We start from the raw sequence: 69075 nt of genomic DNA, 5'->3' as shown, positions 1-69075 counted from the left end.
CGGGGTAACATTTTTTAAAATTATTGAAATACTACCTTCGTTTTTTTTAGTTGAAACGTTTTGACTTTATCACTTTTTATATATTTTTTTTTACCGTATTTTGTGTTTTACACGTAATGAAAAATATAGTCATTTGAGATTTTGTTTGATTCGGTGCGATATATATATTCAAAATGTCAACTTTTCATAAATTTGCTTATAATAGTTGAAGTTATGCATTGACAAGCGTGACTAAAGAAACGTGTTGATTAAAAAGAAACGGAGAAAGTAACTATTAAGAGATTAAGACACATGAATTGATTTAATATAAAATTAAAAAATTCCCCTCAAAACTAAACTATAAATAATTCAGAACTGACTAATTAGAGTGAGTATAAGTAGTAAAACTGTTGTTAAATCTAACCCGACTTGAGTTATTACAAGCATAACCATTCCTAAAACAAAATTAACCCCTTATTGATGTGACCTCAATGCAAAATTATCTTTAATTGATTTTGATTTGACCCAAATTGACTTGATTAACCCCTTATTGACTTTTGAGAGTATATCAACTTCTAATACTAGTAATTTGATTAATCTTGGTTGAATGATAATTTAAAATTTCAAACTCAATAAAATTGAACTCAAATAGGAACGGTAGCAGAATTACCTCAAGTTTGAGATTAGTTAGACAATCAAATTATTGTATGTTTACTTCATTTGACTTGTTAGATTTTGACGTCACTTGACTTGTTAGATGTTTCACTTTGATAAGTATGTTTGTCAATACATAACATTAACCATTAATGATAATCTAGGTTAAAATCCCGTGCAATGCACGGTTGTTAAATATTTTTGACAATAATATTACAAAATATAAAGTATATAAAAGATATATTGAAATATTTCATTTGGGTATATATGAAATATGATTGTCAAACTGGAAAGAAAATATCATACGGTATAATTAGTTTATGTAAAGAATTTGCAAAAAAAAAAAAGGGGAAAAAAAGGCGGGAAAATTTTTCACAAGGTAATGACAAGTGTCATTGGTTATTCGATTTTAGTATAAGTTAATAGATTCGGTGAATAATTTTGGCAAAATATTGAAGATATTAGATCCTGTTATGTTCACGTCATTTTCATTTTACTTTGGAAAAACTACTCCAAGAATTAATGAAACAAGTAAGCTTAATTTATTATTTCGGATAAGAGTTAAAAGACTACCCTATAATTTATTAAATTCAAATTATTAAATATCATGCGAATAAAATACACCCTTAATTATCCAAAGAGTTAAATGCAAAGGGAAGAATATTATGAGCATAAAATATTTGCAAAAATCAAATAAAAAAGACTGAAAAAGGCAGAATATGTAATAAAAAAAACTTGGTATAGTTTAAAAATATTCCTTTCCATTTACTAAGGTTTTAGACAATAGAATAAGCATATTCTGAGCTAAAACAAGCACACCCTTTCCCTCCTCTCACTTTCTCTCTCTATATCTTCTTCTTTCTCTCTCCTCTTCAACTGATCAATCTCACCTCAGATTTAACACCATTAATTTCATCAAATTTAGATCACAAGAACCCTAATTTCTATTTTTATTGGTGGGTTTTTTATTTTTTAATTTTTTCAGATAAGTTTTATCTAGTTAATTAGCTCGTTTATGAAGCCTCCTTGGCCGCGTCCGCTTTTTTTGGGTAATTAATCTTCATAACCCTAATTTTTCGGTTGTTTGAGATAAGAATTTGCCCAAATTTCTGATTTTTGATTTGGGTATTTACGGAAACTTTGCAATCCCGCGATTTTGCATTGCCACTTTCGTTGGCTATTTTTAATTTATGGGTTATTTAACAACCGGAAGAAATTCAAATTTATATCACTTTTTGGGAATTATTTTTTTGTATGATTTTTTTTCCAGAAATTGTAAGCTTCCTCTGTTCATTTCTAAGATCTTGGCGGTTATAGGGCTGATTATTTCGCCTTTTAATGATATGAAACCAGATGTTTGATGGAATACCTGAAAGAAATTCTTTTTTAAATTTTAATTTTTTTCTTTCTGAAAATGATTTCAGTTTGATCTTATTGGTTTATAACATATTACAAATCTTCATTTATTTCAATCATTGAAAATTTCCCATTTTACAGAATAACCATCAAATTTTTTATCTTTCAAATGTTAAAAGTTAGATTAAGATTAATGGGTTCTGTTTTTTAATCATTCTGAGCCTGTTAGAGCTTCTTATGTAAAAAAAAAAAAAAAATGGGTGCTTTTTAAATTTTGTATATTTATTTTGGACTATGAAGGTTTGTTAATTTCTCTTATACCCATCTGCATCAATTTGTTTACTTATTGGTTAATTGATTTTTTTTCCAGACTGCAGATATAGAGTTAGGCAATAGAGAACAGTTGGAAAGTATGGAAATTGCAGAGTTAGAAGAAAACCTGTTTGCAATTAGTGATGCCAAGGTTTGTTCTTTTCTTTGTATGAAACCTCTAACATTGAGCTTTCATTATCGTATTATTGAATTCCTGCTGTAATAGAGTCCTGTTCCACATTTCTAAATTAATTGTGGTAGAACCTTGGATAGGTGTGGAGGTATTTTTTTTGGCTGCAGTGTTTTTTCTTTTCTTTTCTTTTTGGTTAAATTGGCAGCAGTTATTGTTGTGGTGTGGAGGTATTTGAGATTATTGTTGTGGTGAATAGTTAGAGTTACTGTCTTGCCGGATTTACATCAAATGGTTGCGCTTTGCTGCATCATATGTTAGTAGTGGTGCCTCAAATGGTTGGGTGATGGTTGTGGCGGTTGAAAAGTGTAAAGATTGGTACCTCTGCGGACTCCCGCAGAAAAACCAATTAGTTTTTGGACCTGTTCTTAATATACTGATTAGTTTATTTTGTGCTGCTTAATAATTGTGTCTGAAGATGCTGATTATATATAGTATGATGTTTTTTTTTTTTTTTTTTTTTTTTTTTTTTTTTTTTTTTTTCTCGTGTTAGATGGGATTGGTGAACGGACCAGTTGGCTGTATGAATTACTCCCATCTCTTTTGGAGTTTGAAAAAAGTTGATGAAAATGGAGATTATATCATGTTATCATGTAGTTTGACATTTATTTTGCTTACCTTTTACCCTGTCCATGTTTATTGTACGTGAGTAGTATCGTTTCTTTTTTTTTTTAGTTCAAATAGAATTATGATCAATAAAGCTAGAAACAGTGTCTTATTTTTGAAAAATTACTCTGTATATGTTGAAGTTGGGGTGCTGTGATAGTGTGATGTTACGTTACTTTTTGCACTTGATTTACTTGATACATGCATCCAGCGAATTGAGGGTCTCTGCCGGATTTATTTTGTATGAAACTTCTGGTGGCTTTCATTAATAAATTTTATTTCTTTTGCAGTTACATGGAGGAATGTGCAAGCTTTTTTCCAATATATACTGTAAAGTGTTGAATATCTTTCCTGCTCTAGAAGCAGCACGCCCACGAAGTAGGCCAGGAATCCAGGCATTATGTTCTCTGCACGTAGCACTTGAGAAGGCCAGAAATCTATTACAACATTGCTCAGAGTGTAGCAAACTTTACCTGGTATTTTTACAAATTTCAGAAATTCAGAAATAATAATTGCATCATGAACCTTTATATTTACTGCCTCGGGTTTACATAATACCTTTAATACCTACCTGTTACATTCCTACTCTGTATTTTTGTCCTCTTGTCCTTTACGGCTTGAGTGTATCGCGTAGTGATGTCGTAAGGCACAAGGGCCCGAGGAAATCATCATTTTTCATGATGGCATCCAACATTACTCCATAAATTATAATTCTAATGATGAATATTCTGTTTGTGTGTTCCAGGCTATTACTGGAGATTCTATTGTTTTGAAGTTTGAAAAGATGAAATCTGCGCTTGTAGACAGTCTTAAACGGGTTGAAGATATTGTTCCACAATCAATTGGTTGTCAGGTTGGTCCTTTGTTTTAAATTGTATTGTCTAGTTTTCTCATGCTGTTTTGCATTGTAATTTACATTGGGTGTATATTTCTGCATCACCTAGTGAAACAACTTTCTTATCCTTCTTGCTTTGGGATATTCTTACCGTGGAGAGTTTTTGTCGATATTTAGTCAGTGATTGTGATAAAACTCCTTGCAAAAACCTTTTATTTGAGTGATCTTCATCAAGTGTTTTTAGGCACTACTGTCATTCCTTTATACGAAGTATTTAGCATTTAATGTCAACACCTACTTGTGGATTTATTGTTTATCATATTGGTATTCTAAATGTGGGTGTGTAATGTTCTATACTTGTTAGGTATTCTGAAGCATCAAGTGTAGTCCAATTAGAAGAGCAACATTCATAGCAACTATGCTCTTGCTAATCTCTGGTCCTTTGTTTACCCAAATGCCAGGCCTATAGTTTTGTACAGGCTTTTGAAAAAGTTGCTCTAGTTAAAGTTATTGATTTCACTACTCAATAACCTTTCAGCATTAATTGTTTCTTCTGTACAGCTTGATCCCTCTGATGTCCTGTACTTCTGGGGCCTAACTGATCCTCTTTGTTGTGAAAAGTGTTCTAAGTGATGTTTATGTTTATTTCGAGAATATTTGTTTTGTAATATTTAAATATTGTTTTATCTTTTGCTCTTGCCTGCTGCAGGTTCAAGAGATTGTTAGTGAACTGGAGGAGACTGCTTTTACCCTTGATCCGTCAGAGAAACAAATTGGTGACGACATAATTGTGTTGCTTCAGCAGGGTAGAAAATTTGATGACAGTTTTAGTGACAATAGTGAGCTTGAGTGTTTCCACCAAGCTGCATCTAAACTTGGCATAACTTCTTCAAGGGCTGCTCTTGCTGAAAGAAGGTCTCTCAAGAAACTCATAGAGAAAGCTCGAATGGAGGAAGATAAACGAAAAGAATCAATTGTAGCTTACCTTTTATTTCTGATGCGGAAGTATTCTAAGTTGTTCAGAAGTGACCTAGGTGATGATCAAGATTCCCAAGGTTCTGGACCCTGTTCACCCACTGTTCAAGGATCTTCTGAGGATGGTCTTGGTGCTTGTAATGGGAGGGCATTTGACCGTCAACTATCAAAAATTGTTTCGTTTAACTTTAGGCCCTCGTTTTCGTTTAGGACAAATAGGAGAACTGAGCACATACCCATTCCACCAGAAGAACTCAGATGTCCAATCTCATTGCAACTCATGTATGACCCAGTTATCATTGCTTCTGGACAGACATATGAAAGAATTTGCATTGAAAAATGGTTCAGTGATGGGCATAACACATGCCCAAAGTCCCAGCAACAGCTTGCTCATCGTTGTGTAACTCCTAATTATTGTGTGAAGGGTCTTATTGCTAGCTGGTGTGAGCAGAATGGGATTCCTATTCCTGGTGGGCCACCCGACACTCTTGATCTCAACTATTGGAGGCTTGCATTGTCGGATTGTGAGTCAGCACGGTGTAGGTCTGAGGATAGCAGCAACTCAGGCAACCTGAAAGGGGTTAAGGTTGTTCCCTTGGAAAGTGGCATTATTGAAGAGATCGAAGGGAATGAAGGTGAAAGTTGTTCTTGCGAGCAGGAAGAGAGTAATGAAAATGTTATTGGTATATGTGAGAACTTTTTGACTGTTCTACAAGGGGAAGATGACTTGAGAACCAAGCTAAAAGTAGTTGAGCATATAAGACGGTTGTTAAAAGATGATGATGAAGCAAGGATGTTCATGGGTGCTCATGGGTTTGTTGAAGTGCTTGTAGGATTTCTAAAGTCTGCACTTGGTGAACGGAACGATTTGGCGTTGGAAGATGGGGCAATGGCACTCTTCAACCTTGCTGTTAATAACAACAGGTGTGTCTGCTTTGCTAATTTCTACATGAACTTGGAACAGTTAGATATTTAAATACTGAGTTGGGTTATCTTGAATGTTTTCCGTTGGATGGCCTTTTGAACTTCTTTTCAGGATTAGTGAAATATTGATAGTTGCGGTACATAAAATAATTTCTTATACTTCCGGTATCTTAGAGATTCTATAGATTGTGCTTTGCAATTAAGTTGAATTTAATGATTGCCATAATAATATTCACATGAGTCGTCATTTAACGATGTCCTATCCAGTCAAGAATTTGGAATTTTACTAGGCTGTTACTGCAGTATTGAGATGGGCTGATCTTGGGTGCTTTGGAAATCCCATTTTATGGACTTTTTGAATATCAATCCATCTCTAGCTTTAGTAGACCTCAGAGGATGTATAAACTATGAAGTACGTTATTTGATTTATCTTGGATTCCTACATAACAAATCATGCATGCTATACCTGTTGAGCTTCTGTAAGCTTGCATACTTGAAATTCATCGTTATTGAAAGCTTAAATCCCTCTCATTTTTTCCCTCTTGAAAAGTTGGTGTTGGCTTTGAAAAGAAAACAAGAAAAAGCCACTGGACATTCTTAGATTTGTATCTTTAGGATAAATGCTTTAGGCTTGTTAGCCATGAAGTTTCAGTTTGAAAGGTTAAGATGATGGGGGAGGATTGCACCATACACCAAAGCACCTGATAGATATTCTAATTTTATGTCAGAATTTTTTGAAACATGCTCTTATAAGAGTGTTATTCCATTGTTGAATCTTGCTCATGAATTTGTTTCTCTTTTGTTACAGAAACAAGGAATTAATGTTAGCCGCAGGGGTTGTCCCTCTGCTAGAGGAGATGATTTCTGATCCTGGTTCTTATGGATTAGCAGCTGCCCTCTTTCTAAATCTTTCATGCCTTGATGAAGCAAAACCAGTGATAGGCTCGAGCAAGGGAGTCTCCTTTCTAATCAGGCTTCTTGTTGGCAAATGCGAACCACAGTGGAAGCTCGATGCCCTTCATGCTCTTTTTAATATTTCTGCTTGCCCATCCAATATTCCTAACCTCCTTCAATCTGGTATTATCAATGGTCTACTACTTCTTTTGGTTGAGCCCAGAGATCAGACATGGACCGAAAAGTCCATTGCGGTTCTCATAAACTTGGCATCAAATAATACAGCTAAAGAAGCCGTTACATCAGCCCCTGGTCTTGTTGGTGCACTCGCATCAATTATGGACATGGGTGAGCCTATTGAGCAGGAACAAGCTGTGTCATGTCTGTTGCTTCTTTGCAATGGGAATGATAAATGCTGTCAAATGGTGCTACAAGAAGGGGTAATTCCGACCTTGGTGTCTATCCAAGTCAACGGGACAGTTCGAGGCAGAGAGAAAGCTCAAAAACTTCTGATGCTATTTCGAGAGCAGAGACAGCGGGATTCTTCTCCTCAAAGAGTACATAGGTCTCCTTCTGTGAGGGAATTCACAGCTCAAGTCCAGCCCCCAGAGCCGAAGCCCCTAAGCAAATCAAATAGTGAAAAGGTACTGCCAGTTCTTGAAACAAAGCCCCTTGGTAAAGCAGTTTCGCGAAAGAAACTGGGCAAGACATTTAGTTTCTTTGGGAAAAGAAAGAATTTCTCTGGACCTCAGTGTTAGCAAAAGCCAGGAATCTCACACTTTCGCCACTCTTCATCCTCGAATGATGTAAATTCATCTTGTATCTTCTTATACTCTTCCCTTGCCCAATTCTTATGGGCAGCTCCCATTTTTGAGTCTTCTAAACAGAAGAAGAGATGTACAGCTCCCCGCCAATGTAATTTACACATGGATGATCTTTTTCCTTTTGCCTTTCGTTGGTCGCAAGGGCAGAGTTTCATACAGTATTATGGTAGTTTTGCATTAGAAGAGCCCTAGGTCCTTGGATGAAGCAATTGAGTGTTTGAGTCACTCTATTTAAGTAAATATCATGCAGTTTCAAATGGTTTTTGGCGTTAAAACTCAATTTTACTCTAGATAATTAGACATGAATCAGTAATCACCTCCTCTGCTCGCGGTAATGGTTCCTTCCTTTCGCCATTATGCAAGAACTACAGCAATACTGTCCATGGTTCAGATTGTATGTATGATTCTTTCCTTTTGCAGTCATGCGAGTTCTACAGAAATACTGTCCATGGTTCAGATTGTATGTATGTTGATCGATTTTGTTTGATTGGTTTATAGATTCAGAATAGATAATGAACTTGCGTGACATGCATCAATAACTCAAATTTCGATTCAAACACGAGTACTATTAGGTGCAGTTCTTTGTAATAAACACTTTCGTTCAGTGCAAACATGGTTATTATTTATACTCCATGGTACGGAGTATATATGAACATTAAGTTTATAAATTACTCCGTAACAAATTAACATGAACTTTATATTTGTGGATAATAATGGAATAAGAAAGTGAAAAAAAATAGACATTGCAGCCAAAGAAGCAATATATTACGCGGTAGACCAATGACTTCATCTTTGAAATAGCTTGAAAAATTGTCATCACCTTGTTAAATATAGTACTGATTATTTTGGTTGATAATTTCAGGGTACAACTATATAAATCTAATTAATTAAGCATGGGATGACCCAACTACTCATGATAAAGGATCATTTTGTCAAATCATGTCTAATCATTGACGTTAAGGAACTAGAGGACTAGAACAATATTATGATTGATTTATCATTGTTTAACATAAATATATGCGAAGAAATGCTAAGTTGTTAACAATTAAAGCTGTCATCAAAACCTATTGGTATCCTGCTAAATCTTTGTATGACAATGTGTAACATATCCAATCCATTGTTCATCATAGTAAGCAACCTATTTAACACAATTAAATCACTTTTGTAGATGTCGTATGATTTTTATGTTATACGTGTCAAATCGTGACTCCTATATTACGGATATATTTATCTTTCTTTGTGATCAGTAATTTTTATTTCACCCTAAATACAATTTTTATGTTCGATCGACTAGCTCCTCCCATACATGGTGTATCTTTCTAACTTCACCATTATATTTTAGGGGGTGAAGCTCGTAGCTACTATACGTACAATCTATCACAAATCTATCATCATCTCTATTATGTGTATGAAGCTCTACGCCGCGACATGGTTGATTTCGGAGTTTCCCAACCAAAGTCAAAGATTTCCAACAAAGGATGATCATCTGTCTTATTCCCCGTCTTAATATCATGTCTTGTTTTCTGAGTTTCTTGATGATTATCGAGTTTCGCCTTATCTTTGTTCTTGTGATCTTTAGTAGCTTTATAATTCTTGATACCTTTTTCATCAACTCCTTGTGACTTCTCTTCAATTCTTATGTTTTCCTTCTTCCCTTTCTTCGACGCTTCCTTGTTACCAACTTGTTGGGACGAGTCTAGAATTTAAATTATAAAAAGAACAATTAAATAAATGAAATATCAATATAGTACGCCTTTGTTTCATATTAATTGTAACAAAGGATTTTTAATGAAATGGATGTAGTAATTATTATTTCGTATTTTTTCCAATAAATTCTTTACTACAAAAATTGTAAATTATAAAGGGGGAACGAGTGTATTAATGATGTTGATGTACCTTTATTATTTTCGCTAGTGGCACCAACTGTATGAACATTATCTCCCGTGTTCACAACATCTTGCGTAGATGATGGTAACACTTTGTTTTGGTTACTTTGATTGCTATCGCTGTTTGTATCAACCTCGATTTCCTTCTCCTTTGCGCCCTCCCAAATTACACATACAATTGTAAGAAACATTAACCATGTTATAGCATATACGACGACTTAGTATAGGAAGGTAAATTTGTACAATACCTCGGGCAAATCTCTCATGGCATACGACTCAAACTCCTTAGGAAGATTCTCTACCTTACCAACCAAGTAATCAATCTTGTCAAAAGCATGTTGCAATCGAGTCTCTAACATTTTCTCTATCGATAGGATAAGGTCATCAACAATGAAAAGGATCGCGAGCCATGGATATAGAACCATATAGACCAAGGGCCGACTAACCATCTTCGAACCTACCTTGGTTAGTCGCCTTGTAACCGAACCTACAGGTCCATCGAGCTCAGTTGCTTTCTTATAGAGGCTTAAGGCTTTGGCTAGCATAGACGCTCCACATGCTTGTAAAGGGCCACGTCTAGAGGCCATCGAGGCATATGGCATATCGATCCTAAAATTATTATTTGCATCATTATATTTTTACATTCATTTGCAAAACAATAATGACTTAATGAGAAACCTAATATTACTGGAATCTAAAATTACATGTTTCTTTTGTCAAGCTTCTTAACACAAACTTAACATTGGAAACTAGTACAAATGTAAGTTCTTTAAAAGAAAAAAATTAATCTAACCTTACTTTAAGACCGTCTCATGCATACAAGAATCGAGACTTTTCCATTTTTGCTATTTGAAATATTGCTAATTGAATGTTAATTAACAGCAAAATTATTACACATACAATAAGTTAAAACAACCAACTAATTTTGTAACGAGTTCGATTACATATTACACACCCAAAGCAAATTCTTTGTTGTTAAAATGAATACTGAATTACACGATGATTAACCACAGTTTGGCATAATTCTAATTAGTATTCATATTCAAAATGACAATAATATTTCGTCTATTCAATATTAAATCCTATAGGAAGTATCATGTATGGGATTTAAAATTTGCAAGAATAGTAGGGGTTCTTAAGAATATATTATAGACTTCGTACTTGTATTAGTTGTATATGAGATTACCATGAAAATGATTTAAAAAACAGTAATCTCACTTACGTACCTTAATAATTGTGTTTGACAAATCCCAACAAAGAGGATGAGAAAATGCAAGATAATCTTGCAAAATAATTGAATTAGTTTGAGCCTCATTTTTTCTCTCTAAATTTTGGGATGCAACACGCATGCAATTTTTGAGGATAAATGAACGTTGTTATTATTTGGACGCTTAACTCGGAAACGAATGGTTTCTCATCATCTAAAAACAATGGTAATATAGAACATATGCAACTTTTGAGCCTTCTTATGAAAAAATGTTGTGCAAGTTATAATCCATTAATTGTCAAGTAATCATGAATTAAAGGACCATATACTACTTTAAGTGCAACAATTTTTGTTTTGTTTAGCACAATTTATCAAAATCGATAAACTATTTTAAACTCTAAATAACTAAAAATCCCAACAAATTCACGTGTGAATCTAATTTTCTATTAAAATTTGGGTCACATTAACCAATTATATGTCAACACCCTCCCACATTTTACTCTAAGAGAACATTACAATGATAGCATCATAGCATAAACATGTTTTGAGGAGGCACATCTTATACTTGATTAACATACTTTATAAGATATTGCCATGTTTTGGTCTTTTGAACATTGATAAACACTTTCAGACTTGTGTAAGTTAGTGACATTGCACTAAGAAACTCATTGACCCATTTCTTATGCTTCTAATAGTATATAAATATATCATCCCTAAACTTGTTGAGTAATAGTTAATACAATTTCTCATTATATTTGATCAAAAACTAATTGACAAAACCAAGCATCATTACACAAATACTCATAATTTGGTTCAAGCTTAAATTATACCGACTTCACTTTTGGTCAAACTGTTTGACACAAGACCTACTTCTCAAAATACTCCCTCCGTGTTTACATAAATGAAAAGTTTTGACTTTTACGGAGTTTTTAAATGGTTGGTTTAATTTATTAAAATAATAAGTAGTGGGTATAAATTTAAAGAAAAAAAAGAAAGTAAGGGGTTTTATGGAGACCATTAATCATTAGAATATTATTAAAAAATAAAGAGAATATTATTAAAAAATATAAAGAAATTACTAAAAAAAATTAAACGTAAAACAATGCTCCAAATATTTTAAACACGAAAGGAGTATAAAGCTTTAGCAATTATAAAATCTAAATGTTTGAATGTTTCTCAGCCAATCATTATAAACATTAGCCCAATTGGTTAACCATCCTCTCTTTTGGGTTTTCAATTGATATAATCCAACAACAAACAAACAAACAAAAAAAAAAAAAAAAAAAAAAAAAAAAATAAAAAAACCGAGGTTTGTCCGAGTGACAAGAACTCAACGGGTCAATTTCAATCTCCATCTCTTCTTTTTCGCTCTAAATATTCCCAAAACTTTCCAGTTCTCAACCAGCAAACGATGCTCCAAAGTCCAAACCAGCAGTTGAAAATGGCTAAACAAAGGACAATGGAATTTGATTCTTTCTCCTTTTCATGGGTAATTTCTCTTAAAGTTTCTCTTTTTTAATCAATTCCGAATTCCCCAAAAAATTTAAATTGTTCTGTAAAATTTAGAATTTGTTCATTTTCCCACACCCCAATTGATGATTTGTGAAGAATTAAATGCCCAATATCGACACTAATCAACTGCAAATTATTCGTATGTTTTTTTTTTTCCTCATCTGGGTTTTCTGGGGTTTAATTCTTTCTTAATATAGTAATATATAAATTCTATTTTTGTTTGAATTGGATGTGTTTTTTTTTTTGGTACGTATATTTAAGATTATAGCAGTATAGTGTATTTGTTTGCTTAAATTATTTGTTGTGTGTTGTGTTAATTTTTAGCATTTAGATTGTACATTTGTTATGAATATCATATTTGTCAAGTTTCACATATATTGTAGAATGTAGGGAGAAAAGTTCAGTACCGTCATGGATTATGGTCCTTATGGAGATGGATAAGCTCATTTAACTACCTTTTCTTGTGCCGGAGGGCAGGCGGTGGTTGATTGTGGTAGCATTTGAATTTTGGAATGATGTTCAGTGAGTTTATAATCAAGGTGAACAAAATTTGGATGTTTATCTTAAATATCTGACTAATTTTGGAATAAGTATTTTGATTAGTTGGTCATAATTTTATGAAATGTATGAATTGAGTTGCATGTAAGCTTGTTGTAAGATATGCTGACAATAAAATCTATGTAGCTAGGAGATTGTGAAATTAGCAAGACATCTGGTCATCTGTTGGTTGGTTGAGGTTGAGGGAAAATCTAAGAAGTTGATTTGGGCATTGATTTTGCTGTATTAGTGATAATACGAGTATTATGCAAGAATACTTTTGAACTTCATCGCAAAGCATTATCTATTTATCTCCGAAGTTTATGAAGGCAGGCATCATGCTAGTAGAATCCAATTTGTTGATGCCTGGGGATTAGAGCCATAACATATTCCCATTGCATTTTTGTTTAGCTCTTGGATGAACACTACTTTGTTAGATTACAATGTGTTTAATCAAAATCTCTCTAGTATCATGTTAGGCTCGTTCAATTTGTCAAATACAACAAGCTCCTTAGTTTGTGAAGGGGAAGTTCTGAGATTGTAGGGCTATCTGATCTACCATCGTGTTGATGTATCTTCATGTTCTGTTAATCTACTCTGAGTCAAAACTGAAATTTTTATTCATTCATCTCTTGCACTACCAACAACCTAACAAGTCACACAAGGAAAAAAAAAACTTTATTTACATGGGATGTTGTATTACTTTGAGTTAGCAGTTGTATATATTGGCTATTGACATGATAATTCCATGCATTTCCTCCAGGTATACCTGGAGATGGCAGTTGTTTGTTTCGAGCTGTGGTTCAGGGTTCCTGTCTTCTAAAAGGGATGCTGACTCCAAGTGAGAGCCTTCAAAAGAAACTCGCAGATGAACTTAGAGACAAGGTAAGTGAGAATTTATTAATTACAAGGTCTCGTGGACTGATTAATGATTATCAACATTTGTTTTGGCTTATTGAATTTAGTATTTTTTTTTTGTATGTTGATACTTGATAGGGCAGTATCTTGTTCGTGTAGCTTTTTTTGACCTTCTCTTAGCTAAATATTCTGTTTGCCTCTTACAGGTTGTGGATGAATTGATCAAGAGACGCAAAGATACTGAATGGTAATTGCCATTGAAGACCATGCTCTAAGTTATATAAATCATTCAGTCTCTATTATAGTAATTGTATTATGTACCATGAAATCATAGGAAATTATTCTGCTTCTTTCCATCACCATTTTTTCTGTAAATTATTGTTCAGGTATCTGAAGGATAAATTTGACAGATATATCTGTCAGATGAGAAAATCCTATGTTTGGGGAGGAGAACCTGAGCTTCTCATGGCCTCACATGTTCTGAAGTAAGTGAAAGTTTTCTAATACCGTTCACATAGTATAATACTAAATGCATTTTTTTCATCTTTGTTTGTTAAAGTTTGAGCTCATTTTCGAAGAAAAATCTTTCTTTAGCATCATCAATATAGACACCCAAACTATCCTGATTTTAGAATATGTGCAAATTTAGGCTTCATTCTTTTCACCCAAAACCCCTTATTTGAACTTTATTGAGTCTATTAACCTCATTTGAACATGTTTCTCAAAAAAAAAAAAAAAAAACCTCATTTGAAGATTTCCCAAGTATAATTTTGTTGCGAGGTGAACTTGAGTAGCCCTCGTGTGAATTTCTCTAAATTTATTGAACCCGATTTTACTTGAATAGTTGAACATACTCTCTAAAACTTATTTTTGTGGGGAGGAAAGAGCAAAGCTTAATGTAGAAAAATTTGGAGCAATTAGCTAGTAATTTGTCCTTGTAAAGGCTTGATAACATTAGCATTAATAATTTCTATGCTGTTTTGACAATTTTCATACCTTTGTCTTCAGGATGCCCATCACCGTCTACATGCTTGAAAAGAAATCCAGTAACCTTAAAATTATAGCAGAATATGGACAAGAGTATGGTACGCAGAACTCAATTTGCGTTCTTTACCATGGGTATGGCCATTATGATGCATTGAAGAGCAATCCTTAATGCAATCGGTATGATATCTTATCTGTTTCATCTTTTTGTTAAGAGTAGAAAAGATGATACATACTTGTATTTGGAGTTGCCATTACTCAAACTATCATCTAGAAAGAAGTGCTTAAAAGTGTATCCTTAATTTAGATAATGTTCAAAGTGCCTTCAGATTCATTTCTTCATACTTGATTTGTCTTATTTAGTTATTTCTCTTTTCTTTTTCATTATTCCCCTTGAACCTTGTGGCTTTTCCATGGGTCTATAGAGACAAGGTGGACATACTGTTTTATTGGAACTTGCATGAGTTGCATCTACAGACTGCAATGACTATGGTGTTACCAAGATGATCAAATCCTTTTAATCTGCTTGATACTTTGTACTATACTACTATGCATTTGTAACATGTAAAAATTGCATGGCAACAATCTTTACTGGTGTTTCTTGTATTCATAGTTACTAGTAGGCATGATTGATATTAAACAACTATGCAATGGGTACGAAGGTAGCCCTCTAACGGGGTCAGACAATCTCTACAACGGAGAACTAGCTGTAAGGCAGAGCACAGTTTCAGTGCATCTGCGGTCTGTGCTCTGCCTATTTTGACCTTAGACAAATCTCTATACCGGAAAGCTGTGACGCAGTACACAGTGTCAGAATGCTCATATAGTAATGGGCCAGGATGCTGGTTCGGCCATTGTTATGTACCTGAGATAGCTCATAGGTGTGCTAATTGGCCCAATGTGCTATACACTTCGTATTGGACTTCAAAATACGTAATACTCCTGTATTATTTTACGAGTGTTAATTACTCTCTAATTTTTAGGTAATCCTACCATTCTTGTCAAAAATTTAGAATGGTGATTAACAGAAACAGAGAAATGAGGAAAATAGTCAAATTGTGACTTGCAAAATCACTACTTCCTCCGTTTTTTTTAGTTGATACGTTTTCTTAGTCACGTTTTCCAATGCACAACTTCAACCATTCATATATTTAATTACTGAATAAGAAAACATCTTATTCATGAAGTATAAAAACCACTTGATCAATCACTCATGCATAATAGTATGATATTATCAAGACAATTGATTGTTAAATAAGTACACCATGAATCTTAGTATGGCAACGTTCAACCAATGTCTCCCCAATTGATCAGACTAAGTACACCATGAATCTTAGTACAACGATGAGCAACCAATAACCTCCCAATCGATCAGTTGAGTAGATGGCCGGCGAGCTCCATGAAACTGAGATGAGGCATTCCTATAGCATGGTAGACTGAATGTCTTATAACCATTTTGGTAACTTTCCAAAGGATCTTACGTTTTATGCCTTTTTTCTTTGGTTTAACTGCTGCTGCCCCGTTGTTTCGAGTGCTACTGTTCTGCTGCGTTTCTTGTTTTTTCTGTGTTGCTGCTGCAGATTTGCTAGTCATGGTGGATCACAGTTGTTCCTGAATTTCATGTTTGCATATTGCACATTAATTAATGAACAAATTAGAGGTCATTTTATGCAAAATATGGAAAAACTTGAGGGCATTAACCATAGCATATTAAAGTTCCTAGTATGAATGTATGAAGCAATTAAATGACCGCTACTTAAAGTAGGGCTTTTTGGTTAAAGTGTTAAAAACTCTTTTCATTTCAATTTACCATTCAAATATACCGTATTTTAAACAAAAACCTTGACAATATTGCCTTTTATATAAAAAAAAAGTGTTTTTTTTTTTTTTAAATCTCACAATTAATTTAATTCATGTACTTGGCTTAACCCCTTAGATTACTGTTTGATTATACTAAGTTACATTCCTAAAATTAGATCACAAGTTTTGTCATAACCGAGCATATAAAATAATAAAATGACTAATTTATAGAAGGTAATGTGAAGAAAAATCAGAAAAATGGTAATAAAAACTACTAAAATGAAAGTAATATGAAGAAAATAATAAAATTAAAAGTATAATTTACCGCAATGAATGAAGGTTAAAGGGCCGTAAGTATTTTTCTTCTTCTTAGTTTCTGGATTATATGATCTTCCAATGTTTATGCAATACATATATATGGAGGATGGAATTATAATATAGACTTTTCTTCATGGAATATAATTCATAATTTTTTGTCCTTTCTAATTAATATTGGCAATTTGAGGTTTGCTCGTTACTAGTTGGACTACTATTATGGACGTGTTTATCTCCGTGTGTGACCATTATTTAATTTTATTCATAGTCTTGATTGACTAAGTCATTTAATTTATACAAGTATAATGAAATTGATTCACTTATTCACTTGGAGATTCCCATTAAAATATACTATGATCGTATTATGGAGTATAGTATTAGATTCATCTTAATTATGTATAGTTTTATAATACGAAAAATTAAAATTTTATAATGTTAACCAATGTGTATATATATATATATATATATATATATATATATATATATATATATATATATATATATATATGTGGATAGATTAATAATATAGTTAAAAGTATGTCTTCAAAATTGTGCAAAATGATACAGGCAGTATATCATGAAATAGAGGCAGCATTTTTTTTTGTATATGTATATACTTTAATATTAATTATTCCATTTTAAAATAGTTTACAGATTTTAACTTTTAACACTATTTATTGATGCATTTATATATTGGTAGTCGTGATAAAAGAAACATGTCAGCTTAGAGGTGATAATGAGCCGAGTTGTTCGTGAACAGTTCGAGCTCGACTCGGTCAAAGTTAGGTCAAAACTCAATTCGTGGTGGCTCGGCTTGGGTTTGAGTTCGGCTTGAGATCTAATGATGAGCCGAGCTGAGTTATGCTAAGCTCGGCTCAAAAAGCTTGATTATTCTTTTGTATATAAAAAAATCATGTATATGAACATATTTATATTAATCATAGATATTACACAATGATAAGTTAATATATTCATTTAAAAAAAAAAAAACTCATCACAAAATTAAAAATTTAATAACAGTAAAGAAGACAAGTAAACTAAGGATAATAATAAGTCAAAGTTCGTTATTCCAAACGGTTTTCGAGTTCGGCTCGGTCAATACTTAGTCAAAGCTCGGCTCGATCAAAACTCAACTCTTAAAGTTTTGAGCTCGGCTTGAGTTGGAATAAACTTAAAACAAACATGAGCCGAGCTGACCATAGTTCGAGTTTGATTCGCCCGATTAGCACCCTATGTTAGCTAATTTAAAACAGAGAAATAGAAGTATGCCGTCTAAATTAAACTCTAAATTTCGTTGTCAATGTGATTGTTAGATGGTTGAAGGTAATTGATTATTTTTCATAAGTTAATTTGCTATTAGCCTAAATTTATAGGTAGATCTTCACTCATGTAGTTATTGTCTATATTCCCCTTTCTATCCATATTTGTTTGGCCCAGGCAAAAACGTGTTTACTCCGATTCATATTAAGGTTTGGACCAAATTTTAGTCTTTTTCATTTGTATGAGTGTATGCAAGTGAGGTAAACAATGAATACAAAGAATAATTGTTGAGACGATCAAAATGAAAAAAGAAACAAACAAATAGAGTCAATGGAATACTGGAATATATCATTATCATATATCTAATTTTATTTTATTTTGATTAGCAAATCTATTGCACAACCATCTTGGTCGAGCAGAAATGTAAACTACGCGTTTACATAGATCAATTTTTTTTTGTACAAGTATTTTGGATAAGATTTTTCTTTTCATTTCTTACAAGTTATACATATTATTTCCTAAAATACAAAGTCATCAAAGCTTAAGCTGATGGTTGAGACCCAAGATTATGTTTTATACTCTAACACGAGAGCCCGTTGGGCTTGAAGTGTGGATGCAGCATGGGCCCTCCTCATACCCAGCGCTTAATATTCCACTTAAAGGTGGAGGGTGAATGAGATTCGAACCCGTGACCTCTATGTCACGTTGGCTCCGATATCATGTTAAAGGACCAACTCAACCAAAAACTTAAGCTGATGGTTGAGGCCCAAAATTATGTTTTATACTCTATCAGAGACGTTAGTTTATTAGCGTACAAATGACTTAGTCAAGACTTCTTAGTTGAGTGGAATCATTAACTGAGTCAAGTGGATTAACGCTTCTTAAGTTGTTCTTAAGTGGGTCAGACCCGAATTGGAAAGATATGCATGGGTTAATTTTATTGGACAAGCATGTACAACAAATTTGGAAAGATATATGATGTTGTATGATGACCATGAGCGGTAATAATCGTGATTTAACGTTTATTTTAGAGCAACGTACGTTAAAGGTCGTAAGTAAAGGTGGGCACATATACCGTGTAGACCCACGTATCGTGTCAATGTATTTCGTGCTCAAGTGAATTGTGTGTAGAATGGAACGAGGTATGATTATTATATCATGCTAAATTCTTTAGAAAAAAGTTTGTCTTCAAATTGTGTTGGCCCTTTTAAAATCGAAGTCCATTCACGGCCTAATCCACGTGCCGTTCCAAGCTTGTGAAATTGGCTCGTGTCGAGTCAGCCATTCTCGTACCATGCCTAGCTAGCCTTCGTGCTTGCCTGGCCTATATCCATCTCTTACTTAGCTAGACTAGGTCATAAGAAAAAATTGCCGCATTGTTCTTTTTTAATATTACAATGATACTCATATTAAGAGAAAAATAACATTATTGGGAACCCCTCTAGAACTTAATAATTGACTAACCTCATTGATTAATTAACATCAGTTCTTATCTTCATTTTGTTCGAGAAAAGGTTGTTTTGGGTCATGTTCGGATTCTATATGTTCCTAGTAGATATTAATTTGCAGATATTTTCACAAAAGGCCTTTCACAAGACTTATTTTTAGATTTCAGATCAAGTTTTAATGTACGACCTCCTCCCGCTATGACTGCGGGGGTGTGATAGATATTATATTATGATAATATTTGTCATAGATTTAGGATATATTATGTATATATTTTGTATCTCTATCGTACTAGGTTTCCTAATGTGATTAGTACCTGTCTTGTAAACGCTTATATATTGATCAATAATACACACTCCAATTTGAGGAGTTTTCCTGAAATCTAACACTATCAGTTTATCGTCACTTCAGTACTTCACCAAATAAGAACATTATTTTTCTCAATAACCTTATTTATACGTGGTGAGTAAGCCATCAATAAACCTCAAAATGCTTTATCATGGAAGATTTTGCATGATGTTTTGCCCACCGCTTATTTGCTTCAGTTGAAAGGTACTCCCGTGGATTCACGGTGTGGGTTTTGCCACTGTTTTCCTGAAACTATTTCGCACTTGTTTCGTGAGTGCTCTTTTACCAGAAGGCTATGGGTAGGTGTTCATTTGTGAATCTTAGGTTTTGAGATTTGGTTTTCTAATGTTATTTCCAAGCTCCTTCGGCCTATGGATTGGTCGAGGTTGGACATCTTCTCTAGTTTTCTTTGCTTGTTGCTACCTTGTCTGTGTATGTATCAGATTCAGAAGGTTACTAGGGCTACAGTTGCCTTTGCTCATAGTTTGCGGGTTTTGCCCGTCGTTGATTTTTGCTTTATTTTTGTTTTTAGTTTGGTTTAGTTTTGTTTGTGCTTTGTAAATTCTCTTTGTTAAAAAAAAAAAAAAACAACTATATATATTCTGTTTATATATATTCATTAACTCCATATATGTATTGTAACCTCTGAATTTGTCACACTATGACCAACTACATACGGTGTAATAATAGTGTGACGCATGTGCACAACACATATAAAAATTTGTCTACTTTGTGTTATAATTGTGTGACATCCTTAATTTTGAGGGATAAGGAAAAATTGACTATTGATTAGGGATATATAATATGCATGATTACTCACATGATCAAGAAATCAAACAACACTGACAAGAAAATATACGGACTAATAATAGACGATAAGGTATAATAGATAAAGTCCTAAAAATTACATAAAAAATTGACTTTATTGGAAGACAAAAACAACAATCATACACAATTCAACATACCAAAAAGAACCTTAGTTCCCCTGAAAATTTTCAACAAATTCCATCATATCCTCCTTTATTGAATCCAAATCAATAATTGCAAGATCATTTAATATACTAAGAGCTTGTGCTAACCCTTTCAAGCCTCTGAAGAAGTAATCACGCTTCCTCATACGTCCGCAACCTTGATTTCCTTGACACCCAAGACGGCGGTCTCGGGTGCCATAATTGTAGTCTTCATTATTATCATGTCCATGATTATTATTCGACGAGCTAGAAGAATTATTATCGTATCTTCTCTCCCAATCCATATGAAGCATGTCTTTCATGCACTTGACATGAACCACGGTGCCACGTGTAACGTATGCCCATCCCTTAACTTCCCCTTCATCATTATTATTATTTCCAACTCTCACCATGCTTTGACAATGCAAGCAATCTATGCTTTTAAGCACGGGGAGCAAGGCCGTGTGAGGGAGTTGCATACAACAAGGGTGTAAATAGATAGTATTATGACTAAATATATTATTAGTAGTCAATACATACCTCCACCCTTGTACACTTGTTCCACAAGCGGCACAATTATGTGCCGCTTGTGGTGCTAATATGATACTCTTGTCTAAAACAAAAGGCCCTTGTATGAAAAATGGGTGAGACTTGATTGTAGGGGGAGCGTTGTGACAAGCTTTATGTAAATGAAAGTCGCAATTATTTGTGCATGTATAGCAAGAGCCATACCCCGTTTCCTCACATCCGTCACAGGTGAACACGAATCGATCGCCAAACTCTTTCTCTCTTAGGGAAGGATGTGCGCAGATGTATGCTCCCATTATAGCTAGCTTTGATGTGTTGATCAACCTAACTAGTCAAGATAACAAAAAAAATAAAAAATAAAATAAAATAAAATTAAATGCTAGATTTTTAGTATCGATATGATATTTTTCCAAATTACAATGCATAACTTTTCAAAAAAAAAAAAAAAAAAAAAAAAAAACTCTGTAACATTATTTTTTAGAATCTAGCTACAATAACAACATCGAAGTCTTAATTCAATAATGGGTTAGCTGCATGAAAAATGAACCATCTAATTGGCTGGGGTTAACCAATCCATTTGGATTAGTTTTTTTGGGGAAGGGATGAGATGTGCGGGTGTGTCGTGTGCATGTTTATTTTCATAAAGAAAATTAAAACAAAATAAATGTTTAAACTTGCACATAAACAAGGAATTGAAATGGAAAAATAAAAAATAGGATATACTCGTAATCCGTACAGTATTACTCACCACTAGTTGTATAAAAAAATCTCGTAATAGTTGTTTTCTTCACTTCTTGTCTTACGATATAGAGATTAAATTCGTGCAACGACGAACGTAGTTTCATTGACAAAGTCACAAGGACAAGTCTACTCCAAGTCGTCTAATACTTCTTATAATTTAAATGGGCCCAGCATAATGAGATGTGAGAGTATAAGCGGCCAAATGGGTCAATTACGACCATTGTTATAATTCCTCGAGGCTCATTTATTTCTTTGCATACGGGCTAGTGGAAGGAGTCAAAATACTTCGTATTAAACATATAGTTAAAATGATTTATAATCTAAAGGACTTTTTGTGAAAAAACTACCTAATAGAACTTAAATTTTATGAGAAACTACGACCTAATAAAAAAAATATTGTAAGAAACTACCTAACAAATGGTAAAATGTTGTAAGATACTACCTTTGACCGAATTTCCACCGTTGATTAATTTTACGACGTTGATCCATCTTAAAACACCCCCAAATCCACTGTGAGGGTTGGTTTTCAAGGTGGTAATTAAGGTTATTTTCAGGGCGGTTGGAGGATATTCCGAGTTAGTGAGGGTAGATTAGCGCCTCGGGATGGTGGATTAGGGGTTGAAAGGGTGGTTTAGGTGTGGTGGAGGCAATTTCAAGCAAGTTGTGTTAGTTTTGGAAATGAAAATGGTGGTTTCGATAGTGTTTGGAGGTTGGTCAACGGTGAAAATTCGGTATAGGTAGTATTTTATAACATTTTACCTTTTTTTAGGTAGTTTTTTTACAACATTTTACCTTTATTAGGTAGTTTATTACAACATTTTTTTATTAGGTAGTTTCTCACAAAATCTGAGTTTTATTAGATAATTTTTAACAAAAAGTCCTAATCTAAATTACACTGTTAATGTGATAATAGATCGTTGAAGCTTAGCCTTGTAGGTAATTGAAAATTTTCATAAGTTAAACAATTAACCTAAATTCACAGGTATGTCTTTACCCTTATAATATCATCATGACATTATTTTTCATGGAGTATTTTTAACACACGTAGTCACCTACAAAGTAAGGGACAAAAGGTACATACTCACAGTTAGGGCATGCTTGGATTGAGGGTAATATATTAATGGGGTAATAAAAGTCAAATTTGAAAAAACATAAGTAATTAGAGGTGTTGTTGTAGGAGGTATGATGTATTTCGTGCTCAAGTGAATTGTGTGTAGAATGGAACGAGGTATGATTATTATATCATGCTAAATTCTTTAGAAAAAAGTTTGTCTTCAAATTGTGTTGGCCCTTTCAAAATCGAAGTCCATTCACGGCCTAATCCACGTGCCGTTCCAAGCTTGTGAAATTGGCTCGTGTCGAGTCAGCCATTCTCGTACCATGCCTAGCTAGCCTTCGTGCTTGCCTGGCCTATATCCATCTCTTACTTAGCTAGACTAGGTCATAAGAAAAAATTGTCGCATTGTTCTTTTTTAATATTACAATGATACTCATATTAAGAGAAAAATAACATTATTGGGAACCCCTCTAGAACTTAATAATTGACTAACCTCATTGATTAATTAACATCAGTTCTTATCTTCATTTTGTTCGAGAAAAGGTTGTTTTGGGTCATGTTCGGATTCTATATGTTCCTAGTAGATATCAATTTGCAGATATTTTCACAAAAGGCCTTTCACAAGACTTATTTTTAGATTTCAGATCAAGTTTTAATGTACGACCTCCTCCCGCTATGACTGCGGGGGTGTGATAGATATTATATTATGATAATATTTGTCATAGATTTAGGATATATTATGTATATATTTTGTATCTCTATCGTACTAGGTTTCCTAATGTGATTAGTACCTGTCTTGTAAACGCTTATATATTGATCAATAATACACACTCCAATTTGAGGAGTTTTCCTGAAATCTAACACTATCAGTTTATCGTCACTTCAGTACTTCACCAAATAAGAACATTATTCTTCTCAATAACCTTATTTATACGTGGTGAGTAAGCCATCAATAAACCTCAAAATGCTTTATCATGGAAGATTTTGCATGATGTTTTGCCCACCGCTTATTTGCTTCAGTTGAAAGGTACTCCCGTGGATTCACGGTGTGGGTTTTGCCACTGTTTTCCTGAAACTATTTCGCACTTGTTTCGTGAGTGCTCTTTTACCAGAAGGCTATGGGTAGGTGTTCATTTGTGAATCTTAGGTTTTGAGATTTGGTTTTCTAATGTTATTTCCAAGCTCCTTCGGCCTATGGATTGGTCGAGGTTGGACATCTTCTCTAGTTTTCTTTGCTTGTTGCTACCTTGTCTGTGTATGTATCAGATTCAGAAGGTTACTAGGGCTACAGTTGCCTTTGCTCATAGTTTGCGGGTTTTGCCCGTCGTTGATTTTTGCTTTATTTTTGTTTTTAGTTTGGTTTAGTTTTGTTTGTGCTTTGTAAATTCTCTTTGTTAAAAAAAAAAAAAACAACTATATATATTCTGTTTATATATATTCATTAACTCCATATATGTATTGTAACCTCTGAATTTGTCACACTATGACCAACTACATACGGTGTAATAATAGTGTGACGCATGTGCACAACACATATAAAAATTTGTCTACTTTGTGTTATAATTGTGTGACATCCTTAATTTTGAGGGATAAGGAAAAATTGACTATTGATTAGGGATATATAATATGCATGATTACTCACATGATCAAGAAATCAAACAACACTGACAAGAAAATATACGGACTAATAATAGACGATAAGGTATAATAGATAAAGTCCTAAAAATTACATAAAAAATTGACTTTATTGGAAGACAAAAACAACAATCATACACAATTCAACATACCAAAAAGAACCTTAGTTCCCCTGAAAATTTTCAACAAATTCCATCATATCCTCCTTTATTGAATCCAAATCAATAATTGCAAGATCATTTAATATACTAAGAGCTTGTGCTAACCCTTTCAAGCCTCTGAAGAAGTAATCACGCTTCCTCATACGTCCGCAACCTTGATTTCCTTGACACCCAAGACGGCGGTCTCGGGTGCCATAATTGTAGTCTTCATTATTATCATGTCCATGATTATTATTCGACGAGCTAGAAGAATTATTATCGTATCTTCTCTCCCAATCCATATGAAGCATGTCTTTCATGCACTTGACATGAACCACGGTGCCACGTGTAACGTATGCCCATCCCTTAACTTCCCCTTCATCATTATTATTATTTCCAACTCTCACCATGCTTTGACAATGCAAGCAATCTATGCTTTTAAGCACGGGGAGCAAGGCCGTGTGAGGGAGTTGCATACAACAAGGGTGTAAATAGATAGTATTATGACTAAATATATTATTAGTAGTCAATACATACCTCCACCCTTGTACACTTGTTCCACAAGCGGCACAATTATGTGCCGCTTGTGGTGCTAATATGATACTCTTGTCTAAAACAAAAGGCCCTTGTATGAAAAATGGGTGAGACTTGATTGTAGGGGGAGCGTTGTGACAAGCTTTATGTAAATGAAAGTCGCAATTATTTGTGCATGTATAGCAAGAGCCATACCCCGTTTCCTCACATCCGTCACAGGTGAACACGAATCGATCGCCAAACTCTTTCTCTCTTAGGGAAGGATGTGCGCAGATGTATGCTCCCATTATAGCTAGCTTTGATGTGTTGATCAACCTAACTAGTCAAGATAACAAAAAAAATAAAAAATAAAATAAAATAAAATTAAATGCTAGATTTTTAGTATCGATATGATATTTTTCCAAATTACAATGCATAACTTTTCAAAAAAAAAAAAAAAAAAAAAAAACTCTGTAACATTATTTTTTAGAATCTAGCTACAATAACAACATCGAAGTCTTAATTCAATAATGGGTTAGCTGCATGAAAAATGAACCATCTAATTGGCTGGGGTTAACCAATCCATTTGGATTAGTTTTTTTGGGGAAGGGATGAGATGTGCGGGTGTGTCGTGTGCATGTTTATTTTCATAAAGAAAATTAAAACAAAATAAATGTTTAAACTTGCACATAAACAAGGAATTGAAATGGAAAAATAAAAAATAGGATATACTCGTAATCCGTACAGTATTACTCACCACTAGTTGTATAAAAAAATCTCGTAATAGTTGTTTTCTTCACTTCTTGTCTTACGATATAGAGATTAAATTCGTGCAACGACGAACGTAGTTTCATTGACAAAGTCACAAGGACAAGTCTACTCCAAGTCGTCTAATACTTCTTATAATTTAAATGGGCCCAGCATAATGAGATGTGAGAGTATAAGCGGCCAAATGGGTCAATTACGACCATTGTTATAATTCCTCGAGGCTCATTTATTTCTTTGCATACGGGCTAGTGGAAGGAGTCAAAATACTTCGTATTAAACATATAGTTAAAATGATTTATAATCTAAAGGACTTTTTGTGAAAAACTACCTAATAGAACTTAAATTTTATGAGAAACTACGACCTAATAAAAAAAATATTGTAAGAAACTACCTAACAAATGGTAAAATGTTGTAAGATACTACCTTTGACCGAATTTCCACCGTTGATTAATTTTACGACGTTGATCCATCTTAAAACACCCCCAAATCCACTGTGAGGGTTGGTTTTCAAGGTGGTAATTAAGGTTATTTTCAGGGCGGTTGGAGGATATTCCGAGTTAGTGAGGGTAGATTAGCGCCTCGGGATGGTGGATTAGGGGTTGAAAGGGTGGTTTAGGTGTGGTGGAGGCAATTTCAAGCAAGTTGTGTTAGTTTTGGAAATGAAAATGGTGGTTTCGATAGTGTTTGGAGGTTGGTCAACGGTGAAAATTCGGTATAGGTAGTATTTTATAACATTTTACCTTTTTTTAGGTAGTTTTTTTACAACATTTTACCTTTATTAGGTAGTTTATTACAACATTTTTTTATTAGGTAGTTTCTCACAAAATCTGAGTTTTATTAGATAATTTTTAACAAAAAGTCCTAATCTAAATTACACTGTTAATGTGATAATAGATCGTTGAAGCTTAGCCTTGTAGGTAATTGAAAATTTTCATAAGTTAAACAATTAACCTAAATTCACAGGTATGTCTTTACCCTTATAATATCATCATGACATTATTTTTCATGGAGTATTTTTAACACACGTAGTCACCTACAAAGTAAGGGACAAAAGGTACATACTCACAGTTAGGGCATGCTTGGATTGAGGGTAATATATTAATGGGGTAATAAAAGTCAAATTTGAAAAAACATAAGTAATTAGAGGTGTTGTTGTAGGAGGTATGATGTATTTCGTGCTCAAGTGAATTGTGTGTAGAATGGAACGAGGTATGATTATTATATCATGCTAAATTCTTTAGAAAAAAGTTTGTCTTCAAATTGTGTTGGCCCTTTCAAAATCGAAGTCCATTCACGGCCTAATCCACGTGCCGTTCCAAGCTTGTGAAATTGGCTCGTGTCGAGTCAGCCATTCTCGTACCATGCCTAGCTAGCCTTCGTGCTTGCCTGGCCTATATCCATCTCTTACTTAGCTAGACTAGGTCATAAGAAAAAATTGTCGCATTGTTCTTTTTTAATATTACAATGATACTCATATTAAGAGAAAAATAACATTATTGGGAACCCCTCTAGAACTTAATAATTGACTAACCTCATTGATTAATTAACATCAGTTCTTATCTTCATTTTGTTCGAGAAAAGGTTGTTTTGGGTCATGTTCGGATTCTATATGTTCCTAGTAGATATCAATTTGCAGATATTTTCACAAAAGGCCTTTCACAAGACTTATTTTTAGATTTCAGATCAAGTTTTAATGTACGACCTCCTCCCGCTATGACTGCGGGGGTGTGATAGATATTATATTATGATAATATTTGTCATAGATTTAGGATATATTATGTATATATTTTGTATCTCTATCGTACTAGGTTTCCTAATGTGATTAGTACCTGTCTTGTAAACGCTTATATATTGATCAATAATACACACTCCAATTTGAGGAGTTTTCCTGAAATCTAACACTATCAGTTTATCGTCACTTCAGTACTTCACCAAATAAGAACATTATTCTTCTCAATAACCTTATTTATACGTGGTGAGTAAGCCATCAATAAACCTCAAAATGCTTTATCATGGAAGATTTTGCATGATGTTTTGCCCACCGCTTATTTGCTTCAGTTGAAAGGTACTCCCGTGGATTCACGGTGTGGGTTTTGCCACTGTTTTCCTGAAACTATTTCGCACTTGTTTCGTGAGTGCTCTTTTACCAGAAGGCTATGGGTAGGTGTTCATTTGTGAATCTTAGGTTTTGAGATTTGGTTTTCTAATGTTATTTCCAAGCTCCTTCGGCCTATGGATTGGTCGAGGTTGGACATCTTCTCTAGTTTTCTTTGCTTGTTGCTACCTTGTCTGTGTATGTATCAGATTCAGAAGGTTACTAGGGCTACAGTTGCCTTTGCTCATAGTTTGCGGGTTTTGCCCGTCGTTGATTTTTGCTTTATTTTTGTTTTTAGTTTGGTTTAGTTTTGTTTGTGCTTTGTAAATTCTCTTTGTTAAAAAAAAAAAAAAAACAACTATATATATTCTGTTTATATATATTCATTAACTCCATATATGTATTGTAACCTCTGAATTTGTCACACTATGACCAACTACATACGGTGTAATAATAGTGTGACGCATGTGCACAACACATATAAAAATTTGTCTACTTTGTGTTATAATTGTGTGACATCCTTAATTTTGAGGGATAAGGAAAAATTGACTATTGATTAGGGATATATAATATGCATGATTACTCACATGATCAAGAAATCAAACAACACTGACAAGAAAATATACGGACTAATAATAGACGATAAGATATAATAGATAAAGTCCTAAAAATTACATAAAAAATTGACTTTATTGGAAGACAAAAACAACAATCATACACAATTCAACATACCAAAAAGAACCTTAGTTCCCCTGAAAATTTTCAACAAATTCCATCATATCCTCCTTTATTGAATCCAAATCAATAATTGCAAGATCATTTAATATACTAAGAGCTTGTGCTAACCCTTTCAAGCCTCTGAAGAAGTAATCACGCTTCCTCATACGTCCGCAACCTTGATTTCCTTGACACCCAAGACGGCGGTCTCGGGTGCCATAATTGTAGTCTTCATTATTATCATGTCCATGATTATTATTCGACGAGCTAGAAGAATTATTATCGTATCTTCTCTCCCAATCCATATGAAGCATGTCTTTCATGCACTTGACATGAACCACGGTGCCACGTGTAACGTATGCCCATCCCTTAACTTCCCCTTCATCATTATTGTTTCGGGTGAAAACAATGGGACCTTGCCGAAGGTCCGCTGAAATGGAGAAGGCTGGATTCGGTCCAAGTTATGCTGGGCCGAAGGTTTCCTGCACAGTAAACACACGTAAACTAGCCTCGGGGGTGTTGCCGAGGAAGGCCCCTCCGATGCTAAAGTCAGTACAATGTGTAAGAAGAGGACACTATGCAAGAGAGTTTGTTGCTTGAGGCTTTTATGGAATATATCAGAATATATGAATGAACATATGAATCTATGAATGAATCAGAATCTGAATGTATCAATATTGATGGCTTTTATACCTCATCATACATGGAGAGGTTGGGCCTTAGCCCAATTGGCTTGCTTTGTGGGCTGACCTTTGACTTTAGCACAATTGGAGAGTTGAACCTTGACCTTGGGCTTTTAATTGGATCATTTAGTGCTTAGGCCCAATTGGACTAAATTGGACCCAAACAACTTGCCCCCCAGACCCGATTTGGAAGGATGACGGTTCGGGTTTGATTTAATTCAGAAAAGGAGGGAAGTAAATGATTTAATTAATCCAAAAATTTGAATTTAAACCGTAATTAATGAGATAACGACGGTTAAGGCAGATGATTGTGGAAGTTGGACGGATAATGGGCAGTTTAATCACAAGATCATGTGTTTAACGGTTACTTAGTGGAGTATTTAAGAGAAATTAAAACGCAGACTCCTCGTATCCCATTCCTGGAGATATAAACAGAGGCGCGTCATCTCTCCTCACTTATTCACCAACACAAACCCAGAATTCTCGAGAGAGAAACCAAGAACCCGCATCAAAACTTCGCAAATTCCCCGAGCATTAAGCTTAGAAACTGAGACTTGCCACTACGAACTCGTAAATCGGCAACTTTCGCTTCAGATTAAGGTAAATTCCTTTGATTTCAGTGTATTTTTCTTCGAATTCGAACTCCTTCCCCTTTTCTTTCGACTTTTTTCTTCGAAATAATCAATGGCAAGAGGAGTTAGAGGTAGAGCCCGTGCTCCAAGAAGAGCAAGGCCGATTCCCGATCCTAGGAACAGGATTGGGACCTGGAATGGACAAAGGCCAGAGTCTGACCCTGCTGAAGGGATTAGGGCGACTCCCCTTTCCTCGGCTCCTCCTCAGAGAACGGAGGAGCCGAGCGCTTCTAGACGGGATGATGAAGTTCCCGCTGTCCTTTGGGATATCCTCCCCGGGTTTTCAGAATGGGAGAATGCCGAAGTTGCTTCGGCCATGATAAAGAACCGCCCCTACCCATGGTGGGTGGAGAATGCCGATCAATATCGATTTGCCGAGCAAATTGAGTTGCATTACGGCATTTTTGAAGCTGATGGGTATTGGTGCCGAATGCCCTCGGCATCCGATAGAATCCATCGTCCACCCCCGGGGTATGTGGGGGTGTACACAAGACAGCTTCAGTACGGGCTGAGGTTCCCTTTGGACGTATTCGTCCGAGACTTGCTGATCCATTACAACATCTCTCTATGTCAGTTAACTCCCACCAGCATCCGAAGGGTGATGACATACTTATGGGTCTGCAAGTTCTTCAAGTATGTGCCGAACCTGCACTGCTTCAAAAAGCTCCATCGGCTAGTGCCAAATATTCAAAGTGGGCACGGAAGCCATGGTTCTGGGTGGTACCGGATTGAGTCCCGGCCCCAGTACCTAACCATGTGGCCAAACGACTCTTCAGACAAGGACTGGAGAGGTCAATGGATTTGGGTTAGGGCACCCACAGATCCGGGCCACCCTTGCGTCTTCAGTGCTCCCCGGTACCTCGCTGAGCCTGATCCCGAAATGGGAAGTCTAGGTCCCCCCGCAGATAACGGGGCGGATCCGAACCTTGATCAGCAACATATCTTCGGCAAGCTGCCGAACCGGGGGGGCAGTGGCCGAATGCAGCATATCCCGGAGACTTGGCTCCCCGATACGCATTACGTTTTCCAAGAGAACATGCTAGCAGCTGTTGGCCTCAGCCGAAAGTTTAAGGATGGTAAGCTTCTTCGGCTGGGGCCGAGGCTTTTTAACTATCTCTTTTTCTTCTCTCGCTTCGCTTTTTTATGCTGTGCCAACCTATCTGAACTAACCTTTCCCCTTTCCTTTTTCAGAGCGGGACGAGACCAACGTTGGCATTAACTACGCTCGTCTTGGTGTCAACCGAGAACGAGTTGTAACTGAACGGGCCCCGTCTATCACTGAGCCGAGGCATAGGGAAGTTCATCTAGACTCTTCCCACTTCCAAATTGAGGATGTTGCTCTGTATCAGAGGCAGAAGCCTTGGTGGAGGAAGAGAGACCCCTGGTTTCAGCTGCTGGACGAAGAAGCTGAAGCTGCCCGTACAGCCGAAGAGGTTGCACGGGTTCTCGAAGCTTGCGAAGGAGGAGAAGGGTCCTCCAGAGCTGCTAAAGCAGAAGCTGCAGCTAGAGCAGCTGAAGAAGACGAGGCTTTGCTGAAGACCTCGGTGAGCTTTCAGACTTAACTTTGTCTTTCTTTTTTCTTTTCTTTTTTTTTTTTTTTTTCTTTCTTTTTTTTTTCTTTTTTTTTTTTTTTTTTACTCACATTCTTCCTCCCCCCTGTCTGTTACAGTCTGAAGAGAGTAACAGACATAGAGAAGGGAAAGCTCCTGTTCGTCCCGAAGACCAAATACAAGGAGAGTCTTCAGACTCAGATATGGACGAGCAGCCCCTTCTGAAAAGGCGCCGAAGGATGGCCATCATCGGCCCTCATGACTTTCAGCGGAGGCCGATGACCATCGGCGTTGCAATAAGGGAACCCGAGGAAGGCAATGGATCGCCGAGGGTTCCCCGGCCACCACCCCAATCACCTCAAAAGACCCCTCCGCCACCTCCTGAGATGGAGGTGGATCAGAGAACTCCCGAATCTAAGGGAGCGGTCCAAGAAGAAATTAAGGCGAGTGCTGCTGAGCACGAAAACAAGGATGCCGTGATGTCCAGTGCTGAGGGCTTCACGGCAGACATCGCAAGAGAGGTTGAGGCTTTCGTCCTCACCCCTGAAGAAGAGGAGGTCATAGTAATTGACTCCTCTGAGAAGGATGATGCTGAGCCATCCAAAGCTAATCAAGCTCCATCGTCATCCTTCCCTTCCTTCCAGACTCTGCAATCTGGAGAAATGGGTTTCTCGGCCCCCCGAATTCCAATCCCAGACCACATCTGGGACCTCATATGGGGTCAGAACCGAGAAGGAGCTGCAGCCTACTTCGGCGATTTTGCTGGCATGTCCGAAGTAGATAGGGCAAGGATCTGGTCGCTGAAGGCCACTGCTGGGATGGGCGAATCCAGCAGATCAGTTCCTGACCCAGCCAGGTCTAACCAACTGCTGATGATGCAGGTAATTTTCCTTGTCTTCATTTCCTCTGAAATTCAGCTCTATTTTTATTATTATAAATATATATTTTTTTTTTGTCTTCCTGTTTTCAGTTCGTGCACAATCAGACTCTCACTGTAGAGCTGATAGATACCCTACAAGATAGGGTAGACGCTGCTGTGCACGACAAGAAGGTTGCTGAAGAGGAATTAAAGCTTGCTAAGCTGAAGCAAGTAGCAGCTGAAGAGAAGCAGCAGAAGGGTGAGGAGTATGAGAAAAGAGCTGCTGAAGCCCTCAAAACCTTCTGCGACGCTATGGAGAAGGAAGTTTTTCCCCCACTGATGGAAGGGGAAAAATTCCTCCAGGAGCATATGGGAGTGGACGTCTCCAAATTCAAGGCTGCTGTTGAGAGCCGTATTCAGGAAGGAGCTGCTGCACAAGCTGAAGTGCAGCAACGTCTAGAAGCTCTTGAAGCCAGCCGAATGGCTGCTGAAGAGCTGCTCCAGGCCAAAGATATCCAACTCTCAGAGGCTGCTGCTGCTGCCGAAGCTCAGAGAGCTAAACTCCATGAGGCTGAGGATCAACTGATGACCAAAAAAGTTGAAGTGGCCCAAGCTCAAACAAAGGCTTCCCAAGTTCAGCAGGAGCTGAATGAGCTGAAAGGTTCCTCCTCCAAGCTCGCTGATGAGCTGAAGAAATCCAAGGAAGACTTGGAGGAGACCTAGAAGAAGCTGGCTGATGCTGAGGCTCTACTCAAAGTCCGTGTCTATACCCAAGAGGAATATAAGATGGGTTTCAGAAACGGGTTCAGAGTATGCCGAAGAGTCTGCCTTCATGCTGAACCGAAGCTGGACTGGTCTAAATGTGCTGAATGGGTCCAGAATCCCGAAGACCCTCATATGAAGTATGCAACTCCAGTCGAAGCTGAAATTCTTAAGGCTGAGGAAGCCGAAGAGGAAGCTGAGAGAATGGAGTTGGAAGCTGAACAGAGGGAAAGGGAGGCTCGGCAGAGTGCAAAGCCCGCTTCTTCTGCTGCTGGGGCTGAGGCCACCATGGGGCTCAACGCTGATCAGTCTGATCCTCAGGCTGAAGCATAGGAACTCGGGCAGTCGTCTTCAGAATCTTGCGGTTCATCATGTGCTTAACTTTAGACTTGCCGCTTTCTGAATTTTTTGCCTTGTTTTTTGCTTCAGCTTGCCTTGTCGTACAAAAGTTTATTTATTTTTTTGCTTATGTACGTATTTCGGCAGCTGTTACTTTCCGCTTGTGGGCGGCTGCTGATACAGTTTAATTGAACTTGTAGCTCAATTTCTGAGCATGAATTATTAATCTGATGCTCTTTTCTTCAGTTGCTTTGTTTTTGAATGCTTTACTGTTTCTGTTTTTTCAATTCTGCCGTACATACTTGCACTGAGAGTGCTTCTTGCCCCCCAGAAATTGAAGTATGACTTCAGCTGAATAAGCAATTTCTTTACTTCTTCAAAATGGGTATCCGAAACACAGGGCCAACTGAAGGCAATGCTTCTGGGATACAAGTCTTACTGAAGATTGACTTCATCTGAAAGTTGGATATCCGAAACACAGGGCCAACTGAAGGCAATGCTTTGGATATTAGCTTTCTGGGATACAAGGCTCAGTTAAGGCAATATCCCAGAATTGTCCATGGACTCATGTCTTTGGAGAACAAGTCTTACTGAAGTTTGACTTCAGCTGAAAGACCAGTGTTCTTTAAAAAGACGCATATCCGAAACACAGGGCCAACTGAAGGCAATGTTTCGAATAATGGCTTTCTGGGATACAAGGCTCAGTTAAGGCAATATCCCAGAATTGTCCATGGACTAATGTCTTTGGAGAACAAGTCTTACTGAAGTTTGACTTCAGCTGAAAGACCAGTGTTCTTTAAAAAGACGCATATCCGAAACACAGGGCCAACTTAAGGCAATGTTTCGGATAATGGCTCTCTGGGATACAAGGCTCAGTTAAGGCAATATCCCAGAATTGTCCATGGACTCATGTCTTTGGAGAACAAGTCTTACTGAAGTTTGTCTTCAGCTGAAAGACCAGTGTTCTTTAAAAAGACGAGTTTTGTCAGCAATCTGAAACCCAGTTACCCGAAGGCGAAGGTTTCAGACGAGGCTGAATAAAAAACCCTTAAAGAGTAGATAGAACAAAGAAAATTTTGAAAGGATAAAAAGTTGTAATAATTTATATAAATGGCGGCTCCAAGGCCTTTCATTAGTTCAAAATGTACTTACAAAGATTATTCTGCTCCGAAAGGTTTACACATGGTATTTTTTCAGTACATCAGCGTTCTAGTGATTTTTCAACTCAGTTCCATCCAACTGCCGAAGTCGGTATGTCCCTGGCTGAAGCTCATCATAAATTTCATAAGGTCCTTCCCATGCAGCTGAGAGTTTCCCATGGATTCGGCCTTTCTGAACTGCAGCAGCATTCCGAAGGACAAGGTCTCCAATTTTGAGAGGCCTTGCATGGACCCTTCGGTTATAAAATTTGCTGATTCTCTGCTTATAGGCGGCCATTCTATCTCGGGCTGAGTCTCTTACTTCGTCGAGGAAATCGAGAGATTCCCTCATCCGTCGCTCATTCTCAGCCGAGAAGTGGTGCACTCGAAGGCTCTCAGAGCCAATTTCCACTGGAAGGACGGCTTCGGCACCATACACCAGTTCAAAAGGTGAGTGGCCCGTTGCCTCTTTTTCAGTTTTCCGAAGGGACCAAAGGGTTCCAGGGAGCTCCTCTAGCCATTTGGACTTTTGATCTTCCACCCTCTTCTTGAGGGCATTTAAGATCTGTTTATTTGCAGCTTCGGCTTGTCCGTTACTTTGCGGGTGGCATACCGCTGAATATGACAGTCTGATGCCGAACTGATCTGTATACCGCTTCAGCGGTAAGTTATCAAATTGCCTCCCATGATCGAAGACAAATACTCTCGAGATGCCAAAGCGAGTGATGATATTCTGCCAGATAAATTTTCTGACAGTTTGCTCTGTAATGTTCGAGGCTGCTTCGGCCTCGATCCATTTACTGAAGTAGTCGACACCAACTATCAGCCATTTTTTCTGGTACACAGCCTCTGGAAATGGTCCCAGTATATCCAGTCCCCATTGGGCAAACGGGAGTGGATTAAGGATCGGCTGAAGATCCCTTGCTGGCTGATGGATAACTGGAGCGTATTTTTGACATTTTTCGCATTTCCGAACCAGCTCCTTAGCATCTGCGATCATGGTGGGCCAGTAATATCCAGCCCTCAATGCCTTGTGGGCTAAGGTTCTTCCCCCAATGTGGTTCCCACAGATGCCGAGGTGAATCTCCCGTAGGATATAATCTGCATCTGTTGGTCCCACGCATTTCAGCAATGGGGCTGAGAAGGACTTTTTCAGAAGTTCCCCCCTGAAGACAATGAACCTAGAGCTGGTTCTCTTCATCTTGGAGGCCAAAGATTTATCTTCAGGAGTTTCTCCCCGAAGCTTGAAAGCTAGGATGGGGTCCATCCAACTAGGCTCTGGGTCAGCGCAGCACACTTCAGGTGCTTCGTCGACACTTCTCTCTCGACGCACTTCTACATATACAGATCTGTTCAGCTCGGTAAAAGATGAACTAGCAAGTTTGGAGAGTGCATCGGCTTGAGTATTCTGACCCCTTGGGATCAGCTGAACCTCAAAAGTTTTCAGCTCTGCAATGACTGATTTGATCTTGGCAAGATAAGCTATCATGGAGGGCTCTTTGGCCTCGTAGCTGCCACTGATCTGATATGCAACTAGCTGAGAGTCTGTTTTTAAGCAGACATGATCGGCTTCCAAGGAGATGCACAATTTTAGGCCGGCGATTGCTGCCTCATACTTGGCTTCATTGTTCGAGGCCTTAAAAGAAAACTTTAGTGCATACTCAAAGGATTTGCCTTCAGGAGAAGTTATCACTACTCCTGCCCCCGAACCGTTTTCGGTGGAAGATCCATCCGTAAACACGGTCCAGACTTTCTTTTCACTGTCTAGCGCTTCTTGGTATGAGCATTCGGCCAAGAAATCCGCTAGAGCTTGAGCCTTAATGGCAGCCCTCGGACGGTAGCTGATGCTGAATTCGGTGAGCTCAAAAGCCCACTTGGCTAGCCTACCAGATTTTTCAACCTTGCCGAGAACTTTTTCCAACGGCTGATCAGTTAAGACCACTATCTGATGGCAATCAAAATAGGGCCTCAGCTTCCGAGCAGCTACTACTACCGCGAAAGCAACTTTCTCGAGTAGAGGATAGCGAGTCTCGGCATCCGTCAGTGTATGACTGACGAAGTAGATCGGTTGCTGACTCTTACTCTCTTCCTTCAGCAATACTGCGCTGATGGTGGCTGGGCTAACGGCCACATATAGGTACAAAGTTTCTCCTTCAGCTGGGCTAGCCAGCGTTGGGAGTTGAGCCAGATGCTCCCGAAGCTGTTTAAAGGCGTCTTTTTGCTCTTCCTCCCAAACGAGCTCTTTTGTTTTCGGGAGTTTCAGGGCTTTGAAGAAAGGTAACCCCTTATCCGAAGCTCTGGAAATGAACCTCGAGAGGGCTGCCATTCTTCCGGTGAGCCGCTGAACATCCCGCTTCGTTTTCGGCTCAGGAAGGTCGAGCGCCGCTTTGACTTTAGAGGGATTGGCATCAATCCCCCTTTTGCTGACCATGAACCCAAGGAATTTCCCTGACTTCACGCCGAAGACACACTTCTTCGGATTCAGCTTCATTTGATGCTTTCTCAAGGTGGCGAAAGTTTCAGCCAGGTCCTTTACATGGTCCTCTAGTTTTTTGCTTTTGACGATCGAATCGTCAACATAGACTTCCATGTTTCGGCCCTTTTGATCGGCGAAAACTTGATCCACCAGCCTTTGATAGGTTGCCCCCGCATTTTTCAATCCGAAGGGCATCATTTTGTAATTGTACACCCCAGCGTTTGTGACGAATGCTGTCTTTGCTCGATCGTCGGGGTGCATAAAGATCTGATGATACCCCGAGAATGCGTCCATGAAACTAAGCAAGGCATGGCCACTTGTCGAATCGACTAGCTGATCGATCCTCGACAAGGGATAGAAATCCTTTGGACAAGCCTTATTTAGGTTCGTGAAGTCAACGCACATCCTCCAGGTACCATTGGGCTTCTGAACCATCACCACATTTGCCAGCCATTCTGGATATTGGCAAGGTTCGATGAATCCTGCCTCCAATAATTTTTTGACCTCGGCTGCGATGTCTCGGTTCTTATTGGCGGAGTAATTCCGCTTCTTTTGCTTAACTGGTCGACACGTCGGGTCAACATTAAGCTTATGGGAGATGAGGTCTGAACTTATCCCGGGCATATCAGCTGCCGAGAAAGCAAACACATCTCTGTTATCCCGAAGGAGCTGAATAAGTTCACAACGGGTGTTCGGATCAAGGTCCATCCCGATTGCTACACATTTCTCACCGTCTCCTTCGGCCAACTCAACTGTTTCAGTCTGTTGGTCCATGTCCATTGCCGATGGACTGGACTCTTCAGAATCTGGCCTGCTGCCAATGTCAGCAGGTGTCCCAGTCTTTTTGTTCTTCGGCTGGCTCTCTGAGTCTTGCGGCTCAGCTGAAGAGCTAGCCTTTTCCCTTTCGGGCCCTTTTTCTCTGGGCGCAGATCCTTGGGCCGAAGCACTTAGGCCTTTTGGATTTTTTGTGCTTGGCTCTCTTTCTTTCTCCTCCTCATCCTTGTCGTCATCTGGGCGACTACTGGATGGCTTGAGGTAGTTGCACCTTCGGGCGTCCTTTTGGTTGCCCTGTATCCTTTCGGGGAAGCCGGCGTCTGAGACGTAAATCATCAGCTGATGATAAGTTGAGACGACCCCTTGGATCTCGTGAATTATGGGTCTCCCCAAAATCACGTTGTACACTGAAGGAGCGTCGATGACCAAAAATTCAATCATGACGTTCCGGGCTGCCTCATCGCAACCGATGGTGACAGGAAGTGTCACCTTCCCATCTGGATAAGTTGAAGCCCCATTGAACCCGGATACCGGGTAGGGTACCGGCGTAAGGTGCTTGGGCTTCAGCTTAATTTGATTGTAGGCCTTTCGGAACAGAATGTTTGCTCCACTGCCACCGTCAACAAGGACCTTACTGACGTCGTGGTTGGCCACCGTGGCGATGATCACCAACGGATCCTCGTGAGGGAACGTAATCCCCCGGCAGTCGGCGGCTGTGAACGTCATGTTCGGCACCGGCGACTGGGGAGATTGAATGTCAGCGTTGTTCACCTGGTGAGTCAAAGCTCTAAGGTGGCGCTTGTGCTCCCTCCGAGAGTATATTCCTCCCGAGATAACATTGATCGGAGGGAATTTCCCCTCCGGCTTTTTACTGTTTTTCCGGGGGAAGTCGAGGTCCTGCCGAGGGTCCTTTGCTGACCTCTCGGATTCTTTTTTCTCGCGGTGATCCGCGATGTATTTTTTCAAGTATCCCTTCCGGACCATGTCCTCTATCTGGTCCTTCAGTTGGATACACTCCTCAGTGTTGTGTCCCGAAGACTCGTGGAACTCGCACCACTGATTTTTATTTTTTCGCTGATACCACTCTGGGAGTGGTCTCGGCTTTCGGTAACTCTGCTCCTCCTTCGTCACGCTGTAAATTTTGGCGCGTGGAAGAGAGAGCGGAGTGTAGGACTCGTATCTGCCTGTGAATGAGGCAGATCTTTCCTTCTTTGGGTCGATGGCCAAAGATTGCTCCGGGGCCTTTGACTTTCCCTTTGCCTTATGGCCTTAGCCTTCAGACAAGGGTATTTGTCTCTGTTTCCCTCCCCCGAATTGAGACTGGGTTTTCGCTTTGTTCCATTCTTCGGCTCGGATGAACTTATCCGAAGCATTAAGAGCTTCCTCCAAGGTCTGCGGGGTATGCATGACCATGAAGTCTAGGAACTTTCCGGGCTGAAGGCCATTCTGCATTGTGAAAACGGCTAGCCCCTGGTCCAGCTGGGAGACGCTTGATGACTCGTTACTGAAACGGGTCAGGTAGTCTCGGAGGCTTTCGGTTTCCCCCTGTTGCAGACTCATGAGCTCTGCGGTAGTCTTCTCTCGGCGGTTTTCCGTGGAAAACTTGCTCCTGAACTTGGAGGACAGATCATCCCACCCTGTTACGGAGCCTTGCCTTACTCCCTTGGAGATCCACGCTTGCGCGACCCCCTTGAGAGTGGTTGGGAAATATTTGCACCAAGTCGCCTCGGATCTGGGGCAAAGATGCATATGAGTCTCATACGAGGCCACGTGATCCTTCGGATCCGTGGTCCCGTCATATGTGATGTGCGACGGTATTTTAACCGTGGGTACGCGCTCTTCCAGTATCCATTGCTCGAATGGTGAACTGGCGGGTAGCATAACGGCCTTGCCCTTGTTCCTGGCCGAAGGGACCGCGCTCCGCCCTCTTAGAGAGGTAGGAGTGGTTTTCGTCCCTGGCTGGGAAGTCTGGGCCTCGGCTGCAGGGAACGAGAGGCGACTGCGCACGCTCGGTTCCTTGCCGCCGAGTCGGTCAAGGACGCTTCTGCGAACAGTCTCAGGTTCTCGGTGAGTAGATTCCGGCCGAGAAGCTGAGCTGCTGCTCTTATGCGCTTCTGGTCTTGAGGATGAGGATCCTTTTAAAAATTGAGGGTTCTTTTTCCTCTGTTTTTCATTTTTCCAGGAATCCTCCTCCCACTCTTCCAGTTCCCGGAAGGAAGGAAGCTTCCCACCATCATGGTCTAACTTCCTCCGCTGATGCCGGGTATGCGGAGGAGTTCGATCACGAGGTGGTGGCTTATTTTGTGCCCTCATCGCCTCCATGAGTACTGCCAGCGCTCTTGCCACCTCTTCCGAGCTGGGCCCCGTCAAAGGGGTCCTCGGCCGAGTGTGGGAATGAGCGCGCGCAGCCGATGGTTGGCTTTGGGACACTGAATGTGTCCTATGATCGGACTCACCCCTGCTAGACCGAGAGTGACCCGGCCTATAATGAGAGTCATGAATTACGGGAGATAGGGAATCCTCCTTGTATGATCCTCCCCCCGAGCCGGCACCCTTGGGAGAGTTCCGGTCCGGCGAGGGTGATGGTGTAGGGGTTTTAGGCTTTTCGCCCGCTCCTTGACGGAGGCTTTTGCTCTTGCGGTTCTTAGCCATTGCTGCTAAGATAATTGCAAGATGATCTTGGTTAGGAATTTGGCTTAAAGATTTTTGAAACTCTTCCCCACAGACGGCGCCAAATTGTTTCGGGTGAAAACAATGGGACCTTGCCGAAGGTCCGCTGAAATGGAGAAGGCTGGATTCGGTCCAAGTTATGCTGGGCCGAAGGTTTCCTGCACAGTAAACACACGTAAACTAGCCTCGGGGGTGTTGCCGAGGAAGGCCCCTCCGATGCTAAAGTCAGTACAATGTGTAAGAAGAGGACACTATGCAAGAGAGTTTGTTGCTTGAGGCTTTTATGGAATATATCAGAATATATGAATGAACATATGAATCTATGAATGAATCAGAATCTGAATGTATCAATATTGATGGCTTTTATACCTCATCATACATGGAGAGGTTGGGCCTTAGCCCAATTGGCTTGCTTTGTGGGCTGACCTTTGACTTTAGCACAATTGGAGAGTTGAACCTTGACCTTGGGCTTTTAATTGGATCATTTAGTGCTTAGGCCCAATTGGACTAAATTGGACCCAAACAATTATTATTATTTCCAACTCTCACCATGCTTTGACAATGCAAGCAATCTATGCTTTTAAGCACGGGGAGCAAGGCCGTGTGAGGGAGTTGCATACAACAAGGGTGTAAATAGATAGTATTATGACTAAATATATTATTAGTAGTCAATACATACCTCCACCCTTGTACACTTGTTCCACAAGCGGCACAACTATGTGCCGCTTGTGGTGCTAATATGATACTCTTGTCTAAAACAAAAGGCCCTTGTATGAAAAATGGGTGAGACTTGATTGTAGGGGGAGCGTTGTGACAAGCTTTATGTAAATGAAAGTCGCAATTATTTGTGCATGTATAGCAAGAGCCATACCCCGTTTCCTCACATCCGTCACAGGTGAACACGAATCGATCGCCAAACTCTTTCTCTCTTAGGGAAGGATGTGCGCAGATGTATGCTCCCATTATAGCTAGCTTTGATGTGTTGATCAACCTAACTAGTCAAGATAACAAAAAAAATAAAAAATAAAATAAAATAAAATTAAATGCTAGATTTTTAGTATCGATATGATATTTTTCCAAATTACAATGCATAACTTTTCACAAAAAAAAAAAAAAAAAAAAAAAAACTCTGTAACATTATTTTTTAGAATCTAGCTACAATAACAACATCGAAGTCTTAATTCAATAATGGGGTTAGCTGCATGAAAAATGAACCATCTAATTGGCTGGGGTTAACCAATCCATTTGGATTAGTTTTTTTGGGGAAGGGATGAGATGTGCGGGTGTGTCGTGTGCATGTTTATTTTCATAAAGAAAATTAAAATAAAATAAATGTTTAAACTTGCACATAAACAAGGAATTGAAATGGAAAAATAAAAAATAGGATATACTCGTAATCCGTACAGTATTACTCACCACTAGTTGTATAAAAAAATCTCGTAATAGTTGTTTTCTTCACTTCTTGTCTTACGATATAGAGATTAAATTCGTGCAACGACGAACGTAGTTTCATTGACAAAGTCACAAGGACAAGTCTACTCCAAGTCGTCTAATACTTCTTATAATTTAAATGGGCCCAGCATAATGAGATGTGAGAGTATAAGCGGCCAAATGGGTCAATTACGACCATTGTTATAATTCCTCGAGGCTCATTTATTTCTTTGCATACGGGCTAGTGGAAGGAGTCAAAATACTTCGTATTAAACATATAGTTAAAATGATTTATAATCTAAAGGACTTTTTGTGGAAAACTACCTAATAGAACTTAAATTTTATGAGAAACTACGACCTAATAAAAAAAATATTGTAAGAAACTACCTAACAAATGGTAAAATGTTGTAAGATACTACCTTTGACCGAATTTCCACCGTTGATTAATTTTACGACGTTGATCCATCTTAAAACACCCCCAAATCCACTGTGAGGGTTGGTTTTCAAGGTGGTAATTAAGGTTATTTTCAGGGCGGTTGGAGGATATTCCGAGTTAGTGAGGGTAGATTAGCGCCTCGGGATGGTGGATTAGGGGTTGAAAGGGTGGTTTAGGTGTGGTGGAGGCAATTTCAAGCAAGTTATGTTAGTTTTGGAAATGAAAATGGTGGTTTCGATAGTGTTTGGAGGTTGGTCAACGGTGGAAATTCGGTATAGGTAGTATTTTATAACATTTTACCTTTTTTTAGGTTGTTTTTTTACAACATTTTACCTTTATTAGGTAGTTTATTACAACATTTTTTTATTAGGTAGTTTCTCACAAAATCTGAGTTTTATTAGGTAATTTTTAACAAAAAGTCCTAATCTAAATTACACTGTTAATGTGATAATAGATCGTTGAAGCTTAGCCTTGTAGGTAATTGAAAATTTTCATAAGTTAAACAATTAACCTAAATTCACAGGTATGTCTTTATCCTTATAATATCATCATGACATTATTTTTCATGGAGTATTTTTAACACACGTAGTCACCTACAAAGTAAGGGACAAAAGGTACATACTCACAGTTAGGGCATGCTTGGATTGAGGGTAATATATTAATGGGGTAATAAAAGTCAAACTTGAAAAAACATAAGTAATTAGAGGTGTTGTTGTAGGAGGTATGGTGTTTACAAATGAAATAAGGTAGTTGTTCCATGAGGAAAAGAGAGATGAAGGAATTATTATCCTCATAATGAGGGTAATAGTTACACGTACACCCTTCCCCTAGTATAACTATTACCCCCAAAATGAGCCTCTTTTTTTCACCTCATACCTCACCATCACCACATAATTTGTCTTGCAATACAAGCACACCATCATATAATTTGAGGCATCGTCTTGACCCAAATGACTGAACCTTGCGAAAAAAGAAATTGGAACTACATTAGAGCAAATAAAATAAATGTGTTCAAACTAATCTAGGACAAAGTTGAGTATACATATACGAAGTATATACTATTATACTCCGTATGAGTATGACAAAGCTCAAACTTATTGTGATATGCAGTGTCTTTAACAAAACTTTTGGTCTATCTAATACGGTGGTTCACGATCCAATCTGCACAATAACATGTGTCGTACAATTTGTGCCTGTACATATTATGCTTCTGCCGTTTTGTGCCGTGGCACACTTTTTAAAATCTAAGGCTTAAATTAAATACTAAAATTTGTCATTAAGTACCAACGTAAGCTAATATTACCAACTTTACCACTATAATTATTCCATTGACAAGTTGTCATATGAGAGATTGGAACATATTTTTCGTTTGTAGTTGTTTAATTAATTAAAGCACTACTTCGTACTACATTTGTTCGTATCTCTATATAATTATTTAAGGCAAATCAAGAACAAAATCATATCATCCGGTTTTGAAGAATGGAGAATATTTCCGATTTCGTCACCTTATTTTGTTTAATTTATAGAAGTGGGGTGTTTTCGCGCAGCCTATTGTTTGTCGATGTGCCGCTTCATCGTCCAGCAGTAAGTAATTGAGGTGCATAAAATATAGTGTCTCCTTGTGTTTCTATACGACGCTTTATAATGCTGCCCCTTAAACTATGTTACCTATGAATATAATAATTCGGCTTTTGACTATGTTTAGTTCATCTTATTATTGCTCATGTGATAAGATTTGACCTATTATTCTAATCTCATCTAACATGGACTTTTTTTTTTTTTAATCTGATTTGACAAGACCTTGACAATATTTATACGTAGTACACAATTCTGTAAGAAAAAATATTTCAAATGAGGTCTTATTAGATTTATATTAATGTATATTTTCTAAATATGTAATTTTTTTTTAATAATATTTTCATCACAATATTAAAAAATATATAGAGAATATTAAAAATCACAAATAGAACGATAAAGTCTAACCTTATCTTATTTTTTCTTATATAATATAAAGTGAACTTAATTGTTTTTTTTATACTTCGTAATAAGTATTTGATCAAAACAATGTAATAAGGTTCTGAAATAAAGTGAATAAAACATAAGGCGTGTTCCGCAGTAACTTTTAGTGGTTTGAAAAAGTCAAATAAGTTTTAATAAAAAAATTGAGTGTTCAATAATGTAGCGGTGGAGGTTAGTTGTTGGGTTTTTTTTTTCTTCATATTTATAGGTAATATCTAGTCAACCGCTATTATACTATCATTTATACTTAATTATTTATCTACACTACTAACAGTTTGTTGACAACTAATAATTACTCCACAGCTAACAAATAATACCACAGCTAAAAGCTACCTCTATAGATACATTTTGCCGAATATGACCATAGCCCATAGCCAATTGTATTGAATTAATATTTTCAACTTTTTTTTTTATTCTAAACTAAAGAAATATATAATTGGAAAGTAAAAGTGAGATATGGGAATTAAAAATTGAAGCAGTAGACCAAGCCAAGATGTGTAGTTAATTAATACTCCGTAATAAGCTTCATATCTTAATACGAAATATGATAGAGTATAAGCTATAAACACTATTTTTAAAACGGCACGATCAACATAAATTAACAAGTGTAGCCATTATTTTGATAAAGAGTTAGTAGGAGTATAATGATTTAAAGGTGAAGAGTAATAGATGGAATTGGTTTCCCTTTATGTTGTCTCAAAATAATTGGACATACATCACTAATAATATATACTAATTAAATTCTCATCCAATTATTGTATGGGTAATGATTTAATTAATGTTAATATTATCTTACTATATTTGACCATCATTATATTAGTAATTAAGCGTGGTGCATGCATGCATGAGCAGTGAGCTTAATGAGTTCAAGGACGGACTAGTGAAGTACATATAATATAGATAGAGTGAGATAATTAAGTGAGTGTATAGTACGAGTAGTATATAAGGAGTTAATGTATGAACTTTCACATCATGTATTTCTAAGCCATATTTGCCAAAACAAAAGAAAATATAAGAAATACTTAAAGGCTCTTCATTGGTGGTAATCACCAAAGTGTATATCAGTCCATCTCTATCTTAATTATTCTTGACGAACATCATTCACTTTTATTAATCCAGGTATGATGATCTAGATCTTTCTCATTCTTGATGATTCGATATTTTGTTATAATAATATATGATTGCTCTCTCTATTCGGAACTATTAATAATCACAGTTGTACATACACAAACTATTCATTCCAAATTGTTTTACCTCAAAAAAAGTTGTATTTACGTTGAGTTTTCTTTGGAGTAATTCTAATACGTCAAATTGAAACAAAAATATGACCTTTTATTTTGGGACTAAAAAAAAAAAAAGTGACACCTTGAGACCTCAAGTTAGCCTCAAGTTATTTTATTTGTTGTTGATCTGACTAGGACCTTTGTCCAGATTTCGATCATTGATCCCACGTGAGTGACAAGCGACTTCGATTTTTCCTCTTTTCTTCATATAGCTAAACCACCACGTCCAGTTTTCCACCATCTCGACCATGTCTACTACTATCAACCCACCATTCCACCACCATCCAACCCTCTTCATATCGCATGCAAAGTGTTTTTTTTAATAACATGTCAAGTCCTTGCGAACAAAATAAATGCTTAATAAAAATAATTATGTCAAATCCTTTCGAACAAAATAAATGATTTATTTTCTAGCATCATATACAAACAGTTTACTAGCTGTAGGAATAATTGTTGCATTTTAACTCATTTTTCTTAGAAACTTGCTGAAGAACGTTTCCGAACGTTAGATAACCTTTAAAATAGATCTTAAAATGATATTAATTTGGGAATGCATGCCAAAATCATACGTCGATCGGTGTAATTAATGTTTATTTCAAGTTAATACTTCTACTTTTAATAATCTTAACCAACGCCCCCGGAGCGTTCGTTAGTTTTTGTCCTTTTCTATTAAGATATATTTCTTCCGTTTTTAAATACTTGCAACCTACACTGAAAAGTGGGCCTCACATGATTTATTAAACTTAAAATGAGGGTGAGAGATTGTTAGGAGTTAATTTAGTAGGCCATGAGCTTAAAAAAAGGGTTATAGTACAACTTTCCATTAAAAAAAATCCAATTATAGTGTGTTACAAGTATTGTGACATTTTCATTTTAAGAAAGAGTTGTAAGTATTAAAAAACGGAAGAACTACTTCGTAAGTAGTTTTGTGTTCCAGCTCCGTATGCCACATATATTGGATTTGTCACTAGTACGTAAAAAGTATTGATCATATAGTACATACAAGTAACTTAAAATAAAGATTGTGGTTATATTATGTTGGTGTTGGTAACAACTCCACCTAAGATTAGTAACGTATCTAACAAAACTATTCTTTTTCATGATGTTTTATTGGATTATATTATTGTTATGCTCCCTTTTGGTTTGTTTTACATCATTTGTATTCTATTTGATTAATAAACACCAAGGTTAGTTTATGGCTTTATGGCCTTACTTAAGAATTTAAGATTAATTGTGATATCACAATTCACAAACAAAATACCTATGAAACTATGTTACATTGTCGCAAATCTCTCATACTTATCATTAATCATAGTCCTAGGAGTCTAAAGAACATGGTTTGTTCAATACCAGTATGGCCAACACATTTACATTAATATATTTTTTAATTTAGTTGTCGCATTATTAGCTAGTATCCGAAGTACTAATATGATTATTGTTTGTTTTTGGACATAGATAGTGGCAATTAGCTACGCTCAACTACATTCGCGGACTATAATTGTACCATGGGCCATTTCATATGTTGCCAACGTTGTGGTGCTGTAATAATATCAGGTTCTTTAGTGAAAGAAAGCACAAAACGTAAAATCTGCTGGAAATTCTGTAAAATTGTACTAAAAAATGTAGTAGCAGAACTTATAAAAGAGGATTGGAATCACAAAGATACTGCAATGTACTACAGAGGAAGACAAGGCCAAGTGAAAGCACAAATAATGGCAAATAATGTGCCAAATCTTTGTCGAACATGTATTAACAACACCGAGGTTGAGGTTGAGGTTGAGGCTGAGGAGGCTGCTGCTGCCACGAAAAGAGAAGCTAAGGCTGCATTGGTTGTTGCTGCAAGGAAAAGAAAAGCCGAGGATATGGTTGTTGTTGCTGCTGCTGCTGCTGCTGCGGCGGCGGCGAAAAGAGAAGCTGAGACTCGTGCATACTGCCTGATGCTGATGATAGGGTGCTTCATTTGTGTATCAGTGAGTGTTGTTGCGTGTACGTGGTGTTTTATGAGGGGTTGATCATATTATCAATGTCTATAAAGTATGTACTTTCGTGGAAAGTCAGCTAAATGCTATACATGGCCAACAATCTGCACCGATGACTGTTACATACTTAGGTTTTTTTTTTTTTTTTTTTTTTTTTGTTCTATCCAATTCACCCTTTGGGCTAATTCGAATTCAGGGCTCAATTCTGAATGGTTAGGTTTCAATCGCCTCTCAATTATTGTCGTGGGGAATCGAATACACGGTCCTCCCTATCAAGTACATCCCCAATCACCACTGCACCTATAACCAATTGGTTGTTACATACTTAGCTTAATTAATCGGTCTTCTAATTGATCAACTAGCTATTTGTACGTGTATCTCGGTCTAGTTCGACGTTCTCGGTTGTTACTTTAAATATCATTGTAATATGAACAAGTGTTAGATATGTATTTTTCAATTATCTTGAAATCTACTGTATTATTTATACTTCGTCATATTAGCTTAACTTAGTGCAATCGTACCATATGTCATACATGTTATTGCCTTCTTGGCTTCTTGGGTGTAATATTGTTTAACAACTATTGATTATTAATATGAAAGGCATTCAATAAAGTGTTGTTGCTTTTTAATTTATTTATTTTTTCTTTCTCTTTTTGATTTGATAATGTAGAGAAAGACACTAAAGGGGGCAAATATTGTAGACGCGTTTTTATCTCAAGTTTTTAATACCACCTCTCAAAATTTTAACCAACTAAGCTAGTTAATCATCTATAAAGTTTTGTACTATAATTAACCCTATTTAAAAATATATATAGCATTTAACCTCCTCTTTCCGTCCCAATATATAGTTCACGTTTGTGTTTTTTCACGATATTTAAGAAATGGAAGGCAAAAGTTGGTAAATTATATAAAAAAGATAAAAAGTACAATTATAGACAAAAATTAAAGAAGAGAAAGTGAATGAAGTACATAAAAAAGGTAAAAAGTACAATTATAGACAAAAATTAAAGAAGAGAAAGTGAATGAAGTACATAAAAAAGGTAAAAAGTACAATTACAGACACTGGCATTTAAAGTACAATTATATACGAGTAGTAATTTTGATCGATCACATCATTTAAAGCTTTTTCCCGTTTATGATCGGTAAGTCTTTTTTTTTACAAATAGTACATATAAAGAAATACAGAAAATAACAAAGACTACTAACAAACCACACTACGAAAAACTCTAGAAAGACAGTTGCGAACAAACTTTATATGAGCCAAGTTGGAGTACTTGAAGTCCACACTAGAGCCTAGGCCCTCGACCACGCTTTGCGCTTTCACATATCATACTATTTTTATTTTTATTTTTATTTTTATTTTTAAATACTTGTACAACATGATGTAATTCATACCTCTTTGGTACATGATTTGAGGAATTAGATTAGAAAAGATGAATTGACATTTTTCCTAAAATTACTTAAAACTCTAAAGTTGAGTTACAACTTAAAAGGTTATTAATAATACTCTCTTTTGAAACATTCTGTATTTTATTTCTCACTTGCTCTTTAACCCTCCAAGCTACCCTGTGCGGCGGCAATCAGAAGCATTGCAAGTCGGAAATTAGCGACGACCCAACGCCGACGGAAAACTCCACCACTCCGGTTATCTCCTACACTGAAATTTTGGACATTGATTAATTTTTTAGTGTTGGATTATTTTCTTTTAATTTTGACACAAATATCTCATTCTTTTGCAATCCCTAATCTGTGACACAGTTCAAATTTCTATTGCCTGCCAACTGTTTATTAAAATGCTTCTTAGAACTTGAAAATTGTTTAATTCTAATTAGTACTGATTCTTTTAATCATTTCTTAATTGGGGTTTTGTTGTTTGATTGTTTTTTGTTTGTAGTTGTAATGGATAAGTACAGAGAAGCAAAGGTGACCAAATTTGAGGAATTTGTTGATCGTCGGTTGAGGCCTGATCTTGTTAAGGCCATTGCTGAAAGGTAACACCTTTTTTTTTTAATTTATTATGTCTTTGGATAATTTGAGCTTCTTTGAGGTGCAATTAGATGCTTATCATAGGAAAGAACTAGCCTTTTATGCACGCGATGTGTGTTAATTTCGAAGATTGATTAACTTGGACGACATCACAACTATGTCCCCAGCTATCAAATAGGAAAGTAGGGAAGCTTTAAATGGTTGAAGACAATGTATAAATTTGATGGGTCATGGGTGTATACTACATTGGTTACTAAGCTATGGAAAAGTTGTTTTAATATCGAGTTTAGCGTTGTTGAGTGTTTATGATTCAATGAGAGAATTAGAAACTTGAAACCAACATTATTTCTTTTATAATGGTGTGCCAACGTGTTCGTGTATCTGCTCTCAGGGACAAGGTTTTTGAACGGCAGAAGATATTGTATCCTTTTCCATTCAACTTACATGTTTGTCTTGCCATTATAGTTTGCTATGTTCTTGACCGTATTTAATGTACTGTAAGTATCAAGTAAAGCTTTTACCTTTAATTTTGTGAGTCATTGATGTGTTATGCATAGTTCTATGTTCCTAGAAGAGAAAAGCCTGTGAAAACGTACATATCTCTCATAGTCATCTCAGTTATTTTGATTGTCCCTGTTTCATCAACGTTAAGTATTTGTTGCCCTTCATTTATTTGAACAATAGCTCAGATTTGAAGAGGAACATACAGAATTTGGAGAAGAATAGCGTAAGCAGCCTCAAGACGTTAGTCAATCTTGGATCTGAAGTGTACATGCAAGCAGAAGTGTAAGAGCTTGACCTGCCTTTCTGTCATATCTTATGAGCAAGTCCTGATCCTTTGTTTCTTTCCTGGCCACTGTTCATCCTAAGCCCTTAATGCTGATTATTTATATTAAGTTATTATCATCATCATCATCATCATCATCATCTTATTAATTTTTTTTTAATTATGTGTGTGTATATTGCTTGCAGCCCTGACACACGCCGCATATTTGTAGATGTTGGATCGGGATTTCATGTTGAATTCACCTGGTCTGAAGCTTTAAATTACATCGCAGCAAGGGAGGAACGGCTAGCCAAGTAAAAGATTCTATTCATTTTTATATCTATTATAGTACAATCTCTTCTTTCTTGTCAGAAGACTTTGTTGTAGACAATAATGGTCAATATGAAAATGCTTTTGGTAGACATATGTAAGGTAGCAGTTATAGGGTTTTTGCCATATATTGTTGGCTGGCTGTGGTCACAATTAGGTGGCTTAGTTACTTTTTTGCTCTCAACAACTACAAATGTTCCTTCTCAAGATGCTTCAATTGCTTATGATGTCATGTTAAACATTAACATCATCATTACCTAAATGCATTGAAAAAGGCTTCTGTTAGAGGCAGGGATAAAGTGGGTTGAATATGAGCAACCCCTGGAACAAAAATGTGTTGTTTCTTCTATAACCATTCTGATATCATTGTCCACTATGAAAATCACATTTAACTTTCCTGTTTGCTCCTTTTGTAGGCAAATAGAGGAATATACTCGTATGATAGCATCAATCAAAGCTCAAATTAAGCTGGTATGCATATTTCTTGAACCATTTTTGTTGTTGCTTCTTAAGCTTGAGTGGCTATGGTAATATGAATGATGGCTCCCTTCTCAAAGGACCTTGAAATGAATGTTATAAGACTGAACCTTTTCTTAGTTCAACAGTGTGCAATTGATAGTGGCTCTCAATAATTTCATGCAGGTTTGTGAAGGGATACGAGAGTTGCTGCAGATTCCAGTGGAGTAATACCTTTTTTTTGGGGTTCTTTAAAGGAATCTCTCCTGAAGTCCTGGACATATAGCATTATGGGTGATCTACTTTCAGTTTGTAGTGAACTTCTATATATCAGAGTCAGGAGTTATTACCGGAGCTTATCAAATCTCTGTAGTGATAGGAATGTAAAGATCAGAGCGAATGACATTATGTCTGCTAATTTAGGTTCTGTGATATTAGTTTGCTTGTTAGAAAAAGCACCATATACATTTTTCTGTCGATTCAATGAAAAAAAAGTGTTTTATAAATCCTTATCATTGATATGGCAGAGTTGAGTTTTCATATCCTATCAAATTTATGCAACCAACTCAAAAGTATGTTATCTTCAAGAATTAAGGTCCTTTTTTTGACAGTAGTTACTTAAAAAGAAAAAGAAAAAGCATTATATAGAATATAAAACTTGGGCCAATTATTTGGTTGAAACTTGGATAAATACAGAAGTAACAGAGCTTGTGGGTTTAGCCCTATATAAACGAGCACAATTGGGAATTCCTAGTTCATCCCGGGGATTGGGTAAGAAAATACAATCTAAGTGATGTATCATGTATTCCATATCTACCCTCCTTTTTCGTCGATAAAATACCAAAATTCCTTGTTTATACCCTAATTTTGATACGTGGGAGTGATTTTTCATTGAGCTAGATAGATAGAACTTTTGCTTTAAGTTGTCTACCACATAGTTTTGGGCATTTTCAAGGAAGTACAATAATTAGACACTGGAAGTAGTTGTGACCCTGGATCAACTTTTTTTTTTTGTAGACTAACACTTTTAAAATCTTGCAGATCAGTTGTTAGAAAATCTGCGTTGTCTTGCTTGATTTAACTTAACAAGAGTGGTTGCATCCATTCGGAGAATTGATCCTCCACTTAATATGTTTAAGCATCAAACAAATTTCAAATTAGATTGAAAATGGAGAATGTTTTCACGGTTCCCTCTCGCTGCAGAGGTTAGCATGATAGTATCAGGAGCCATTTCTCCATGCTTCCTGCAAGAGTTTATACCTGACGACATCCCTGCCACATTTCCCCTTGGGCATCCAGTTAGGTTTCGACGAGGCAGATTCAATGCAAATGTTCTGAACATTGATCAAAGCTAGTGGTACCACTCAGCTTGTCCAGCTCATCATCACTGTTATGTGCTTTTCTTAGTAATGACGACCCGCTTCTCTTCTGAGTTTCTCCTAACAAACTCGAGAACAATGCAGCTGGAAGAGGTGAGTATTCAACTGGTTTTGCAGCACAAGGGAAGCTTATAATATAATCATTTGTAGTCTCATGAGGATCCTGAGTAGAAAAAGAATAACTCAGCCAAGAAAATAGTAGAAAAAAGCTTACAGTACAGCAAAGAAATATGTTACATAGAAGATTTGAAGAAGCAAGGGACTAACCTCAGATACAAAAGCCTCAAGAACCTCCACTGAAATGGGATCCGGAGAGAAATCATCCGGTTCAAAATTGGTGAAGACCCTTTTGAGAAGAGTTCCGCCAAATATTGGACATACCTTAAAAGTTGTAACCCAAGATATCAGAACAAAGAATTTCAGCTGGTGACTACAAAGTACAAACTTACAGGTTCAGTACTCAGAAGTGTTCTGTCCTACCAATACAGGAGGAAATAAATGGCTACTGCCTAATCACAATATATTGGAAAGGCGTCGCATCTAGTTATATGGTATGACCCCTAGAAACATCATTAGTTTAGGACTTGTGCATTATCACTGTCAGTTTCAGTTTTTGAGTTGAGATTTTAAAAGCTGTACATAATTGCTTAACACTACTCATACATAAATTAGCCATTTTCAGTTTGTAAACTGACAACACAATACTGAAAACTGTATATTGTTGTTTCCCAGACTAGTGGTTCATGTTTAATTTTCATAAAAACTTGAATCTCAAAATTTTCAACGAGTAAGCCCTTAGCTAACAGTCTGTAACAGACATCCTAATTTTGTAAACTTCTCTAAGTAGTGAAATAGGTATTTGGTTATTACAGTGAATTTTTCTTTCTAATGCCAGTTTTACTCACCTCCTTCCTTGTGGTGGCATCAGCAAGCATTCCAAGGGGAAGCCTCATAAGATCACCCAATGCGTTAAGGAGATGGAAAGCCTTGATGGCATCTTCTTCATTGGATTCATCCTGATCCTTTGACGGGTGATCTTCTTCAAGACCAAAATAATCACTGAGCCATTTCGACCAGCTTCCAACCTGGTTACAAGTTCAAGAAACCAAGCAACAAAGTCCATATGATTCAATCACTCTGTAAACATTTGGAACAGAAACTACAAGAGGATCAGATACTGCTGTAAGTTACTAACAGCATTTTTCAGTTGAGCCCCAGCACCAAAACTTGATTTCCCTGCAGGAATAGGGAGGACTTTAAGTTCAGTGATTGGGTCTGACATTGGATCTGTTGGCATCTCTTCCGAGTCACGAAGAATGGCATTAAACATTGCTACATCTAGCCTATCCACCAAATGCTCCATTACCTAGAAAGCAAAAAATGTAGTGTCACCAACATGAGTTATGAAACTTATGATAGATGGCATATCTGGTCTAAATGGTTGTGATATAACTGAAATATTAGTGGAAACAAAGATATTTTACCATTTTTGACAACATCGGCAAGCAACCACAATCATGACCTCCAGCTCGAATGGGACAAAGCCGCTCACAAGCATCGTGAAAAGCTTTCTTCCAGAGCTCTATGGAAAAATTTCCTTGTTCTTGATCCCCCAAACCAAATTTCCATCTCTGAGTTTTCCTTGAGGTCAGCCTCTTTCCCTTTTTCTTCTTTTTCGCTGGCTGCATATGGGGAATAAAACTCTGTGGAAGTACACAAAATTTTAAAACATAAGTACTTTATAGTAACATTTAGATAAAACCTACAAGTGCTACAACAATATAAGAAGAATTTCAGTGGCACAAGTTGTACTGAAAGGAATATAGGCAACACCTGCCACCATATGCCCTCAACAATGCGAAAGAAGATCCAAGCTTCGACCTTCTCTAATGCCATGATGAACGTGTGTGGATCTTCCCAATCACCCAAGCTATCTATCGAGTCATTCGAGGAAGATTTTTTCTCCGACTTCTTTCTTCCAGATTTAGTATCAGTGCGAATTGGTTCAGGGAGAGAAGGGATATCTTCAGTTACTTGGCTCACCATAGATCTTAGTATTATCGTGTTTGATAACCAAAAAGTCAGCCTGTACATCAGAAAAGTATTCCAACACAAGGTTGTTCCAGTTCAAATCAGTAAAAATCAGTTTTTATCAGGGAAAATCATGCAAATTCAACCACAAAAATTGTAACAAAGGAATGTTCAACAGCTTGAAATTTGAGGAATGGTAATACATGGTTTTTTTCTCGGTTTACTTCATACCTTGTGACATCATTTCCACAAGCCTTAGAAACCATAACAACTCCTGAAACTATTGTTCTAGCAGAACTTGCTCTGTTAGTTTGTGATTCCATTCTGCAGACATGACGATAAAACCTTGCAAGCCTTCTAGCCGGTGCATGGACCTTCCTTTTGGAGTTCAAATGCTCGGCTATCACTGAATACAGTCCAATCTCAAGTGCAGCAGCTTCTCTCAACTCTTCCTCGAGCATCTTAATTTTAGACTCGAGTTCAGGTCTATTATCAGGTTTTACATTCTTCTTTTCTTTCTTGTCACTTTTTCCCTGACTTTTGGTATCAACTTGTACCTCCTTTACAGAACTCTCTTCCTTTTCCCTGTCAAATAAATGCAAAGGAATAGGAGGACCATTGGACCTTGGAGAATCCGTCGGAAGTCTGATAGATTTTATGTGCTTCAATTTATCACCAAAACCTTGCAGATCAAGCCCCTTTTTCCCAAATTTTAGAGTGCTAATACTTCTTGAGGTCTGTTTTCTTGTTGTAGCCACTTCTGAGAATTTGCCAAACACATTAGTATTGCTTTCTAAGCTCTTCCTTCCATAGGCCCAATCATCTTCCCCACTATGCGCGTATTCCTTTTTCTCTATCAAACTCCTTGTTCTTCCTTCATCATTATCATGTAACTCTGCAGCACACCCTAGCTCCGAATTCAGACCCACCTACAAAATTTCAAGGTTCAAACTCATAAATTAAAGTTACATTTCTTTCCTGCTAGTCAAGAAATACTAGAAATATAGCTCTCATTACAGCATAAAACAACATAATTCATCATTTATGGAAGCATTCATTTATATGAAGGCAAAATAAACAGATACATCCTTCTAAAACTTGAAACCACAATGCTACATACAATATACTTGTTAAGCAGTATAACAGTGAAATAAGACTACATAAAAGGAGCTGCAAAATACTTACATTGACAAAGTTAAGCATTTCATCCATCCGAGAAGACGAATTCCCTGCACGAAAACTCGAAGTCCTCGAAATAGCAGACACATACCCATCATCATCAGTGACAGAAGCAGGCTCGGATTCATTATCATCACCTTGCTCGCTCATCATTCGTAACACAGACTCAATCCCTTCATTATCAAAAGGCTGAATCTGAACATAAAGGAGAGGCAGAGCATTAGCACCTTTCGAAACCTTTTTAGTAATAACGATTGGTGCTGTCATTGCCTGAACATCTCTGATGATCCCAAATTCTGCAAGGTTAATAACAGCAGTACCTAAAAGTTGACCTTTTACAGCTTTATCCTTTTTTGGTTCATACAAGTGAAACTCCAAGTTATTCTTCTGAAAACCATGATTATGATTGTTATAATTGTCTTTGCTCGTTAATGTGACCGGAAGTTTAAAGAACTCGTTGAACTCGATTTTCCCATCTTCGAAACCATTAAGGGAAGGCACACCAGGAGGTAAAAACCCGGAATTTAGCTCACCATTTTCCCATTGGATTAACACAGTTTGTACAGAACATAATGCAACTGAAGGCGGCCAAGGCTTGATCTCAAGTACACTTACAATGTAGTCGACTTGAAAACAATTTCCCTTCTTCTTCTTCTTACCTAGCAACATTACTATGATTTTACAAGAACAACAAATGAAGAAATAATCAATGTAGCTAAAAATCAAAAAAATGAAGAAATGTTGGAAATTTGGATTGAAAATTCTAAGCAGTTTTTTATGTTTAAAAGACTAAATGATATTTATGAAATGAAAAATTCCGGTAGCAGCGGAACTTATTGAGCCTTCCCATGTCTCATCTATGAAACAGACTTCAGTGCACGTATCCCTCAACTATTTCATCTTAAACATAAAATATTGTTATTATATAATTTAATTGCCATGGAATCTATGGTCAAACTTTATATTATACAAAGTTACTTTTCTTTCTTCAGATATTACGTTAATTAACTACTTTTTCTTTAGTTTACAAACAAAAACTTTTGTTAGATTCAACTAATTTCAATTCCGACATACTTGGCCATGTTTTTGCTAAACAACATGTATAATAGCCATGTTATTTGTTTGTAGTTACATAATACGACATCGAATCCTAAATCATACTCTCCTTCCCTTTGTTCCAACTGATAAGAAACGGAGATAGTTAAAAAAATATATTTTTTCATATTACACATTTAGTAACATCTATCCATATACAAAACAACACAAAAAATGGTTTAAATAAGGTCAAAAGTCAAAGTATGTGAAGTAACTATATCAGGACACCGAAAGTAACATTTTAGAAATCCAGTTCCCCATAAATCATTTAAAAATATACGCACGATGGATTAAGTAGGCCTCCAGATTAATTTATACAAATGGAGAAATGTACAATGATATAACATAGAGAATTAAATAGAAACTGAGGTGTGGCACCTTTTGTATTTGAAATCCTGCCAAAGTTAGGTCATCTCCATTGTTTGGGTATGGACAATAAATAAGACTGAAGAGACAATGACTTCACTCAATTACTTGGATTTCTGTCTGTGTTTATCAATTTTTCATCAGAATTCAGAAGCTGAGGGCCAGCCATAAAATGAGTCTTCTTTGATAATTCCATAAAACATTGAGTCAGTATTTATGATCTTTATCGTCTGTTTTTAGTTTATGTGGTCAGAAGCTGAAGCCGTAGAAGGTTTGAGAAAGATGGTAAAAATAAAAAATAAAAACTGTAAGAAAGGTATTTTTCAACAGAAAACTGTAAGAAAATCCGAGTAAGATGGACTATATTGGCAGTCATAGTAGAGGAAATCTGGCACTATCTGTGTGCAAGAATTTGAATGGCAAGGCAGGGCAGGAAGGGGCAATCGCGGCTGTTATGGTTACTTTGGAAGAATTTTTACTTGAGTGTATTAGGGAGTCAGGATTGATGAGAAAAAGTATTTACAGGATATCTTCCTGTATATTTCTAATATCCTGCAGTGAATTTTCTTGCATCCGGGGAATCCGTGTTAAAATTCACTATATTCGGGAACAGGTACAGAGCTGTGCGTCCATCCAGGTTACACCCTTTGATGAGCCAGTGCAAATGCAATCACTAGAATCCATTGGATCACAATATCAAGACGAGTGGCCGGGGGAATTCTGTATCGGATCATATTACAGTTTAAGGACTTCAAACATCCGATAAAAAGCTACAAATTTAAGTATCCTAATTTCCCCTCCAAGGTTTTCCACAAAACTTGAGACCAGCTGCAAAAAATTAAGATTGATCTGATACGCTATGAAAAACAAGGATTCTAAAAGCATGGTCTAAAGAAATGTTTTGCATTGCCTTACACCAGAAAACAACATGAACAATATAAAATTTGTGTCCGTCCAGACACATTCAAAAAGTATAGAGTTATTGCGATAAAACGAATACAGCCATGTTGTTGATACATCTTCAAAACGAAACAAATTACTGGGACATACATGTACTTGAGCTACCTCCTGGATTATACTTAGAGGGCAATCCCTTACAATCTCTTATTTCAACAATTATCCAAGAATTGAAGGTCTCCTGTATCAAATGTGACAGAACAATGTCAACCAATATGAAAACCACAGCTGAAGCATTTCAAGCAAACAACTTCAGAAACCAGCTCTGCTTAGCTGGACAGAAATTATGTGACATTTGGTATCATATAGGAGAGATTCCACCCCCCACCCCCCCCCCCCAAAACCCCACTTTCGTATTGTTATGTGGGAAATTATTTTCCATGTTTTAAAGGGGTAACATGGACTCTCTCCTCTCAACCTAAACCATATAGAAGTACAAAGTACAGACTAGAAGGGAAGCTCAAGGCATATGTCCCTTCTTTAAGAAAGGCTTATGCTTTATACCCGTACAAAAAGATGCATTGAAATACCAAATTAGGTAGGGGAATAACATTGGACATGAAAAGGAAAAAAACTTTAACGGAAATCCTTGCATATAGAGAAGATTGAAACAGAGCCCACTGCCCACATTTTAATAGATATGGTTTAATACTGTATAGAAACTATAGAAAATAGCCCTCTCAGAATAATGAATTTCGTCATTATCTGTATGTATGAAAAAATAACCAGCAAAGAGAAGGCTCAAACCTGCATAAGATAATCTAAGCAGCAGCCTCAAGCAGACCTCTTTTTTCAGCCTCGAGCAACTCCCTGGCTGCATGATCTTTGATCCTTCTCTCTAGCTCTGGCCGGAAATGCCTAATAAGACCCTGCACAGGCCATGCAGCAGCATCACCTAAAGCACAAATAGTATGGCCCTCGATCTGCTTAGTTAACTCTTGAAGCATATCGATCTCCTCCAACTTTGCATTTCCAACTTTCAACCTCTCCATAATCATCCATAACCACCCTGTTCCTTCTCTACATGGAGTACATTGACCACAACTCTCGTGCTTGTAGAAATAAGATAGTCTTGCTATTGCGTCAACAACATCTGTAGATTTATCCATCACAATTACAGCAGCAGTACCCAGACCAGATTGAACAGCCTTAAGAGCGTCAAAATCCATCAGCACATCATCACACAAGTGTTTGGGAAGCAAGGGGACCGAAGAACCCCCAGGAATCACTGCAAGTAAATTGTCCCATCCACCTCTCACTCCACCACAGTGCCTCTCAATCAATTCTTTCAAGGGGATGCTCATTTCCTCTTCAACTGTGCAAGGCTTGTTGACATGACCCGAAATGCAGAATAGCTTAGTCCCTGAATTGTTCTTCCTGCCAAAACTAGCAAACCATTCAGGGCCGCGCCTTAGAATGGTGGGGGATACAGCAACTGTCTCCACATTTGTGACTGTTGTAGGACATCCATAGAGTCCAGCATTAGCAGGGAAAGGAGGCTTCAATCTCGGTTTTCCTTGCTTCCCTTCAAGACTCTCCAAAAGTGCAGTCTCTTCCCCACAAATATAGGCACCAGCACCATAATGAATATAAACATCAAAGTCATAGCCAGATCCACATGCATTCTTGCCCAAAAGGCCAGATTCATAGGCTTCTTTCCTCGCCTTCTGCAGATTCAAACGTTCGTTAACATACTCACCTCTTATATATATGTAAGCAGCACTGGCCCTCATTCCTACCCCCGCAATTAGGCAACCCTCAAGTAATTTGTGAGGATCATGCCTCATGATTTCTCTGTCCTTGCAGGTTCCAGGTTCACTTTCATCTGCATTAACAACAAGATACGAGGGACGACCATCAGACGCTTTTGGCATGAACGACCACTTGAGACCTGATGGAAATCCAGCGCCACCACGTCCACGGAGACCAGACTTTTTCATTTCATTGACTATCCAGTCAGAACCCTTCACAACTAAGTCCTTTGTTCTATGCCAGTCACCACGTTTCATAGCACCTTTAAGAAAGGGGTCATGCAGCCCATATAAATTAGTGAATATACGATCCTCATCTTTCAGGCCACCAAAATGAGTTTTCTCTGGAGGAGGAGGAGGGGGAGGAGGCTGAGGGGTACTGGATGTTGAAGCAGCCTGGGTGTTGAACAATCTGCTATAGCCAACTCCCCAGCTGTCACAGTGGCGCTGAATTTGTCCTATTCTTTGAAGATTAAGAATGCCCCTCAGGGGTGCCTGTGAAATAGTATGTTTAAGGTCAGATGAAAGGGTCATGGAAGCTGCATATCATTTAGAAATCATGGCATTAAGAATGAACCTCAAGCTACTTTAATTACAAAAATACCGTAATGATCATGAAGCACCTTGATCCAATTTCATAAACCCAGAACAAACATTTTTATAAAGCTTCAACTTCTTATAGCTAGAAAAAGAAACAGATTGTCATCTCCATGACCTAGATATTATTCTTTCAAGCCAAACTACACAACACTCCTATTCATTTCCATCAATGAAATCACTATAGGCTCATTCGCTTGATTAAATAAACAATCCTTTCATCAATGTGTAAGGTGGATATGAGAATCTTCAACCAACAATCCACTCTACTAAGCTCGTTTCTTGCATCTTAGTATATTTTAGATGTGTGCTACAAACTCTACAGAAGGATCACCTTCTAAAAACTATAGTGTGAATGCAAAACCTTAAGGCTAACAAAGTAACATTCTTGTATTATGCATTTCCATAGTACTACTTGTTAACATCATTGTCCAAAGATAAATTCAATAACAATCCATTTGCAAGATCTGTAAAGTAGCTCAAAGACATACCTTAATCACCTACCACATTATAAATGACCCTTACATTCGGAATTCCCCTCGTGAGGAGGGCTTCCTAATGATTATTTTTCTTACCTTTATAAACAATATACTACCTCCATTTCATATTATGTGCAACATTTACCAAAAATGGTTGCTACACATTATGTGCAACAAATGCATCATTATCTTTCTCTCTCCATTCAACACTTACAAACAAATTTTGTCTATGAGTCCGTGCAAGCTCATTTGTTACACATAATATAAAATAGAGGTAGTAAATGACCCTAGAAGTTTCCTTGAATCAAACAACAAGGCACCACAATTTTGTAGACAACTATCATGATTCCTGAAAATTCATGATTCATTCATTTTAATCCAAATACTACAAAAGATATTTTCGACCTTCTCGTGCTTAAATGAACTATATTTCAATGATCTGATACCAAAGTAACACGGGAAACAATGACAAGGTTGAAGGTTCCCAGATAGACGAATAACAGAATACCAAAATAATGTCATCTTTCTTCCTAATTAGGAATGTGCAACATCTTTTCACCTCGAGCAATTAACCATTTTTCAAACACTGAAAGGTTAACTTAACAATATTGATTAAACCAGCTCAAATTCATTGATATTTGGTAACCCATATAATTGCGAAAAATGCAGCAATAGTTCATGGCATCCAAAACCCAATATTTAAATTATGATCAAACAAGCTCAAATAAACTAATCACACAGATAATCCCTAGAAAACGCGGCTATTGCCCATCATCTACAAAACCCCAAAAAATACCTAAATCGAATAAAACCAACATAAAAATAAGCAAAAACAACGCATTTCAGAGCATATTCATAAAAAACCCACTAAAATTAATCTTACATAAGATCTAAATGCAACAAAAATTAACATCAGAAACCCCAAATCACACCATTAATCAATACAAAACCAAACGAACAAAAAAACTGGAAATTGATGGGGGGTGGGGGAAAACCATTAAAAAAATACAAGAAAAAATGCGCAAGAAATTAAAAAGAAACAAATTTTAAGAAATTTTCAAATGACAAATTAGCGTACCATAATTTGCAGCAAGATGAAAGCTTAAATTGTGGGTGAATTTGCGATTCAGCAGATTTGACTGTGCGTTCTTCTAATAAGAGTTTTAAGAGAGAGAAGAAAAATGATCTGGTGTGAGAGGGTATGATTTATGAAACGTGGAATTGGGAGAGTCGTTTTTGTTTACGAGTAATTTTGACGGCTGTGATTAATGGCGGTGTATTATGATGTGATGATCGAATGGTCCACGTTGCTTTGTATCTTGTGGGCTTAAAGACTCACCTAAATTTTTATTATTTGGTAATGGGTTGGTTGATTTGGAACTTTTATTTGGTCCTTTTTGTTGATGGGCTGGATATTGTGTCCACAGAAATTTCTACTTCTGGCCTTTGGGTATATGTTTGCTACCGGTAATTTTTATTATACACTCGGGTATTAGTGCGTTCATCTCCCTCCGTTTGTGTCCCATTTAGAATTTTTTGACTATTAAAAATTAGAGGGGATCTTCTAAATTTGTCTCTCTATATAAGATCTAGTCTTATTCGTCTCAATGAGTACATTATTAAAATCTAATTTTTATTATTTTTGCTAGTGTGAGATTAAAGATATTTGCGATCAAAGATTTACATCGATATGCGTAAATGGGACTAATATTATAAAACGGAGGAGTACTTTTTTAGGGTAATGATATATATAGCCTAAGGACTATAATTATGCATGAAATATTTTTCCTAATTTGGTATTAATTTAGGAATGCTTGACAAAATGACGAGCAAATCAATGTAATTAATGTTATACTTCCTCCCCTTTTTTTAGTTGACACCATTTGACTTTTATGCTATATACAAACTACACCTTGACTAGTTTTTGTGATTTATAGTTACGATAAAACATAATCAAGTGAGATCTTGTTTGAATCGTCTCGATTATATTTTATCAATATCCACTTTTTATAATTTTGTCGAGAATTAGAGATATTAATGGGTATAATAGTGTGTTGGCAAGCGTGATAAGAGAAAGGTGTCAACTAAATATAAATCGAGGTAGTGTTTTATATTATTTTATATTTTCATTTTTAACTCTTTATATGTAACCCTTAACCTATGGGCTATGTATATCATTTTTTTTTAATGTTAACAAAGTAGCAAATGGGTTTAGCCTTGTGGGCGATACATTTGTACATGTGTAAACCTATATAATAAACTTCTAATGTAGAGATATCATTTTTTTGTTTTAAATGGTATAGAGAAACCTGACTAGACCTCAACCGTCAAGTTTTTTTGGTCCATTATTTACGGATCAGACAGTTGGAAGCAGAGAGAAGGTTAGGGAATCCCTACCCCAAGTACCTATACTTGGTAGGATTCGAACCCCAAACCTCTAGAATCTGAAATAAGAACCTAACCAAGTGAGCCAACACTTTGTTGGTTAGAGGTGGTCATGGATCAAGTATGTTATAGCAAAAATGGCTTATCTTATATGTCGTATACCACTCTTTATAACTAGAGCATTAAACCCTAATCTATGTTTTAAGTGACGATTTAGATTTTTAGAATGGAAATGATGTGTATGTAATAGCCCAATCATAAACAAAACTATTTTATCAATGAGTTTAATTGGTACATAAAATGATACATAATTTCAAGAAAATATTAAAAATAACCACACAAAAAAAAAAAAAAAAAAAAAAAAAAAAAAAAAAAAAAAAGAGGATTGGATGACCATGTCATTTATGTAGAACCCTATTTGCTACTCTTTATTCTAAAAATTCATATCCTTATCACAACTATTGGTTGTAAATAACAAAAAACGGAAAAAATATAAATAAATAAAAAATAAAATAAAATGTTAATTGTCATGTCTTTCTTAACCCCACAACTCATGAGCATGATAATGGCTAACTTTGAGTTAGTGGCTTTGTGGTCATCTTTCACAAACAGGAAACGGATGAAGAAGCTAGGAATGGGGTATAGTGTTCTTATCCTCTACTAATTTCATCATTTAATTGGGATTTGTGTAGGGATTTCATGTTGATTATGTCTTTTCTAACATTACTATTGATTGATCTTATTATAATTAAACTTTTATCACAAATTTTGAATTTGAATTATTGATTCTAACCTTTCTACGAATATCAAATCAGTAAATAGGTCCGATTTGAAAGATATTAGAGAATTTTTTTTTAAAAAAAATGCTTAGCTTCCTTTTTTATTTGAAAAAAAAGTATGATTATAAATCAAAATCAAACTTAATACCTTTCAATTATTGAAAGAGGCCATGTCTAAGTCATATCCTTTCAACATCTTGTACGCTACCTTATTTGAATCGACATATTGGATCATAAAATTTTATATCAATCATTTACCAATATAGTATTTTTAATTTTTTGATATTTAGCAAAGTATATATATTAAAAAAAAAAAAAAAAAAAAAAGGTATGTCAAAATTTAATATCATAACTAAAAGAATACTCTTTCAATCCAACCAAATCTAACCAATTAATTCGAGCCATAATATTTGCTTCCATCCTAATATAGCACAAATGCACAACTCACAAACCCAAAATACCAACATAATTACCATTTTTACCAATAAACAATTATTGCAAGGATGAACTCTAACAATATCTTAATATACAAGCAAAAAGATAACCCCAATTAAAGTATCTTAGATATCCATACTTTAAATATATGATTGATTGACCACCCATCCTTCCATTAAAATAAAATAAAATAAATAAATCATATGAATTATACATCTATACTACATCCATTTCTAAGAGTTTTTAAACAATTTATATTCGCTCTTTTATGTTGGACATGCTTATAACTTAAATGGAATATAAGAACCTTTTTTATCACCTTTTTTTAAAAAAAATATATATAAGGACTTTTTTTTACAAAGTCAACCACTTAAAAAAACCTTTTCACAAATTTTTCTATATATTAATGATCAAAGTTATGTATTGACATGTGTGTTATCTGTCAAAGTGTCGTGATTATTAAGAAACAGACGGAATTATATACATATCCGATATCTATATGTAATAATGGGCCCCACTAATATATTTTTTAAAAAAATTGATCAATAGTACAGTATCAACGACTGATGAGTGTAACGGCTAAAAATGGTCACTGAAACTACAAACCCCCACATTCCAAGTTTCCAACCATCGAACTCTGCGCACACTCCATTGTCTCTCAGACACTTAGGAGAGAGAAACTGAGAAATTAGAGGAGAGAGAAACTCAAAACCCAGCTGATCACACAACAAACAAGGGGCAAACACGTAATTTCCCCCAACCCCGCGAAAAAACTATGCACGGACTCCGAGTCTACAACAACTCCTCCGGCAAATTTCACGGCGGAAAACAGATTTTTCCGATGACTTCCGGCGAATCTGCGGCGGCTTCACAGCGCCTTATCGACGCCATTCTCGCCGGAGATTCGAAGCTCGCTTTTGATCTTCTCTCTGATCCTTTCGTCGACGTTGATTTTGTTGGTACTGTTACGTTGAGGTCTCTGAAGACTGAACTCGTTCCTAATGGTGAGTTGACTCACCGAGTTGTCTCTGAGTTTGAAGAGTTTCGGACAGATGTTACTGCTTTGTTTCTTGCTGCTCACTCTGGGAATCTCATTCTCGTCAATAAATTACTGGTATTCATTTTATTTTTATTACTTTTTTTTCCTGCTTTTTTGGCTGGATTAAAGTGGATAATATGTGGATTTGTGAGTAAAGGTGGAAAAAGTTTTGAGGTAGAAGTTGTAAGAGAACTTATGGATCGAATTCGGATTAGTTGGAGTCTAGTTAGGCTCTAAATTACGGAGGTGTTATAATTTGGGGTGAATCTGAATTAGTTGGAGTCTAGTTAGGCTCTAAATTACGGACCGGGTGGGGTAACTCGTACAAAAATATTAGTTGGAGTCTAGTTGAGATCTGAATTACCGAGGTATAATTAGTTGGAGTCTAGTTAGGCTGTGAGTTACCGACCGTGTGGGGTAACTCGAATAGAATTAGAAAACGTTCGAACTGTTTACTAAAACTTTAATGCTGTTGTCATTTCCAATTCTAGAGGAATTTTGATTTTTATGGCTTCAATTGAAGTTCTGTTTGTACTGTAAAATGGTTTTGATAGTTTTATTTTTTTGCAGATTTTTGTGCTGTTTTGATTTTCGCGGCTTTAATTGGACCTTCATAGTTTGTAGAAATTGATTTTTGAATTTATAATATTATATAAAGTTCTGGGAAAAAAATTCGAAAATTTCTGATTTGGTAGTTTTCTTATTTATTGGTTAGGAAAAACTTCGGATTTTTGGCTAAATTTATAAAACCTAAAATCATAAAAAAATTTATGTATTTTTTTATTTTTGGATAATACTGTAAAAAGTTTGATAATTTTTGTCTAAATTTATAAAACCTAAATCATAATTTTAATTTGTAATTTGTGGATGATAGTACTACCTCCGTTATATATTATTTGCAACTTTGGAATATTTTATGTTTCTCAAATAATACCCCAAAGTTGTAACTAATATGTAACGGAGGTAGTATGATACTGGATTAATTTTTTTTATTTTTATATTTTCCTCCTTCAAACGGCCACTTTGACTTGTAATAAGTAACTCAAAAACAACGACCAATTTCAGTAGAAATAAAGTTTCCGATTTCACTACTCTGTTAACAAACTAAAACAGAAGATTTTTGTCTTTTGTTTAACTTGATTGGAGGAGGTTCTTTAAGCCTAAGCTAGACAATGTTTAGGAATAATCTAAGCTCTTGTTTTACCTTGAGCTACAAATCTTATATAATACATGTAGACAAATCATTGATACTCGCCTACTTGGTAGTTATCATGTAGACAAATCATTGGTACTCGCCTACTTGGTAGTTATCATGTAGACAAATCATTGATACTCGGATACTCGGTAGTTGTATACTATATAGTACATGTAGACAAATCAGTGGTACTCGGTAGTTGAAACATAGTTCATGCACAATTTTGCATTTTAGTATACTATGTGTATCATGTTGAAACAACCTTTTGTCTTAGAATTTACTGTGACTATGTGGTCCATTGGTTGTTGCTGTTGTTGTAATTTGGTAAATTTAGTTGAGTTGTGAATATTTCTGAGGCAGTTAGTTGAAACCTTATGTCGTGCCAATTGCCAAATAGTCGGAAATCAGACTAGGGAAAAACTATTTGTGCTGGATCATGGAAGATTTGGATCTAGATCTCGTTCGATTTCTTAAAATAAGAGTTGGATTTTGGCTGAACTGCAAGTGCTAAACTTATCTAGTTTATTAAACATATGCTTTGTTACTTGCATGAAAGAGAATGTGTGTGGGAGTGGATTAAAAAAAGAATGCTTGATGTAGTGATGCCATGTTCTTGTTTGATATGCATATTTTAATAGTTTTTCACTGATATTGAGTTTAATGGAATAAGTATGGCACTATGCCATGTGGTTGAAATGTTATCCATTTTGAAATTACTACCTGAACATAAAATTTCTGATTTTCGGTATTACTTTATGTTAATTTGTGGTACGGTGCTTAAAGGAGATTGCTTCATTTAGCCGGTGGGTAACCATAATCTTACCCACAAGAAACAGCTACTATAAAGTAATTCTATAGTTGATTTAGAATTGTTATTTTTCTTATTTTGTAGGAAATACTCCGTATATCTCTTGATAGTTCCACATAGATTTTTATAGACAAATTCTTGTAAATGATGCTGTGAGTTGTGGAAATATGACAGAGTTTTAAAGCTGATGTAAACAAGAAGCTCTTCCGAGGCTATGCAACAACGGCAGCAGTAAGAAGTGGTCATATCGAAATACTTGAAGTTCTACTGAAAGCAAGGGTATGTCAGCCAGCATGTGAGGATGCGTTATTGGAGGCAAGCTATGTGGGACGGCCAAGGCATGCAGAGCTACTCATGGGTTCTAATAATATCAGTTCACAAGTTGCTGTCCATGCCCTTGTCACTGCTTGCAGCAGAGGCTTTCTTGATGTTATTCAGGTGTTAATTAAGGTATTCCTGCCTTCTTTTAGAGGAATTTCCTAATTGCATGTGGACTTTAATCTTATTGACGTATTAGTGTTTAGGTCACAGAGGCACTCCCAAACAAAACCGGTACTAACTTCCTCAGATTTTGGGTTCAGCAGAAGCAATTTCAATTTTCAAGGCCCTACTCTTTGTTGTCTTAATCATTAATTCCTAAAAAATATTATATGCTAAATGACTACTTCACAACTCATGTCTGCTTTTGTGATTTCTATATTTATATTAATGCAGTGTGGAGTGGACACTAATGCTATTGACCGCATGCTGCTCCTATCATCAAAACCATACCTACACCTGAATGTTGACTGCAATGCAATTGTTGCAGCCATAGTTAGCAGACAGAGTTCTGTTGTCGAATTACTGCTAAGGGTGAGTTACCAGGGAAGTACTAACTATACTTTGGATTAATGTAGGTGTATTTTACTTTTTTCCAATAATATTTCTCATTATACAATTGACAACAATTATTTGCCACAGGAGGGTGTCCGGACAGATACTAAAGTCAGGTTAGGTGCATGGTCGTGGGACCCATTAACAGGAGAGGAGTGCAGAGTGGGTGCTGGACTAGCTGAACCTTATGACATTGCTTGGTGTGCTGTTGAGTACTTTGAAGAAACTGGTAGTATCTTGCGCTTGCTCCTTCAGCATCTCTCCCCTAACACACCTCACCTCGGAAGAAACCTTATCTACCATGCCATTCT

The 69075-nt window shown here is 36.7% G+C and overlaps 9 protein-coding genes and 1 long non-coding RNA gene across 14 annotated transcripts in view; 5 read left to right on the top strand and 5 right to left on the bottom strand.

Moving 5' to 3' along the window:
- Window positions 1–1329: 1329 nt before the first annotated feature.
- On the top strand, window positions 1330–7824 carry LOC110710697 (U-box domain-containing protein 45-like). The gene is made up of 6 exons (XM_021889032.1): window positions 1330–1682; window positions 2360–2452; window positions 3388–3573; window positions 3843–3950; window positions 4642–5831; window positions 6640–7824. Exons 2-6 carry the CDS (start codon window positions 2402–2404, stop codon window positions 7481–7483), a joined length of 2379 nt encoding a protein of 792 aa, XP_021744724.1. The 5' UTR covers window positions 1330–1682; window positions 2360–2401; the 3' UTR covers window positions 7484–7824.
- A 4097-nt stretch (window positions 7825–11921) lies between these two features.
- On the top strand, window positions 11922–14875 carry LOC110710676 (OTU domain-containing protein At3g57810-like). 2 transcript variants are annotated; one of them, XM_021889017.1, is made up of 5 exons: window positions 11922–12131; window positions 13455–13576; window positions 13756–13796; window positions 13936–14034; window positions 14558–14875. In XM_021889017.1, the coding sequence occupies exons 1-5, from the start codon at window positions 12128–12130 to the stop codon at window positions 14703–14705; spliced, it is 414 nt and encodes a 137-aa protein (XP_021744709.1). In that variant the 5' UTR covers window positions 11922–12127; the 3' UTR covers window positions 14706–14875. The 2 variants fall into 2 exon arrangements, with proteins under 2 accessions (XP_021744709.1, XP_021744700.1); XM_021889008.1 differs by having other exon boundaries at window positions 11922–12293.
- Window positions 14876–15736: 861 nt separating this feature from the next.
- On the bottom strand, window positions 15737–16783 carry LOC110710691. The gene is made up of 2 exons (XR_002509193.1): window positions 16659–16783; window positions 15737–16144 (listed from the first exon to the last, which is right to left on the bottom strand). It is a non-coding gene; the product is annotated as an uncharacterized LOC110710691 (long non-coding RNA).
- Window positions 16784–20571: 3788 nt separating this feature from the next.
- Window positions 20572–22076, bottom strand: LOC110710659. 2 transcript variants are annotated; one of them, XM_021888991.1, is made up of 2 exons: window positions 21929–22076; window positions 20572–21508 (listed from the first exon to the last, which is right to left on the bottom strand). In XM_021888991.1, exons 1-2 carry the CDS (start codon window positions 22023–22025, stop codon window positions 20679–20681), a joined length of 927 nt encoding a protein of 308 aa, XP_021744683.1. In that variant the 5' UTR covers window positions 22026–22076; the 3' UTR covers window positions 20572–20678. The 2 variants fall into 2 exon arrangements, with proteins under 2 accessions (XP_021744683.1, XP_021744691.1); XM_021888999.1 differs by having other exon boundaries at window positions 20572–21504.
- Window positions 22077–24669: 2593 nt separating this feature from the next.
- LOC110710648 lies at window positions 24670–26172 on the bottom strand. 2 transcript variants are annotated; one of them, XM_021888975.1, is made up of 2 exons: window positions 26024–26172; window positions 24670–25606 (listed from the first exon to the last, which is right to left on the bottom strand). In XM_021888975.1, exons 1-2 carry the CDS (start codon window positions 26118–26120, stop codon window positions 24777–24779), a joined length of 927 nt encoding a protein of 308 aa, XP_021744667.1. In that variant the 5' UTR covers window positions 26121–26172; the 3' UTR covers window positions 24670–24776. The 2 variants fall into 2 exon arrangements, with proteins under 2 accessions (XP_021744667.1, XP_021744673.1); XM_021888981.1 differs by having other exon boundaries at window positions 24670–25602.
- A 19434-nt stretch (window positions 26173–45606) lies between these two features.
- Window positions 45607–48790, top strand: LOC110707192. Its single transcript, XM_021885200.1, has 2 exons — window positions 45607–45735; window positions 47355–48790. The coding sequence occupies exon 2, from the start codon at window positions 47405–47407 to the stop codon at window positions 47909–47911; it is 507 nt and encodes a 168-aa protein (XP_021740892.1). The 5' UTR covers window positions 45607–45735; window positions 47355–47404; the 3' UTR covers window positions 47912–48790.
- A 501-nt stretch (window positions 48791–49291) lies between these two features.
- On the top strand, window positions 49292–51958 carry LOC110710639 (protein UXT homolog). 2 transcript variants are annotated; one of them, XM_021888966.1, is made up of 7 exons: window positions 49302–49522; window positions 49773–49869; window positions 50256–50285; window positions 50549–50650; window positions 50837–50944; window positions 51377–51431; window positions 51603–51958. In XM_021888966.1, the coding sequence occupies exons 2-7, from the start codon at window positions 49778–49780 to the stop codon at window positions 51645–51647; spliced, it is 432 nt and encodes a 143-aa protein (XP_021744658.1). In that variant the 5' UTR covers window positions 49302–49522; window positions 49773–49777; the 3' UTR covers window positions 51648–51958. The 2 variants fall into 2 exon arrangements, with proteins under 2 accessions (XP_021744661.1, XP_021744658.1); XM_021888969.1 differs by lacking the exon at window positions 50256–50285 and having other exon boundaries at window positions 49292–49522.
- Window positions 51959–52018: 60 nt separating this feature from the next.
- Window positions 52019–56920, bottom strand: LOC110710633. The gene is made up of 8 exons (XM_021888959.1): window positions 56012–56920; window positions 55058–55755; window positions 54629–54881; window positions 54280–54498; window positions 53991–54161; window positions 53701–53880; window positions 53063–53176; window positions 52019–52958 (listed from the first exon to the last, which is right to left on the bottom strand). The coding sequence occupies exons 1-8, from the start codon at window positions 56672–56674 to the stop codon at window positions 52737–52739; spliced, it is 2520 nt and encodes an 839-aa protein (XP_021744651.1). The 5' UTR covers window positions 56675–56920; the 3' UTR covers window positions 52019–52736.
- Window positions 56921–58339: 1419 nt separating this feature from the next.
- Window positions 58340–62476, bottom strand: LOC110710625 (NADH dehydrogenase [ubiquinone] flavoprotein 1, mitochondrial). Its single transcript, XM_021888953.1, has 3 exons — window positions 62329–62476; window positions 59171–60669; window positions 58340–58604 (listed from the first exon to the last, which is right to left on the bottom strand). Exons 1-2 carry the CDS (start codon window positions 62329–62331, stop codon window positions 59185–59187), a joined length of 1488 nt encoding a protein of 495 aa, XP_021744645.1. The 5' UTR covers window positions 62332–62476; the 3' UTR covers window positions 58340–58604; window positions 59171–59184.
- A 2874-nt stretch (window positions 62477–65350) lies between these two features.
- LOC110710619 (ankyrin-3-like) overlaps window positions 65351–69075 on the top strand; it is a 5370-nt gene continuing 1645 nt past the window's right edge. Inside the window, exons 1-4 of the mRNA XM_021888946.1 lie at window positions 65351–65963; window positions 68066–68341; window positions 68606–68743; window positions 68852–69075. The exon at window positions 68852–69075 is cut by the window's right edge and continues 1645 nt beyond it. Coding sequence (XP_021744638.1) covers window positions 65625–65963; window positions 68066–68341; window positions 68606–68743; window positions 68852–69075 — 977 coding nt within the window. The 5' untranslated portion in view covers window positions 65351–65624. The remainder of the gene's footprint in view (window positions 65964–68065; window positions 68342–68605; window positions 68744–68851) is intronic.

Source organism: Chenopodium quinoa, unplaced genomic scaffold (assembly GCF_001683475.1).
Source record: "Chenopodium quinoa cultivar QQ74 unplaced genomic scaffold, ASM168347v1, whole genome shotgun sequence".
Taxonomy (NCBI): Eukaryota; Viridiplantae; Streptophyta; class Magnoliopsida; order Caryophyllales; family Amaranthaceae; genus Chenopodium; species Chenopodium quinoa.
The sequence above is the reverse complement of the archived record's forward strand: the minus strand, read 5'-3'. Positions and strand labels throughout refer to the sequence as shown.

What these genes read in the sequence shown, in the direction of transcription:
- LOC110710633 (XM_021888959.1), bottom strand. Translation starts at nt 56,674, where the DNA reads ATGTTGCTAGGTAAGAAGAAGAAGAAGGGAAATTGTTTTCAAGTCGAC. An exon ending in GGGCTCAACTGAAAAATGCT is followed by an intron (nt 53,881 to 53,990) that starts GTTAGTAACTTA and finishes ACTTGTAACCAG; the next exon opens with GTTGGAAGCTGGTCGAAATG. An exon ending in TTGAGGCTTTTGTATCTGAG is followed by an intron (nt 52,959 to 53,062) that starts GTTAGTCCCTTG and finishes TTTTCTACTCAG; the next exon opens with GATCCTCATGAGACTACAAA.
- LOC110707192 (XM_021885200.1), top strand. Translation starts at nt 47,405, where the DNA reads ATGGGCCATTTCATATGTTGCCAACGTTGTGGTGCTGTAATAATATCA.
- LOC110710648 (XM_021888975.1), bottom strand. Translation starts at nt 26,120, where the DNA reads ATGAAACTACGTTCGTCGTTGCACGAATTTAATCTCTATATCGTAAGA. An exon ending in ATTTTTTTATACAACTAGTG is followed by an intron (nt 25,607 to 26,023) that starts GTGAGTAATACT and finishes TATCTTGACTAG; the next exon opens with TTAGGTTGATCAACACATCA.
- LOC110710676 (XM_021889008.1), top strand. Translation starts at nt 12,257, where the DNA reads ATGCCCAATATCGACACTAATCAACTGCAAATTATTC. An exon ending in CAGATGAACTTAGAGACAAG is followed by an intron (nt 13,577 to 13,755) that starts GTAAGTGAGAAT and finishes TGCCTCTTACAG; the next exon opens with GTTGTGGATGAATTGATCAA. An exon ending in ATGGCCTCACATGTTCTGAA is followed by an intron (nt 14,035 to 14,557) that starts GTAAGTGAAAGT and finishes CTTTGTCTTCAG; the next exon opens with GATGCCCATCACCGTCTACA.
- LOC110710639 (XM_021888966.1), top strand. Translation starts at nt 49,778, where the DNA reads ATGGATAAGTACAGAGAAGCAAAGGTGACCAAATTTGAGGAATTTGTT. An exon ending in GTTAAGGCCATTGCTGAAAG is followed by an intron (nt 49,870 to 50,255) that starts GTAACACCTTTT and finishes ATCTGCTCTCAG; the next exon opens with GGACAAGGTTTTTGAACGGC. An exon ending in TTTGAACGGCAGAAGATATT is followed by an intron (nt 50,286 to 50,548) that starts GTATCCTTTTCC and finishes TTTGAACAATAG; the next exon opens with CTCAGATTTGAAGAGGAACA.
- LOC110710659 (XM_021888991.1), bottom strand. Translation starts at nt 22,025, where the DNA reads ATGAAACTACGTTCGTCGTTGCACGAATTTAATCTCTATATCGTAAGA. An exon ending in ATTTTTTTATACAACTAGTG is followed by an intron (nt 21,509 to 21,928) that starts GTGAGTAATACT and finishes TATCTTGACTAG; the next exon opens with TTAGGTTGATCAACACATCA.
- LOC110710697 (XM_021889032.1), top strand. Translation starts at nt 2,402, where the DNA reads ATGGAAATTGCAGAGTTAGAAGAAAACCTGTTTGCAATTAGTGATGCC. An exon ending in TTGCAATTAGTGATGCCAAG is followed by an intron (nt 2,453 to 3,387) that starts GTTTGTTCTTTT and finishes TTTCTTTTGCAG; the next exon opens with TTACATGGAGGAATGTGCAA. An exon ending in AGTGTAGCAAACTTTACCTG is followed by an intron (nt 3,574 to 3,842) that starts GTATTTTTACAA and finishes TGTGTGTTCCAG; the next exon opens with GCTATTACTGGAGATTCTAT.